Below are 55,062 nucleotides of genomic sequence, written 5' to 3'. Positions count from 1 at the left end.
TACCTATACAAAAATAGTTTCAAGTCTGATTATTGGATTTGGACTGATCATGGTGAAGACATGTCGCATGTTGATTTAAATGAGAGTAACAGTTACATGGATGCTTCTACTAGTGTTGAATATGTGGCTTTAGGTGAAAAATTTATGTTAATGCAAGACATGATGTGTGATGCTCTGAGACAACCTTAAACATTTGAGGCTCCAAACTCAAATAATATGGAAGAATCTCCAAATGAAGATACTTAAAGATTTTACAATTTATTGGTGGAGGCGAATGAACCATTGTACGAAGGGACAACAGACTCAAAATTATCAATATCCATGAGGCTTTTAGCTTGCAAGTCCAATTGGAATGTTCCTGAATAGTGCTTGGAGTTTATTTCAAAAATACTTTTGTATGCAACACCTATAAAAGATGGTTCACCAAAAAAAATTCATGATGCAAAGAGTCTAGTATCGAAGTTGGGATTGGAGCCTAAGATGATTGATTGTTGTGTGGATGACTACATGTTGTATTATGACATTGATGTAGCATTAACCGAATGAAAATTTTGTAATGAGCACAGGTATCGTGCCAAGAATATTGGAACAACCAGCAGATAATTAACCAGGTCCGGTAAAGGTGATGTTTTATTTTCCAATGATGCCAAGGTTGCAAAGACTATTTGCATCAATACAAACTACAAGCCAAATGTCATGACACTATGAGAATAGAAGATCTCCCGGCATGTTACACCATCCATCTCATGGTGAAGTGTGGAAGCACTTTGATCAAGTACATGGAGATTTTGCTATTATACTCAAGCGTGGAAGCACTTTGATCAGGTACATGTGCGACTCGATTTATGCACAGATGGATTTAACCCATATATTCAAGCATCCTCTTCACCTTATTCTTGTTGGCCAATCATTGTTACCCCATACAATCTTCCTTTAGAAATGTGTATAACTAAACCATATATGTTTTTGAGTTGTGTCATACCAAGTCCATTTAATCCAACGATTGGTATTGATGTTTATTCACAACCTTTGATTGATGATCTGAAAAAATTATGAAGTGGTGTTATGACTTACGATGTTTCAAGAAAGAAAAATTTCACGACGAGGGAGACTTTGATGTGGACTATTAATGATTTTCCTACTTATGGGATGTTGTCTGGTTGGGGGACACATGGTAGACTAGCATGTCCATATTGCATGGAGGACACAAAGGCCTTTTCAGTTGGCAAATGAGTGAAAAACTTGTTGGTTTGACTGTCATCGTAGGTTCTTACCTACTGATCATGCATTTTGGAGGAACAAAAATGCCTTTTAAAAGAGGAAAGTAGAAAGAGATGAGCCACCACATATATTGACACCTACACAAGTATGGCATAACATTAGGGATGTTTCAAGGCTAGGATGGACTTAGCTTTTTATTGTAGGCGTAAAGACTTGAAGTCGAAGTCGACGGCTAACGAGAAGTTATTAAAGCCAAAAGCAAATTACATTCTAACTGCAAACCAAACAAAGTTAGTTTGTCAATGGATAAAAGAACTACGAATGTCAAATGGTTATTCTTCTAACTTGACCAGATGTACCAATGTTGATAAGGGAACCATGCATGGGATGAAAATTCATGATTGTCATGTATTTATGGAGTGTTTTTCCTATTGCTTTTAGCTCATTTTCGCCACATGTCTTAAATCTACTTATTAATATAATTTATTTCTTTAAAGATTTTTGTTCTACAACTTTGATGAAGGATGACTTGAGTAGAATGGAACAAAAGATTCCATTAATTTTGTGCAAGTTGGAGAGAATATTTCCCCTTGGGTTTTTTGATTCAATGGAGCATCTGCCTATTCATTTGGCATATGAAACTAGACTTGGTGGACCAGTCCAATATAGATGGATGTATTCATTTGAAAGGTACTAAAATGGTAATTGTATTTTCTTTAAATGTCATTTTTAATGCTCATGAAAGGTGACTTGGTTTTCTTTAAAATTTATGAATTCATGGGTGATTCTAATTGAGCAGTGAAAAATAAGGCCCAGGTGGAAGGATCCATTTATGTGTCTTACATGTATTGTGAGACAACTTATTTTTGTTCTCATTATTACAACAACTTTATTTTGTCACCTTGTAATGTTAGGAATCATATTGCAATTGAAGCTAAAAGGCACCCATCGATGTTATCAGTGTTTGACAAGCAAGGTCATTCTTCTGGGAAAGAGTTAATTCATTGGTTAACTAACAATGAGAAAGACTCGACCCATGTTCATCTGTTGATTAATTGTGTTGAAGTTAAATCATACCTCGAGTAAGTTTCATAATGTATGCCATTTTGGATTCAATAATTATGACTGTATCTTCCCATTATCCCCCCCCCCCAATAATTGACTCATGCAACAGTATATTTGGACAGTTCATTCTTGCAATCCTAGTCAAATGTCTTTACTCATAATCTACATGCAAATTTTCCTACTTGGTTCCAGCAAAAAGTAACCATGTTATTGTATATTATATTTTGCTACTTTATGGTAAAAAAAAATATAGTTGTGCATATGCTTTATATTCGTAGGTTATAAATAAGCATACAAATGTGAGAAATCAACACTTAAAGGATTTATCATATGATCACATGAGTTACGCTAAAGAATGACATACATACTTTGTCAATGGGTACAAATTCCATACTCAAGCATGGAGTGAAGGGAAGAAAACGATAAATAGTGGGGTTCACGTAAATGGACTTACAGAAGGAGCCCTAGATGATTTTTATGGGACCATTCAACATATATGTGAGCTTAAGTATAATACTACAACCTATCCTAAGTGAGTAGTATTATTTTATTGTCACTGGTTTGATCCAACAAGTAGAAGAACAAGGGTAGTTCTTAAATATGGTACAGTGGAAATTTGAATGCATAAAAGCTATAATTTGGTTGACCTATTCATTAGTGCACATAATGTAAGACAAGCGTATTATGTGTCATACCTAGCAACAAGATGGGACAAACATGGTTGATGTGTAGCATTAAAACTGAAGCAAAGGGATTACATTGAATCCAATCATGTACAAGATGAGGAAATGTCACATGTTAATGAAGTCATTGAAGTTGAAAGTGTTTCTGAATTGCAAGATTTAAAAGGTGGTGTTGAAGAAGTAAACCTTGCTAGTATGTTGACAAATAAAAAAGAATCCACTAATTTGAATGGAGAATCAAACAATATTGAACAAGACAATGAAGAAGAATTAAAAAATGACTTTGAAGTTTACAATTCTGAAGAGGATTTGACGTTGATCTTTGTTAGTTAGTTATAATATTTGTTATTAGTGACATGTTTCTTTTCTTCTAATACTTCAAAACTTTGTTAGTCTATTTTATTTTAGTTGTCATATGAAAGTTCGCTAGTTATCTAATTTTCATCCATCATACTATTTTATTAGAATATTTATGTTATAATATTATATTTCTATATGTAGATATGTCATTAGATGATGCTGACCCTCCTTGTACGTGACGTTGTACTATTCGTGATCTAAGATCCTAATTTGGGATCTTAAGCTAATGATGCTCTTAGTAGAATTTAGATAGTATTCTATTTTGGAGCAACGCTACACAAGATGCCAGAGAAAGCAAAAAAATTCAAGCTCAAATAAGAATCCAACCTATTTCTACATGCATGCACAAGTAGATAACAACTTGCATGACAGAAGTCATTCATTCAAATAAAATTTGAGCCCCGTGAACATGCTACAAGTAAATATAACATACACGGTCTTCTCAGAAATAGAACCACTTAATAATTTGAGCCCAACAAATCTACTCGACTTGTATGTAAAACCAGAAACAAACATCATTTCTTTTAGTAGAAATTGAAATCTTCCAAAAACAAAATTCTAAAAATTAGGATAAATTGGTTTTCCCTATTCCAAAAGAAATCCAAATTTGGGTCTTGTATTCCTTATTCTCTTCACTTTATTCTTATCCAATTCAAAGAAATAAATCCAAACTTGAAAGAAAATAAACTACAATGTGCACGTGGAAACTCGCCAAAAAGAAATGAATAAATCCCAATTTCTAGATATAAATTCAAATTCAAAACAATAAACAATACATGATCTCAACAAAAAAGTATTTATTTTAAGATAACTAGATTAAATTTCAAAAGATCGAAGAATTACAGCAGACGCACACTAAGCAAGATCTCTCATAACAATATTAATTAACTAGCAAAGCGGTTAACGTAATTACCATAATAGGAGTCATGCATCTCATGCCGCAGGAAATTAATGATCCACATAGGTACATACTTAGACTGCCAAGGTTATCAACTTGTTTGATGACTTCTCTAAAAACGCAGTTGATCCACCTGCCAATTCTATTTAAGCATACTATTCATTTGATTGATCAATTGTCAAGTATTCGGGTTACACATATCTTTTTCACTTCAAAGGATTAAAATCAAGGGCATCAGAATCAAGCTCAAGTTGGACTCCCTTAGAAACCAAGATCCCAAAACAAGTGGACCTTCCCCAAGTATCCATTCTTTAGCAATCAGATTTAGAGCATTAATAGTAGCCGCCAATCTACATGTAAAACTGATCATCCACTGCCCAAAACAATCTCTGTACAAGCAACAATACAAGATTTGCAGCCACCATAAGAATCAATTGGGACCTGACATTCTTTCACCATCTTTTAACCTTGATTTTTCTTATTTTCTGAGTTTGCATTACAAAAGTATTCGCATGATAAGAACTTATTCAATAAGCGCTTAATCAAGCCTTTTTTTGAAACACACCTTAAGTCATCTATGGATTCCACTTGAGGAGAGGACGGCCTGACAACACATGCATTTTCATCACTGCTGGAAACAATTGCATTCTTATTTGATGCATGGCAATGCTCCATTATGTCATTTGTTGGCTTATATATGGATTCTACTTGAAGAGAGATGGTCCCAACAACACATTCATTTTCATCACCACTAGAATCCATTACATTCTTATTTAGTGCACGGGAATGCTCTATTTTTTCATTCATTGGTTCATATATGAGATAAATTGTTGTCTTGTAAACAGTTAATTTGCTCCAGAAGACAACAACAATTTGCACTTTGTTTCCAGGCTCTATTTTTGATAGTACCCCCTGCCACTCCTCATCTTCAAAGGAGACTAATGCATTTCTCTTATAAAGTTGAATGATGGCCTTTGTGTGATTTATCACCAACAAATTTTTCAAACCATCTGAAGTTATATTTTCCGGGGAAGAATAATGGACATGGCACATCATTTTCTTCAAGTTACGCCCTTTCACTTGAGGGATTTCAAAAGTCATGGATGAACCTTCGCTGTTGAAGGTTAACCAATATGGATAGCTATCACCGGCGAGCAAACAACCACCACCATCACTAGTAGCCATATTCTGTAAAAATGAAGATATATGCTCAAAAGTTTATCAATCAATGTATTAGTACCACCATATAATTAATTCAACAATTTAAGATATAACAAGATAATAACTCATTTTCTCATCATTTAAAATTATAATCTTGATTACGCAAAAACTACTCAGAACAATCATAAGTAGGAAAAGTAAATTGTTAAAAAAAAATTTAAAGTTATGCATAAATATATTTGCTTGGATAATTTAAACAAAATCCATTGGTCCAAGTAAGAGTTCCATACCCGTAACAAAATAAACATAAAATGAATAAAAAATAGTTCTATACCAACCGAAAAAACAATGAAAAGTGAGAGAACATTTTCAATTTAATATTGAATTTTATATCGTGACAATAATAAATTGTACCTCGCATTAAAGTGTATATATATATATATATATATATATATATATATATTTTAAAATTACCTAGCATTAAATTAAATATGCACTTTGAATATGATAGCAGTTAATGATGAAATAAAGTACATATAAAAATGATGTTACTAGTACTACACTTAACTAATGTAAAATTCAGATTTATGTTGGATTTCGTGCTCTTACCGCAATGACAGATTGACTAACACATGATTAGAAGATAGTTTTTAATTACTAAATACTCGTATCGTAACTTTCTATATATATATATATATATATAACGTATAATAGTATACACTTCCACATATAATTGATATATTAAAAATAATTCTATTGACAAAAGATAAGGAAATTAGATACATAAGAGAGAAATTAAGGGTAAAACCTGTAAAATTCTCTGTTTCAGAATATTGGTGACTTGACAACTCGTTCCCATTTGAATTAAAAGTGATCTCCTGAATTTTTTTTATCCTAAGTTGTGTACTTGATTGTTGCATTCAATTAATGTTAAAACATTCATATTATGCATTTGCGATGTGGCTGCAGTTGATTCCAGTTCTTCAAAATTTGTGGCATATAAAGCATCCAAAATATTTGCAGCATCTAGAGAAAGTTGAAGTTCTGAGCCACACTCTATACAAAGACTTTGAAGCAGTGGAAGGTCCTTAGAAATATATGATAGATGATTGGAACTACTATTTGGCACGTCTAAAGAAACGAGAGATGACACATCTAGAAATGCTTGAACGCGGGATGAGAGACTATTTGTTGGTGACATCCATGACCAAATGATTGAAGGAAACACATCACGTGAGAATCCTTCATAGCCGCACAAAGAGATATATCCAATTCTTTTTTATCTAACTATTGAAAATGGCACTCTTGTTATTGCAGTCTTATCCGCAATAAGGGTTGTCAAAGACTCCATTTGTTCCAATTCCTCTTCTAACTTGTCAATCTTTAAACATCCTGAAAGAATGAGTGCTTTAAGAGATTTCAACTTATAGATACTTCTTGGAAGCTTACCAAGGCTAATACAATCTTGAAAATTTATTAGAAGAACTTTATTGAGATGTCCAATGGTATAGGAAATCTCGGACAACCTTGGACAATCTATGAGTAATAGCTTTTCAAGATTAGGCAAATTTGAAAAGTGTGGAGTCTGTGTTAAATAATGAGAATGACTGAGATTAAGAATTTTCAGCTTCTCCATTACCTACAACAAAAAAAAAAAGCAAACAATAGATAATTAAAGTTAGAGATAAAACTCAAAACATAAATAGAATCAATTACATTGTGTTACGAGCATCTCAATAGAAAGTGAAATATTTATACCTGTGTAATGCCATTTCTTAGTGCCAATATATTTTGATAAAGGTTTACTTTTTCTTTTGAAGTCTTCCATTATATATATATATATATATATATATATATATATATATATATATATATAACTCTTTTGAGAACAACAATGCATTTTATTTTTTATGTAGTTGACATCCAATTAGAACATGACACGTGATAGTTATTATCTAATAAGAACGTGACACGTGACACTCAATATCATTTGCTAACAGTCAACGTCCAATTATGTCATGGAGGACCAACATTGCACGATTTTACAAAACAAGAAGACCAAATTCATGAATTAAAAAAATGAGGAACCAAATCTGAAATTAAAGATAAAGTGGAAGACTAATTTTGCAATTTTTCCTATAAGTTTTTATGAGCATTTTATGGCTTCTTTGATCAATTAGTAAAAATTGCAACTCCTACCTTACCTCTCCTTTGTTTTTATTATATTTAATTATTTGAAGAGGAGGTCATAATAAGCTCCGTCTCTTATGTTTTTTTTTAAAAAAAAAAAACTATAATGTAAGTTCATAATAAACTTACAAAATCTATTTTATTAGATAATAGATAATCTTAAAAAAAAAATTAGAATTACATTGACGGTAAAACTTTTAATTTAATGTATCAAGGTTTTACACTTACCTAATGAAAAATAAGACTTTATTGTTGTTATACCAAAGTTTCATACATACAATCATTATCAAGAATTTTGAGTTTTTATATGATGTGGCAATGCAACTTTTTTATATTGCTTATGCATGTTGAGGATATCACTACAAGAGAAAAATATTCGTAAACTTTAGCATTGGAATTAAAGTTCTAATGCATCATTAAATGGTGGTATCACAAGTAAAGAACAAAATAGCCATAAAATTTAACACCAACACCACAATGCCTACACTATCTATTGTAACATAGCATTGACTTAATTCAGGTCAAATAATCGCTATAGATTGCATATAAATTTATTTGTGTCAGCTATGCCAGCACAAAAATGGGGATGCTTCAAGGTTTAGATTTGTGTTTCCAAGGTCTAACCTACACTATTAGCACGAATTAAGTCAACACTAAAATTAACATAATCTAATTTGACACTAATAAATGTCGTCTAGTAAATACCACAAATACAAATAGACTCATAATAGTGTTTTCTATAAGTCAACTTAGTTGACGCTATTTAGTGTTGGCTCAAGCACAATTTTTTTTTTGCTAAATGTTCATTTAGCCTCAATTTTTGTGGTTTAGCATAATTTTTTTTTTGCTAAATGTTCATTTAGATATTTTAGGATATGAAAAAAATAAATGTTGGTATCTTGATCATTTCCAATTTTAGGCTTACCGTATAAAAGGGAGGCTAGAGCTTGTATTAGAATATGAATATATAAACGTTCATTTTAGTTATACTTAATTATCAATTTGATCTCTTTATTTATTTAGAATATTCAATTATCAATCAAATTCTTTATTTTTTAAAAATATCTCAATGTGATTCTTTTCATGGAGTTTGCAACTTAACGTCGTAAGTCTCAATTAGACAAAAAATATCACATTGAGACATTTAAAAAAAATAAAAGACTTGATTGAAACTTTCAGAAATAAAATGACCTAATTAAATATTCTAAATAAATAAAAGGAGCATATTAATAATTAAATTTTTTATTTAAACTTAAACTTTTACATAAGTACTTGCAATATAAGAGAGGCTGAGAAAAACATTGATGAAATTTGTCTAAAAGCACTATATAGTGAAATAGTATTAACATTTGAGACAATTTAAATTACACCATAAAGAAGAGAAAAAAATACTAATGAATTTCAAAAAACTAAGGGGGTGTTTGGTTTGGTTGTTTTCTGTTTTCATTTTCACTGAAAACAGAAAATGGTGATGAAAATGTGTTTGGTTTGATTTCTGAAAATATTTTCCGTGAAAATGAAAACAGGAAACAACTAGAAAATGAAAACAATAAATTTTCGTTTTCAGTATTTTCAGTTGAGAACAGAAACTTCATTTTGGTTAAAATGAAATTGCGGTGACAATGAATGTAGTTTTAAGCAAATCTAAAAATACAAAAAGACAATAAGTCAATATATCATAAATTTTCAGTATTTTTATTTCATGAAAACAGAAAACAAGAAATCAAACCAAACATGTTTTCAGAATTCAAATCTTTTGAAAATGAAAACAGTTTTCAAAAAATGAAAACAGGAAATGAAAACAGAAAATGAAAATACAAACCAAACACACCCTAAATTAATACCTGGGCTTCTTTCCACAAAAGATTAACATTGCTGTTTTCTAGCTCAATGGAAACTAGACTTCCTTGATAAAGGTTTGTTGGTATGCATGCTAAAGGAAATCCATGCCAACAAAGCCATCTAAGATCTTTGGAAAGATACTTGAAATCTCCAACCAGTTGTACACCAGCAAGTTGAAGCAACCTGAGTTTTTTTATCTCCTTAAAAGCTTTAGTGCTCAAACATTTTGTATTAGTTCTTGGTAACTTCAAAGCCAGTCCCTCAATAGCTTTTGTTCCCTATGATAGAAAAAATGAAAGGGTAAAACATGCGTAGCTAAAAAGATATATGGTAGTTAAAACTCTTGTGAGAAAACCCATCATTTGTTTTAGGAGCTAAGAAGCAAAAACCAATTCACAACCAAACCAATTTTCAAAATTCTTGTGACAATCAATCGCACAAATGAATATTAAGAACTGACTCATAAATGTGTTAGTTGTATCCATTAGCTTTGGATATTTTAAATAAAAAAAAATAATAGATGGAAGTCTTACAGTTTCTTTTGATAATACATCAAGCGCATCTTCATGAAACCATAACCTACTACGCTCCTCAAGCTCCATTGGTGTTTTTGAACGAATGATTTCTCTTCCCATGTCTCACAGCAAATCATGCATTCCAAGCTTGTTCTTATAATCTACAGTTACAAGGCTTCTTTCTACCAAGACACGTATTCCATTTTCTGCACAAAGCCCACAACCATTTAATATATGTATAGCATCATTCCGGTCCATTCCTATAAAGAAACAAGCTATATCAAGGAATATTCCTTTCTCTGTATCATCAGTTAAACCATCATAGCTTATTTTTAATTTCTCTTGTACTTCATCATTAGGAATTTTCTTGAGTTTCTCCAATACATTCTTCCACTCTGTTACCTCCATATCAAACAAATAGGACCCAAGGACTTCAAGAGCTAGTGGCAATCCCGCAGAATAAGCAACTACATTTCTAGAAAGTTCAATAAAATCTTCTCTTGGACTTGCTTGCTTAAATGCATGCCAACTAAAAAGCTCAATAGATTCGTCTTCATCCATTCCTTTCATTCTGAACACTTTGTCAACTCTTCTCCCTCTAAGTATATGCATATCTCTAGTTGTGATGATTATTCTACTCCCTGAACCAAACCATTCACGACTTCCACACAAAACATTCAATTGATGCAATTTATTTACATCATCAAGTATAAGAAGTACCCTTTTATGGCGAAGTCGTTCTTTTAACATAACTTTTCCTGATTCAACATTACGCATCTTTGTGTTTGTTTCTTTTTCGATATCAAATAGAAGTTGTTCTTGTAGATATACTTGACCAGCATCTTGCTCCCAAACTTCCCTAATATGTGCGAGGAAGCTTTTTCCCTCAAAATTGCGGCCAATCTTATTGTAAATGGCTTTTGCAATAGTCGTTTTACCAATGCCTCCCATCCCCCACATCCCGAGTAGTAGAACATCATTTGATTGTTTTTGGTCTATTAGTTCAATCATTTCCTGGACTCGTGGTTCTACGCCGACTGGATTATCAGCAACGAACAACTCTGTCTTGTCTAACAAACGCGTAACGTTTTCAACAATAGTTTTGATAGCCTCACTTTCATTCCTATAATAAAAAACATAATAAAAACAAAGAAAAGGTGTGTCCATATATGGATCAAAATTTAAGAGAAATTTGAGTAAAAAGTTATAATTGTACAAGCGTCTATTGTTCTCCATTAGGTTCATCCATTGCATGGTACTTACTAACATTTCTATAAAATATATATGACAAAATGATAAATCTATTATAGTTCTTAGAGTGTGCTTGATTCTGATTTTATTTTTTGGTTTTGAAAACTTTTTTGCCGAACATTTGTCAATACCTAATATTTAGAACGGGAAAAAATAAAGTTAATGGAAGATGAAGATGAAGCAACAAAAATAAGAAATGCTTAAATATAATTTTAGTCCACCTACAATTTTGGTTATACTATTTTAAAATAAAGGCATTTGGTCTATTATTTTTAAAAAAATCATAACTTCTGTATATCTTTGAATTTTGCCTACATTTGTTTCATTCACTTTAATTAATTAACACATTTTTATGGTACCATAAATGAAGACGTTAGGTTCACGGTTTCATTGAGAATTTCTTAAAATAAATGAATGAAATATTTTTATTTTAAAATAGATAGACCAAAATTACGGATTGAAAAAAATAGGTGGACCAAAATTGTATTTAAACCAAGAATAAGAGTAATTAACACAAGAGAAAAATCATATATTGTTCACTTTCAATTTTAAAAACTAAAACCAAGATTGTTTTTTAAAATATCCCAAATTACTTTTATCAAACATTTTGTTTTGTTATTTAAAAACAAAAAATAAATATGTACAATGAACAAACAAGCTCTTGTTTTTGTACTACTTTAAACAATGTTTGCTTGCTGATTTCCTAAAAATACAGTTAACCATCATTATTGATATCTAATTAATTATAAATATTAGTTAATTTGAAATTTATGTTTATATTGTTTTAATCTCCCTTTGAAGGCTTTGCTAGGGTTTCTCTAGTTGTGAGCAGGAAGATTTTTCTCAAATCTCAAGACAACTGTTCTTGTCTTTTCTCAGATCTGCCTACTTGAATTTCACAAAATGAAGAATATGAAAGATGTTGATTTCGAGGAGGAGGGGGAGATAGTCAAAATACCTGAAGTGGGAGAAAGGAGTAAAGATGAAGGTTTTTGGTTGGTGGGAAAGATTCATACGAAAGAATCTTCCAATGTGATGAAGGCGTTCAAAGACAAAAAGGTTTGAGTGAAAGAATCTTCCAACTACTAATAGCATAAATACACAAAATATTACCCAGCTAGGGGCGAATTTAGATGAGTGTGGGTCACAAAGGTTTGGAAATTTGTCTCAAAAAATCAAAAGGCTTTGAAATAAACTATTTAAGATTCAACACAGCCCCCAGGTCAGTTTCTTAACAAACACAAAAGTTGAGATTGAAGGTGAGTTGGAGGAGCCTTTAAGGCTTGAGGAGGTCCTTTGGAAGCAGAGGTTGAAGGTGGAGTGGTTGATGTATGTGGATAGGAACACAACTTTCTTTCATAGAAAAACATCCCACCGAAAGCAAGTCAATACCACAAAGAAGAATCAGGATGATGATGGAAATGTGTATAGGAATGCAGAGGACATTGGTGAGGTATTAACAAAGCATTTCTCTGATCTTTTTACCACATCTCCGCCTCATGGCATGACAGAAATTGCAAGCCTTGTGGAGGGGAGAAATTATGGAGAGATGTGATCCTTTCTGGATGTGGAGTTTTCAAGAGAGGAGATTTATGAAGCCTTTTAGAGTAGTGCACCCCACCAAAGCTCCCAGGAAAGATGGCAATCCAGCTTTATTCTATCAGAAGTTTTGGCATATATTATTAGAGAGGAGGTCACAAACATGGCCCTGAATATTTTGAATGGTGATCGACCAAGACCCTTCTATGATAAATGAGACTCTTATCCAAAAGGTAAAAAATCCCTCTCATGCTAGTGAGTTTAGACCTATTAGCCTTTGTAATGTTTTGTTTAAGATTATTACAAAAACTATTGCTAACAGGCTAAAGTGTATTCTTCCCCCTATTATTGATGAAACTTAGAATGATTAATTATAACGCAACATAAGCTTTTGATTTTCTGTAGAGCCATGGTGGAGGAGGCAAAAAGGCTAGTGAATATTTTGATGTCCTATGAAATAACTCTCATGTAAGCGAAATCTTCCTAGTCCCAGAATTGATGAGCTAACAAGGCTTCTTGTGTAAAGGTAGTGGAAAGTCATGACAAATACCTAGGATTGTCCACATTCATAAGTAGATCAAAATCATAGGTCTTCCAATTTGTTAAAGAGTGTGGATGAAAGTAATAGGGTGGAAAGAGAAGGCAATGGTGGGGCCTCATATGTTTTGAAAATTCATTGGTGGCCCGAGTGCTAAAGGCAAAATACTATCCACGATTTCACCCTTTAGACGCATCCAGAGGACATAGACCAAGTTATGTGTGGTCTAGTATTATTATGGCGTCAAAGGATATAATGAAGGAAGAGTGTTATGGAGGATTTACGAAGACAAATGGCTCCAAAGTGGAGATGTATCTTTATACCATGTCCCACACGAATCACAAGAAGTAAATCCTTTGCTAGTGGCTGATCTCATTAACGATGAAGCAAGACAATGGAAGGGGGAGCTTATTAAGATGCTTTTTCTGTCACATATAAGGAAGAAATTCACAGCATTCCTTTGACTGAAACGGGAAAGGAAGACAAGCTAAATGGCGACATTCTATGGATGGGAGGTACAATGTCAAATCCGGTTGCCGGTGTGAGATGAAAAAGATGCAAAATGAGGTGGGATCAACAAGTTCTATAGCTAGAAATTTAGGTCCAGAGATTTGGAAAACTGATATTGCACCAAAATGCCAAAACCTTGTGTGGAGGGCATGCCACAACATTCTCTGAGTGAGACAAAACCTGATCAAAAGGGGAATGCATATTGGTCCAATGTGCCCATGGTAAGGAGTAAACAACGATTCATGCTTTGATTGGCTGTGAGGGTGTCAAGAGAATATGGTTAGCATCAAATGTGGGGGTATATTCGAGCTCTGCCATTTCAAATTTCAATGCTTGGATGAGTGAAATTATAGCTTTAAGCAACCCAGACTTCACAGCAAGGGTCTTTGATAGGGATACCAAATTGGGACTACAGGAAGCAAGGGGTCTGCAATAAGCAAAAAAGCGTGACACTGATGGGGAAGCATATAGCAGCAGACAAAGTGCAGGAGGTGCAAGCAGAAGCAGTGACAGGGAAGCATATAGCAGCAGGAAACAAAGTGCAGGAGGTGCAAACATAAACAAACAAGAATAACCAAATTGCTGAATTCTGAACATTCTTGAAATCACAAAATGCCAAAATTAGTTACATAGAATTCAATATATTAGGACTATGTAATAACAGCATGAGGCATGAATGAAAATAGCAAAGTTTCCTCTCCTCTCTACTCTTCTTCTTCCCCCCCCCCCCCCTTTATTTTTGGAGGTGCTAGCCTCGAACCCAGCATTATCAACTTCTGTTCGTAACAATTGGTGCTCTCATTTGTCCTCATGGCCTTCCGCAACCTCGACGAGGCCCTTGCTCATCTTGACAATGTCATGCACTCTACGAACCTCAACCTGGACCAGTGTTTCTTCCGCCATGCTCCTATGCCTTCCTCCACCATGCCCAAACCCACACCGGTTTCTCACCACACCACTTTTGTTCCTGCAAAACCCTGGTTCGCCCCATCACCGTTTGAGGACCCCACTGGTGCCCTGTTCAAACTCACTCAGACGGGTTCAGTGCTCACATACCTGAAGGAGTTTGAAGACTTGGCTAATAGAATTATCGGCTTGTCGGCCCCCTTCCTATTGCCTTGCTTCATCTCGGGTTTGAGGCCGGAGATCCGCCGCGCAGTCCAGGCCCATCAGCCCATGACTGTGGACCAGGCCGCCGGCCTTGCGAAGCTCCAGGAGCAGCAAATGATGGACCTTCGTCTGCCTCCACATCCGCACCCCCACCCCCTCGTTCCACCATAATTCTGCCTCTTTTGCCATCACCACCATCTCCGCCACCCATGGTGAAACGCTTGACGCCGGAGGAACCCACTTTCTGACGAAAGCGTGGGATGTGTTTCACTTGTGACGAACGATACCCTAAAGGGCATTACGGCGTTTCTAAAGCTTCCCTTCTGGTTGCTGAAGATGAAGATTCCAATTGCCTTAATACGGACCCAGTTGACCCGACCTCAGACCCAAAACCCACACCTGACCCTAGCCCAAAACTCAAACCTGACCCGGACCCAAAACCCACACCCAACCCGCACCCGATCCATTCGGCCCAAATTAGTTTGACCTTCTTCTCGGGTGATTTAGCATCGAGAAATTTGCGCCCCGCCGACCTTCTCTCCGGTAATCGAGTGGTCCTCCTTACTGATGGGAGAAGTACCCACACCTTCTTCCAACCTCCACTATCGATCTTTCTGAGCTTACCTTGTCGGACGGCTCCAACACCATTACGCGTGATGTTCTTTCCTCACGGGCACTTTGTGGAATTGCAGGTTCGTCAAAATAAACCATGGGATCCTGGTATTATTTTTGGAGGTTGTAGTTTAAATGCCTAACACCTTGAGGACAAGGTGTTTTTGACGGGGTAGGGAGTGATAGGGAAGCATATAGCAGCAGACAAAGTGCAGGAGGTGCAAGCAGAAACAATGACAGGGAAACATATAGCAGCAAGAAACAAAGTGCAGGAGGTGCAAACAGAAACAAACAAGAATAACCAAATTGCTGAATTCTGAGCATTCTAGAAATCACAAAATGCCAAAATTAGTTACATAGAATTCAATATATATAGGACTATGTAATAACAACATGAGGCATGAATGAAAATAGCAAAGTTTCCTCTCCTCTCTGCTCTTCTTCTTCCCCCCCCCCCTTTATTTCTGGAGGAGCTGGCCTCGAACCCAGCATTATCAACTTCTGTTCGTAACAGAGACCCAAAAGGAAGGCAACACATAGAGTATGTACAACATGGTTAGCTATGACCCATGCAGCATGCATCCACATATATGAAGTCCGTAGTAGCTGGTAGTGCCTTTGTAGTGGTGAATAATTTTGTTAGGATTGCACTATCGTTTTGGTTATTATTGTTGGGAACTTGTTCCCTAGTAGCGAGTATATAAGGGTATGTATCGCCTTCTGCAGAAAGGAATGAAAAATATCAAAAAAGTTGTCTCTCTCTTTCTCAGGGACAATACTGGTAACCATTTGGCTTCAGCCTGCCTCTTTATTCCATATTGCTACGATCCTCTTATTGAAGAAGTGATAACATTCAAGTGGGATATTAAGACGCTGGGGCACATGTGTTTTTCAAACACCACATTTGAGACTAATAGTTAACTTCTGCATATGGCATGGAAGAATCATAGAAGACAAGATTTGTCTCTTACCAGGCAGAAATTCTAAAGGATTTTGAATCTCTTACGAATAGAAGGAGAAATCTGCCTTTAGTTTCACAAAGAGGGAAAGGGAATTTAGTGGCTGATAAATTAGCTATGTTAGCTTTTAATTTTCTTGAAATGTACTGGCTCGAGGACGCTCCTCCCCAGATTTTGGCTCTTTTAAAATCAGATGTTATTGCCTTTGGCAACCTTGCTTCAGTTCAAGAAAAGGAAATATTTATTTAACCTTAATTTTTTTATATTGTTTTATAAACACTAAATTGCCATAATTATTCTTACTCTGCTAATCTACCATGTATATTAACTCTATTTCCATCTTTTAAATATTTCTCTTTCTATAAAATGCTTTAAACATGACCTCTGAATAATAAAAGTAACGAGGAAAAAAATTAGAAATGATGGTTGATTAATTTGGTTAATAGCCAATTTAAAAAGTGTACAATTACGCTACTATCGTACATAAACATTTGAAGTATTAAAAAATGTTGAGTGTTAGATGAAGAAATGTGAGAAGGCAGAAGTGTTTCATTACTTGGAATTTAGGACTACAATCCCTGAGATGCTAGCAGCCTCACGAAGTGCCTGTGCCCAATGTTTCATCTCTTTAACAGCAATCTTCACTTTTTCCCTTCATACATGTTATGAATTTCATAGATGTTATTTTTAAGAGACAATTAAACGATTAAAGAATAACAAATGGATAATTCATACAAAGCCTCTTTATACAGTGGACTATCTAAATCGGCTTAGCAGGTTATAACAAACAAATAAATCCATTGAACCGGTAACCAACTAATACAAGTGTAATATTCCCCCTCATGTTGTGGGTTGGAAAATAGAAATCAATCCCAGCTTGAAAACAAATTTCTGAAAATTCTTGGGATGTAAACTTTTGGTGAAGAGGTCTTCAGTTTGGTCAGTGGTGTATTAGGGTAGCAGTGGCATGAATCCAACCATACATTTCTCGCGGAAAACATAAAAATCAATCTCGAGATGCTTGGTCCTCTCTTGAAAAATGGGTTTGGTTGCGATGTACAAAGCACTTTGATTATTGCATCAGATCATCGACTGTTTGGAAAAAGTAAAGGAGAGATCTTGAAGAAGAAAAATCAACAATTGCAGCTCACAAGTAGCTGAGCTAAGGCTCGATATTCTGCCACAGATGAGGACTTTGCCACTGCTCACTGCTTCTTGGATTTCCAACAAACCAATGACCGAGTCTCCCAAAAAGAAACAATAAGCAGACATAGAACGATTAGTATTGAGACATCCACCCTAATCTGTGTCACTAAAACCAGGGAGTTGTATTATAGATGACACAGGAAATTAAGAAAAGTCCTTTCGCCGGGATTCCCTTTCAAATACCAAGGTACGTGTTGGGCTACTTGATGATGACTCACTGTTGGGAGGGCTGAAAATTGACAAAGTTGTTGGTCAGCATGGGATATATCTGAGCTTGTGAAAGTCAGCTATAGGAGATGACATCTTGGCAAAGTCTCAAGGTAGGTTTAGAAGGGGTGGTTGCAGGTTTGGCACTGAGAACATCAGCATCACTTAAGAGATCGAGACAATATTGGCCTTGGCATAAAGAGATACCTCTTGATGAGTGAGAAACTTCAAAACCAAGAAAGAACTTAAGAATGCCCAAATCGTTGATGCCAAATTGATTATCTAAAATCTGCTTGAACGAAGTTATCATATCCATAGAATTTCCAACAATGACTACGTTAACTACATACACAAGTAGTAAGGGAATCAACTGTGTGACGAATAAAAAAGGAGTGATCAACTATAGAATGTTGAAATCCAAGTTGGAGAAGCAAGAAATTCAACTTCTCATACCATTTGCGACTAACTAGTTTAAGTCCATAGAGTTACTTAACAAGCTTGCAAACCTTATTATTTCTTGGCACTTGAGGCACTTGCACATACACACTTCCTTTAGATCCCCATGGAGAAATGCGTTATTAACATCCAATTGGTGAATGAACCAATTGTTGATAGATACCAAAGCCAAAAGGTCAAACTCGGATTATGGTTAACTTTGCCATTGGAGGGAAAGTATTAAAGTAATCACACCCTTAATATGGTTGCAATTAACCTTTGGTCACCAACCAAGCCTCGAACCAAGCTCTCAATAGATCCATCCAGTTTCCTCTTAATTTTGTACACCCATTGGCGGACAATGGGCACAACATTGGCAGAAGGACGAATCCAGGAATGCATTAAAGGGGGTGGGGGGTCAATTTTTATTTTTACATAATTATTTAACTTCTAATAAATAATTATTTGATAAATAAAAGACTTAAATATGTTTTTGGTCCCTGATCAATACCCATTTTTTACATTTGGTCCTTAATAAATTTTTCCTTTGGATCAAGTCCTTAATATTTGAAAAAATTTGTCTCAAGTCCCTACCGTTAATCCGAGATCATTATTTGCCTACGTGGCCTTTAACCAACCATGCAAGCATGCCTTGTGTGATGCCACATGTGATTTTTGTCTGAATGGGATTACACATGGAAAAAAAGTAAAAAACAACATCGTTTTGCATGTTAAAAAATTTTCTTTTTTTTCTTTCTTTTCCCAATCTACTACCCCTTTCTGTGTTGAGCCTAAACCCCAATATGCTCCTACTCATCGCCACCCTTTTGGTCCTCTTCACCTTCACAACCGCTTCTGCCATCACAATCTCCGCCAGCCACAAAAACTTTCACTATGACACAACCACCACCACAATAGTATGCAAACACCCAAAACCCCAACAACTTCCAACATCAACCAGAGCAACAATCTGCATATTCCGTTCAAAATGCTTTGCTTCTAATTTACAACTTTCATTTGCCAAAATCTCAACAATCTTTAAAATCAATAAATTGTCTCAAATGGATGTTCAATTTCAATGAACATTCACTAAATTGCAACAAGCATTGAAAAATTGTGTATATAATTTGTCAATGGGAATAAAATTCAGAAACTACCAGGAAAACCATTTTTTGGTGCCCTCCATAACTTTCTAAAACTCAACCCAATAATAACAAGGCTGAGGGTGGAGGTAGCACAACAATTCAAGATCTGGTTTATAGTGGTCGCACGCATGCCTTGAGGTTATAGGGTGGGTCACACGCGTATTCAGGTGAGGGATAGAGAAGGACAAGGGGTGTTGGGAGCAGAGGTTGTGCACGACACAGAGGTATTGGTTAGGTTGTGCAAGTCTAGATAGAGAGAACATCACACATATTTGGTCTCGGATCCCGATTCAGTTTCGGATTCTGAGGAAAAGTGTTGGGGCTGAAGGGGAGGAGGGTTTTTGGAAATTGGTGGTGGTGGGAGATCTTCCTCAGAATCGGAAGTGGAAGTGGTGGGTGGCTCGATGAGAGGAGAAGGATGCAATTCAGCCTCTCCAGCTCTGAGAACGGGATCACCTGTTACGCCGCCACCACAACAGCTATTGATGGGGGCAGAGGAAGTGGCACAACCAAGTTGGTGAGTGGGAGAGATGAAGACAAACATTTTTTAAAAAAATACTTCTAAATCTAATTTTATTTTAATTCTCATGTAGATAAAGAATCTTGAAGGAGGGGGGCAAGCAACCACCCCCTTAAATCCGTCCCTGAACACGGGGGGCAAACCACAATCTAACAGGTCTGATTTCCCTCTAAAGCTCTAAGTTCTGCCTGCGTGGCATCAACCAACATTGATCCTTGTTGGTTTGTGTGAAAGTGGTGGGTCAATTAAGGTAGAAATGAAAAGGCCATAAGCTTTGTGATTAGGGGATAATGACTGATAGGAGAGGTAAGAACTAATGGGATAAAGGCATTTTGATGGCTTAGTAGTAGTGATCAGACAAATAAAATATAGTCCTTTACATGTTTAGGTAGTTGTCTTTGTTGGTTAATGCAAATAGCAGCATTGACAACAAAGATGGTAGAGAGATGGACTGAAAGAGGCAAGGGAATATGTGTTCATAAAATTGAGCATTCCTGGATATCAAAATTTCTTTGCTATGAATGTCATATGCTAAATATCCTTTAACTCCTGCCTTGTACCCCACCCCCCCCCCCCCCCCAAAAGGCATATTTTTGGGCTCTACATTCAAATTTTCCTTTGTAGGCAGCAGCAAGTGTAGAGACATAACAGACACAGTGAGCCAAAAACCTTCTATGTTTGGATAGAAAGTTTTAAAATACCAGAGATTTTAAAATTCAATGTAATTCAAATGAAGGATATCAAATTTCATTCAATTGCAGATGTTTGGGTTATTAATTTAATTTGGATCAATTGTTTATTATCTGCTTGCCATCCTTTCAAAACTCAAAACTGATTTGTCTCCACTATATCCTTCTACCTGAGAAACTTCTCCAACAGTGACGGTCCAAGATTTTTACTACTGCAACATTCTAGTTGATGGGTCAAAGACAAAGCATTAGCCATGTTTGAAGCTTTGCAACCCTGATAGCATTGATGGTGAGGAGGAACGAAACCACCACGTTAAGGGATCCGCGTCGACGTCATTGACGGTGGTGAAGATGTTAGAATGTGTACACTGAGAAATATGCCTGTTGGTAGCAATCGATGTCATGTATGTGCCATGTCTATCAGAATCCTGCAGCAAACGATGCTTGAGTGTTGAGTTTTCAACTCGTGCCCTCATCTTGGTTGAGGAATATTGAGCTCCAATGAGTGTCCGGTTGCAGGAGGTTGTTGAAAATTGATCTCATGGAGTAATCTTCTGTTGTCAATAGGCAACAGAACCAAGAGGAAAGGGCGTGTGGTGTGTGATGGGTGGAATTTGAAATTCCACCTATTTTAGTGGAATTGTAAATTCCTCATTTTAACAAAGGACTGAAAAAATGGAGAATTTATGAAATTCTGAAAGTAGATATCCAAAAGTTGTATTTTCCTGAGTATCAATTGAAATACCCTAAAAAATTACATGACCCTCTTTAAATACTTTATTCAAACACGTGCTAAATGAGAGTCTTGTATTATTCACCATTGAGGCCTGTTACAACAGGCTGCTCCGTTGCCTTTTTAGGCTCCAATTCCTTTCACTGAAAACATTATCCAGCATTATCCAGTATTGTGAGTTCATTAACAAATTGAGTGATAGAAAGTGAATTCTGTTTGAAGGAATAGAAGCCTTCCTGAATTTTGGAAATTCTTACCAGATCTGTCTGTGAGAATCTTTTTCTCGAAAATTCCTCCTAGCATCAGAGGAAAGTTCAGAGTCAACCATGCTTTCCTAGAATCAGAATCTTTCTCGCAAGTTCCTCCTAGCATCAAAGATCATAATCCAGGAACGTACCAAACTGTTGTTGCATCTTTCCCATGTTTTGTCAATCGGATCACACCGATCAAGTTTTTCGATGCTTCCATCAACTAATTTCTACTTGTTCTTCGTAATCAACGCTTACTGCATCGCTCGAGTCCACTTGTGGTGATTCTTACCAGTCAACGGAGAAGAAAGACAGCGAGAGAGAGATAGAGACTGAGAGGGGTGGGAGACAGTGAGAACCAGGCGAGGGAGAGAGAGACAGAGGGAGAGAGAGAGTGGATCCTCATCGGAACCAGGTTTGGAACAGGAATGGACAACCACAAAGCTACTATCAAGCTAACTGGAGAGGGCAGAATGATATACAATCATTTTATTTCACCCGCTTCCCTTGAGGATGCGACAGAGAAAGCACTATGGCTCCATTTCAAATAATATGGTGACATACGGGAAGTGTTCTTGTCCAGACACAGGAACAAGATTGGTAAAAGATATGGTTTTGTAAGATTCAAAGGGAGGGAGGATGTGCACAGCTAAGAAAAGAAGCTAGACAATAGCATTTTCGGTGGACTGAAGATGTATGTTAACATCCCAAGATATGGGAGGGCTAAGGACGCACAAATACTGCCAGAAGTTAACTACATAGAACAGAAACAGTAAAAGGGAGAGTGGGAACCTTCTCGAAGAGATTCATTTCCGATAGTGCATCAAGGGTCTTACGCGGAGGTCGTGGTAGGGAACAAACGACACTCAGCCCCAAGGGGCAGCCCAGACATCCATAACACATCAAGGTCATCGGTGTATCTTGACTTCACAACAATAGGGACATAATGGCTCAACGACGCGTGGGTGGGCAGACTAAAGAATTTGACTATGTTTGATAGGCTTGAGGATGATTTCCTTTGGGATATTGGAGCTGACATATCGCTAAAATACATGGGAGATGATATGGTACTCCTGCTATGCCTCTCTGATGACAGAGCCAAACGGATTATGGAAGAAGAAACCGAAGGAGGACTCTCCCTGTTCCACTCACTAGAAAAGTGGAACCCGAAGTTATGTCCTGGATGCCAGCTGACTTGGGTGAACTGCTGGGGTATCCCATTAGTGGCCTGGAACACAGAACACATCAGGAAGATAGTGTCTGGTATTGGAGATTTAGTGGACGTTGACGACGACGTAGAGGTGCTTCAGAGGCTGGACAGGGCAAGAATCTTGATCAAAACTCCATGGAAGCTGATTATACAACACACTGTTAACGTACACATCCGAGAAGAGGTGTACGGTGTGCATATAGTGGAGGAGGGTGGGAGCTGCCCAGAGACACACCATTGCCGGTGCAGGAGAGTGTATGGGTCATCGGAAGAAATAGCTACAGATGTTAGCGATGTCGGGACGCCGCTCATGGAAGCCAGTCGAACACTGGTGGAGGATGGTGGCTTCAACGCAACCTCGATAAGGAGACATGTCTAGCCTTTCACGATTGAGATGGTGCAGATGGAGAACCAGGGAGCGCAACAAGACCTTGCTACCCCTGAAGCCATGACGGACGAGGCTACAGCTGCCATGCGTGGAGTCGCGAATGACAGCGCGATTGCTACTGAGGGAGCGCATCGGGGCGCGCAGCCTGAGCTCACTGCGCACGGCGCTGCAACGGAAGTGGACATAAATGCCATGCTTGAGGCCGCACCCAACAGCGCAACTGCGTTTGGGGGAAATGCAATGAGCGACACCGCGTTGGACAACGTGACGGACCTCGGAGGCCATGCGGAGCAATTTGCGCAATTACCCAGTGGTCAATATGTAAAGCAAGGACCACTGGGTAATACCAGTAACTTGCGGATAACTCGGACTAGCTGGAAAGGAAGCATGGCAGATCCCATTTTGGGTGAAGGTGCAGAACGGGAAGTCCACCAACCAACAAGGGCTGAAGTCAACAATGCAGAGAATGGCACCTGTGACGATGATCAATTGCAGGCTATCGGGAAGCGAAATGACAAAGTGGGAAAGGAAATTTGCTATATTAGTGAAATTGAGCCAGAAATTAAAAGAGATGTCGTGCATGAACAAATATTGAGGCAGAAACAGTCACGTGACCATCCTAGGGAGCAGGATAATTCAAAAAATATGGGCTTTTCTTTCTGCACCCCCCTCAAGGGTAATACACCCCTTGCCCTCAGCCCACAATCTGAAATTGTTGCCACAGCCCCTTCATGGCATGTGTATTCTAGAACAAGGAGGTTCAAAAAACAACCACAGATGGGCAGTGCAAATACTGAAGTCCATGGAACACAACCACAATTAAAGGAACTCACTGAACACCATCAGCCCGTAGAGGAAGCAGGGAAAGATACTAAGGGGCTGGGTTGTGCAAATATTGAAGTCCATGGAACACAACCACAACTAAATGAACTCACCGAATAGCATCAACCCGTAGAAGAAGCAGGGAAAGATACTAAGGGGCTTAATGACATTTCTGGCCAACCGGAGATATTCTCATCTCGGGATGCAGTGGAGAATGTAGACCAAGAAGGAAAATTGAAGCAAGATGCAACAGAGATGTGGAGTATAGCAAAACAATTGGGAGCAACATCAGTAGTAGACCAAGAGAGGCTAGTTCAGAAATTATGACACTAGAAGAAAGAGATAGAAAAGAGGCGGAGAGACTAGGAAACACAAGTGTTAATCTATGAACATTATTACATATAATGTCAGAGGGTTAGGGAGGGGGGTGAAATTGCCAGCCATACGGAGATTGGTTAAAAAAGAGAACGCTGATATGATCTGTATCCAGGAAACAAAGAAGGAGACAATTGACAATTCCTTGTGCCAGGCATTATGGGGAGACCCGCAGGTTTCTTGGGAAATGCAACCAGCAGTTAATACTGCAGGAAAGATCTTATGCTTGTGGAGTGATAAGACCTTCATATTAGAGAGGAAAGTTATTGGAACAGGCTTTATCCTGTTAATTGGTCAGTGGATTAAGGAGGCACAACTGGTTCATATTGTAAGTGTGTATTCGCCATGTGATATCCAGTCCAAACGACTACCTTGGGACAACATCAAACAGCTGAAATTCTTGAATCAGGGGGGATTATGGTGTATAATGGGGGACTTCAACAACATCAGAAATCCTTCAGAAAGGTTGGGAGTCTGTCAGAGAAGGATGGAGGACAGCAGTATAAACGAGTTTAATGAGTGGATTGAGCAGCTGGAAGTAGAGGACGTACCATGGGTGGGAAGAAAGTTCACGTGGTTTAGGCCCAATGGAGCTGCCAAGAGCAAACTTGATAGATTCATGGTATCTTCAGATTGGCTAGCCAAATGGCTGGGGAGTTCCCAGCACCCACTAGACAGGAACTTTTCTAATCATTGCCCAGTGTTGCTCAGATCTAAGTCAGTAGATTGGGGCCCAAAGCCATTCAGGATCCTTGATTGTTGGCTGATGGACAATTCGTTCAGGACACTTGTACATGAATGTTGGACATCTCACCAAATAAGGGGTTGGGGAGGTTACGTGCTCAAAGAAAAAATAAAGAGGTTGAAAGCAAGCCTGAAGATATGGAACAAGGACCATTTTGTGGATACTTTTAAGAAATTCAAGAAGATTGAAGAAGAGATGAACAAGTTGGAAGAGAGAACAACCGACAGACACCTTTCTCCTCAGGAAGCCATGACCATGAAACAACTCCAGGAAGAGTTGTGGGTAGCCGCTCAATCTCACGAATCATTGATGAGGTAGAAGGCGAGATCTCGATGGATTAAAGAAGGGGATTGCAACTCCCGCTATTTTCATCTGATGGTAAATGATAGTTGAAGATGCAACTCTCTCAATGGAGTGTGGATTGATTGCTCATGGACTGAAGAACCGGCAAGAGTAAAAGAAGCAGTCAGGCTTTTCTTTTTGCATCGATTCCAAGAATTTGACCATGATAGACCCCGTCTGGATGGAATCAGCTTTCAGAACATTGGCCAACAAGAAAATAGCATGCTAGTGGGGCGCTTCCACGAGGATGAGATTAAACATGCTGTTTGGGAGTGTGGTAGTGAGAAAAGCCCCGGCCCAAACGGACTCAATTTCAAATTCATTAAGAGCTTTTGGCATGTAATCAAACCTGATGTCCTTCATGTTGGACCTTGTGGCCTCAATAACTTAAGAGGGATAGGCTTAGCATGCAGAAGAAGCAACAATCAATTTGATAATGTTCTTCAAATATAAAGACAAGATTGATTGCAACAAAATAAATGAGATAAGGGAAGAGAGAATGCAAACACAGTTTTATACTGGTTCGGCCAAACCCGTGCCTACGTCCAGTACTCAAGCAACCCACTTGAGATTTCCACTATCTTTGTAAAATCCTTTACAAAGTCTGAACCACACAGGGACAACCCATCCCTTGTGTTCAGGAATCCTTACAACAAGAGACCTCGGTCCCTTAATCAATCTCATTGAATAAGAAGAATGAAGAAGAATTCTCTCTTCAAGAGAAGAATATTACAATGAAGTCCATGGATGAACTCTTAATGGATTTGCAAGTGTTTGCCCAAGAGTTTCTTGAGAGAGCATTTGGCAATGAAGTTCTCTTGGAATCTCTCTCATTTTCTTTTGAGAGGATAAGACATTTTGGACCAGCAAAACTCTCTCAAAATTCGTGCCCAAGTCACCTATTTATAGGCCTTTGATGGCCATTCACAAATCTAATGAAAAGATGTGACTGTTGGCAGATTTTCTGAAAACTCTCCACTGGTAATCGATTACAATGTTTGTGTAATCGTTACACAGTTATAATTTGAAGGGTCATGACTTTTGAATTTGAATTTCAGAAGTTTCGTTGCTGGTAATCGATTACAGACATATGGTAATCGATTACATGTTGAAAATTCAAGTTCAAAACCATTTTTAACAGTTATTTCTCAACCCTGTCTTCTGGTAATCGATTACATTGCCTGGTAATCGATTACCAGAGCCTTGAATGACTTGAAAGCACTTTGTTTTAAGGCAAGGTTTGATCTTGAGTTAATCTTTAAGCAAGGCTTTGTTTGTTGAAGCAATCTTGTATTAATCTTGAAGCCATGCTTATCCTTTGAAGCAACTTTGTTTGATTTTTCTTTCGCATCATCAAAATCATGTATACATACATTCACATTCTCCCCCTTTTTGATGATGACAAACATGTGATTTCTTCTCGACACCATCAAAGCTTGCATGATTTACTTTCTCCCCCTTTCTCAAACAAATTCTTCTTGACATCATTAAAATCTTCATGATTTACACTTCAGTTTATGGACGAATTCTATGTAACTGAATCGTTCTCGAAGGGCTGCAATGCCTCTTTCCTAGCTTTAATACCTAAGGTGGCTGATCCACAAGCTCTGGATGAATATAGACCCATATCACTCATTGGTTGTATGTACAAGATAGTGGCTAAGGTATTGGCTAACAGACTGAAGAAGGCTATGCCAATCATCATTTATGAAAGGCAATCAGCATTCATAGGGGTAGACACTTGCTACACAGCATACTGATAGCGAATGAGGTGGTTGAGGAGGCTAAAAGAAGCAAGAAGCCATGCATTGTCTTCAAAGTGGATTATGAGAAGGTGTATGATTCAGTTTGCTGGAAATTTCTTCTCTACATGCTTAGCAGGCTGGGATTCTGCTCCAAATGGATCCAGTGGATCAAGGGGTGTTTAATATTCGCATCTGTCTCAGTACTGATAAATGGCAGTCCCTTGCCTAAGTTTATCCCACAAAGAGGGCTTAGGCAAGGGGACCTACTAGCACCACTTCTTTTCAATATTGTTGTTGAGGCATTAACTGGGCTGGTAAGAGAAGGGGTGAAGAAAAACTTACTCAGGGGTTTCTCAGTGGGCTCAAATAATGTGGATATTAACATCCTTCAATATGCGGATGATACAATATTTTTTGGAGAGGCATCAATGGAGAATATCAAGACAATCAAAGCAATTCTGAGGACCTTTGAGCTTGCATCAAGCCTTAAAATTAACTTTGCTAAAAGTAGTTTTGGTGCAATTGGAATGCCGGATAGGTGGAAGCGCGAGGCAGTTGGTTGTTTGAATTGTAGTTTGTTATCCATTCCGTTTGCTTACCTTTGAATACCTATAGGGGCAAACCCTAGACGGTATCAGATGTGGGATCCTATTCTCAGAAAGTGTGAGAGAAAGCTAGCTAGGTGGAAGCAAAGAAACCTTTCCATGGGGGGAGAGTGACTCTCATACAGTCGATATTAACCTCCATTCCTATTTATTTCTTATCTTTTTTTAGGATTCCCAAGAAGGCATTGGACAAGCTAGTAAGCATTCAACGCAAATTCCTATGGGGTGGAGGATCAGAACAAAACAAGATTGCATAGATCAAATGGGAGACAGTTTGCCTTCCCAAAGATAAAGGGGGCCTAGGCATCAAGGACATAAATTTCTTCAATCTCGCTTTGCTTGACAAATGGAAGTGGGATTTATTTCAGCATGAAGGCAAGCTATGGGCTAGGGTTCTGGAATCCAAATATGGTGGGTGGAGGAGTTTGGACATACCATCTCGTGGTAATAAGGAATCCATATGGTGGAGGGACCTAAAGGTAGCGTTTCAAAATACACAACAGGGACATGACTTCAAGAATAGTCTGATGTGGAGACAAGGTCAAGTTTTGGGAAGATACATGGATAGATGGAGAAGTATCACTAGCAGCAAAGTACCCCAGACTATACTCAATTTCTTGCCAACAAAACCAGATTATTCAGCAGTTAGGAGGATATAATGGTCTAGAGTGGGAGTGGAATTTATCATGGAGGAGGTCACTATTTGATGAGATACCAATGGCTGATAGTTTTCTAAAAGATATTGATAGCAAGCCTATTCAGATGCACAAAAGTGATGACTTGGTGTGGTTGGCAGATCCTAGTGGGTTGTACTCGGCACAAAGTGCCTACATCTTGTTGAGGGGAGAAGCAACACTGGGGATTCAGGACAAGGCATTTGAGGAATTGTGGAAGCTAAAGGTTTCATCCAACATTCTAGTTTTTGCATGGAGATTGTTCAGAGATATATTGCCGACTAAAAGCAATTTGCACAAGAGACAGGTGGAGATCATCGATAGGAGCTGCCCACTATGCAATGGTGTCGAGGAGGATGTGGGACATCTATTTTTTCAGTGTAGTAAAACAATCCCGATTTGGTGGGAATCTTTGTCTTGGTTGAACATTGCAGCACCTCTGCCGCAGAATCCAAGACATTATTTCCTCCAAATTGGATCGATTTCGGTGGATGGGATGAGGGCTACTAGGTGGAAATGTTGGTGGTTGGCCATGACTTGGACTATTTGGCAACATAGGAACAAGTTAATCTTCTCCAATGACCGTTTCAACGGAAATAAATTGATGGACGATGCAACGTTCTTATTGTGGACATGGCCGAGAAACTTCGAGAAGGACTTCTCCATTCATTTTAACCATTGGTCTAGTAATATTAGAGCAAGATTTGTGTATTAGTAGTGGATACAAATGTACTTTAGAGGAGCTAATAATATTGTAACAGTGGCCTGAATTTGTTTCCTTTCTAGATTCAGTAATCTGATTCGGAACCAAATTCACCAGAAACCATCTATTTGTACTTTAGTACCTCTGGTACTCTTTTACATATATATATATATATATATATATATATATATATATATATATCTTTGCTGAGCAAAAAAAAAATGGAGAAGAAACGATTGATGCTGCAGGATTTTCATTTGGATTGACATAGAAAAGGCTCATAGGATCTTGTACTGGATTCAAAGTAGAAGAGTGATTATTTGCATTCAGATTGTTGCAAGGAGGCATTTTTTGAAGACTATGCACAACAGAGTTCCAAAAAGGAGCTCTGATAGTGATAGTGTGATACCATGAAACCATTCAAGAATAAGAAATGGCTAATTCTTTTATTGATCAACACAGCAAAGTGGATACAGAGTTGCTTTGTATAGTAGGTTTATAACAAACAAATAAACCCATGAACCAATAACAAACTAATATATGTGTAATAACGATGTTTAGTAAAAATACCAAGAAAGCTCAAAGCGTTTCAATTACCAGGAATTTAGGACTACAACCCTCGAGATGCCAGCAGCCTCACAAAGTGCTTCCTTCCAAGACATCATAAGGTCCTTATAATCTCTTATGATCACCTCTTCAAAACTTGATACATGTTATGAATTTCATAAACATGATTTCTAGAGAAAAAGTTCAATAGAAATGAAAGCAGAAAGTTTCTAAATTACCCGAAACTTAAGAGTAAATCCCATGAGATGCCACAATGCTCACAAAGTGCCTCCCTCCAATGCTTAATGAGGAGGCTTATCTCATAGGCAAGCTTCATTTCCCCTCTTCATACATGATATGAATTTCATAAATATTATTTTTAGAAACAATGTTCAGTAAAAATCTAAAGGCTTTATATATATTTTTTATCTCTAATAAATACCAAATTTTTGTCTTTCCTCCCTACTAAATTTTTACTTAACATTGAATTCCTGATAAAGCACTTTTATTTTTTGTCCTTGATATCTTGTTTTAATCCCTGATAAATTAGCGAATTCTGTTTGCTCCCTAATAAATTAGCGAATTTTATTTTAATTCACTAATAACAAATAGAAAAAATTTCTCAAGGAATACAAAATTCATTAATTTATCAGGGACTTAAAACTAAGTGCCAAGAACCAAAAATAAAATAGTTGTTTTACTATGGAATTAACACAAAACGAAAAATTTATTAGGGATCATACACGAAATTTGAATATTTATTATGAATAAAAAAAAATATTAAGCTAAATCTAAAAACAGAAATTGTCTCAATTACTTGGAATTTAGGTGTGCACCCCCCAAGATGCTAACAGCCTCGCAAAGTGCCTTACTCCAATTCACCACAAGCAGTTCTATTTTATCAACCATCACAGTTTCTCTACTTGATACATGTTTTGAATTTCATGAAAGTTAGTATTTTCGGAGACCATTCAGTAAAAATCTTAAAGCAGGAGGTGTCTCAACTACCTGTAGTATAAGTCTGCACCATCGAAACCAACAGCCTCACAAAGAGCCTCACACAGTGTTTCCCTCCAATGCTTCACAAGGAGATCTGTTAACTTTTCAGTAATCAAGCTTCCTCTCCTTCATACATGTTATAAATTTCATAAATGTTATTTTTAGGTATGATTTAATTTCTTATTTTGTCCTTATAGATGCAAAAACTGTACATTTTAGTCTCTACTTGAAATCATCCCATTTTAGTCCTTACACATGTAATTTTTAATCCTTTGGCATTGACTAAAATGGATTAAAAATGGTATGTACAACGACTAGAATGTGATGTTTTTAAGTATAAAAGCTAAAAGGTAATGTTTTTATAACTATACTCACCAAATGAGGAATTAAATCTTGAGACAATGTTCAGTAAAAAATATTTGAGTCTAAATACCACGAGATGCGAATGGCAACAAAAAGTCCTTCCCTCCAACGCTCCACAAAGTAGTCTATTTTATTAGCAATGTCCATTTTTCTTCGTCATACATGTCATGAATTTCATAAATGTTATTTTCAGAGACAATGTTCAATAAAAATCTGAAAGCATAAAGTGTCTCAATTACCCGAATTCTGAGACTGAACCGGGGGAGATGCCAGCAGCCTCACGAAGTGCCTCCCTCCAATGCTGCGCGAGGAGATCTATCTTATCCAAAATCTCACTTCGACCACTTCATACATGTACATGTTATGAATTTCATAAACTAAAATTCCAGAGACAATGTTCAGTAAAAATACGAGAAAGCTGGAAGTGTTTTTATTACTTGCAATTTCGGACTACAGAAAGCCCTGAGATGCCAGCGGCCTCAGCAAGCGTCTTCCACCATCGTTGTAGCTTTTCCTCTTCCTCTTCCTCTTCCACTTTTAAAAGTCTGTTCTCAAGGTTTCGAAATGCTTTTCCAAAGTGGCCTGTTTGATGACGTACTTCAGAGGGATCTACATCATAGAACACTGGCACTACCACTTGCCCTGTTGTTCTGTGACACTCCATTATGTTCTCCAACTCTTTCAAACACCACCGCGACTCTGCATAATTTCTAGAGAAAACAACAACAGAAACTCGAGACTCTTCGATTGCTAACTGCAGCGAGGGTGAAATTTTATTTCCCCTTGGAAGTGTCTCATCATCCTTGAAAACAAAGATTCCCGCGTTGCGAAGAGCGGTATAGAGATGTGAAGTGAAAGAAGCACGCGTGTCTTCCCCTCTGAAACTCAAAAACACGTCATAGTTTCTGTTGTCCTCCTGATACCGTTCATGCAGAAAGTCCATCTCCATCTCAATCTGATCATCATGGATATCGTAGTCGTCGTAACCGTAGGCAGAAGACATGGAAGAGATGAAAGGATATTATTGTATAAGAAGAATGGAGCTTCAGACAAATGTTATGGGGCATAAATAGCCATTCTAACTGGGGATGTCAACCGGACCGCACCCAACTAACCCCCTGTCGGTGGGAGATTTTTTTACCATATTCCCATCCTCCGTGGGTTAAAAAAAATATTAATTTTAAATTCTAATTTAAATAAATTTAAAAAATCTCACCAACAATTTAAAACATTAATTTTATATTTTAATGCAAATAAAGTATAAAAATATTTTAATATTTAGAATATTAAATAACAATTATTGTAAAAATAATTATGTAATTTTCTCATCACATAATCCTCCTACTCGATGGAATGTAATTGTCGTTCCCATTCCCATTATGTTCACCGGAAATCATTTATTTCCGTCCTCGTGAAAAAAAAAAAAAAAAAAAAAGCTCCCTCGGTGGAACTCCATACTATACAATTCCCGCAATGATCCGGGTTGTGGTTTCAAATTGATATCCCTAATTTTAACCATACATTTAAAGTCCCCACCACTGCTGAATATGGAAAAAGACATTGCCCAAGACCTTTGAGTCAACTTATGAGTTCTAACCATGAGATAGGCGGTTCACCCGTAGACTTATAATTTTAGAAAAGGAAATGTTAATTTTACCCTCATTGATAGTCATTGGGTATACAAATAAATAATCGGATGGTCGAGATTTGAGAGGAGCAACTAAGATATTAATTTGGATAAATAGTCATTTTTGTCCATCAACATGTGATTCGTTACAAATGCATCCCTGAAAAATGAAAATACAAAATTTAGTCTCAGAAAATGTAAAAAGTGCGATAAATATGTCATGCCGTTAACTTTTGTCAGTCATCATTAATAAAATAGTCTACGTAACAGGAGGGACAAATTTGTCACTAAAATGATTGCTAGCGTAGATTGTCAACATAGGGCATATTTGTCATAATATTTTTTTTACTTTTCATCTTCTCACTCTGTCAACAAATATATCCCTGAAAGATAAAAATACAAAAATTAGTCCCCAAAAGTATAAGAAGTGTGAAAAATATATCTGAACGTTAATAATGAATTGTATAGGAGAGAAGCTATGGAAAAAGGATTAAAAGACAGTAAAATATAGCTTAAGATTTGAATTTTTATACTTTGATTATCTATCTATTTATCCATCTATCAAATTGTTAATTAGTTTTTTAATTAATCAATATAACTACTTATTTTCCAAAATAAAATAAAATTCTTTAGTTTTATGATATAAAAAATTGAGTTACCATTTAAAAAAATGAAAGTCTTTTATTTCTTGGATTTTTTTTTCAATTAATTATTAATCTTTATTACTGCGAAAGTATGTCCAATGGAATACAAGATTGTTGCAGCCCCTAAATCAACAAGAGATACAACTCTACGTCCCAAAGGTAAAGAATAAACATTTGTATTAGTTTTTTTTTGTTTTTCTGTAAAGTTAACTGCTATATTAGTTTGAGCGTTTTATTTAAATTTATTTGGGTTCTTTATTTGTTAGTAACTATTTTCATTTTATTTATATTATGTATAATAAGTATTGTCTCAAATGGAAGTATATAAAGTTTATCCAAGAAATTCTTTCATATTTGAGGTGGGTGTATATATATATATATATATATATATATATATATATATATATATATATATATATATATATATATATATATATATATATATATATATATATATATATATATATATATATATATATATATATATATATATATATATATATATTATTGATTAAGAAAAAAGACTTATAATTTCACTTTAATTTTATCTAGTTTAAATTTTGTGGGATTTTAGTTGATTAAATTCTTTTTTAAAATAAATTTGGTCTCATGGTCGGTTGTGTTTTTTCTACTCAAATTACATTTTCATCTTTCAGGGACGCATTTGTCAGTGCATTGAGAAGACGAAAAGTCAAAAAAATATTATGACAAATATGTTTTTACGCTAAGAATCATTTCAGTGATAAATTTGTTCATCCGCGGAGTGACAGGTGAAAGTTAATGGTAGGACATATCTGTCGCACTTTTTACACTTTCACGGACTAATTTTGTATTTTTATCTTTCAATGATGCATTTGTTAGTGAATTACATATTGAAAGATAAAAATAACTATTTATCCTATTAATTTTATACATAAAAAATGGTTATAAAATATTGTGAATATACCATATTAACCCTTTGGGTGTCGAATGCCCACTCCCAAATTCAACAGTAAACTTAGATTCATAGGCGTGTAAAAAATGAACGCATTTCATCCCACCCCACCATCCAGGGATTCAACCGAAACTGGGAAGTGCTCAAAGAAAAAATAAAATCTGCTCATACAAAAATTCCACATTAACCAAACTTCAATTCCTCAACTGAACAAAAATTCCACATTAACCAAACTTCAATTCCTCAACTGAACAAAAATTCCACCGCAACCGCGTCGAGACTCTGGATTTGCAGATCTGTCGTTTTATTTGAGTGACAAAAATTCCACATTGTAGTCAATGTTTTAATACTATTAACTATTTATTACAGACTTTTATATTTTTCTAAAGAAATCCGTGTACCTAATAGCATTTAAATTTATGCAAGAAAAAAAAAGGACTACTTTCTAATGACAAATACTTTTTTGCGAATGACATAAATTAAATGTGGTTGTTCCTCACACCCCGTTTTCCATTTAGACTTTGCATTTTTAACTTTTTTTAGCTTTTGTCCTTAATTAATTTGGCTATCACGGTTACTTTCTAAGCGTTATTTTTTCCTTTTTTGGAATTATCATTGTTATAATATTGGTTAAGAATCATGTATTAGATGGAATTGGTTTTAAGTATCCACTAGTTAGTAAAGCATAACTGTGCACAGTTATAAATATATACGAAGATTGGTACTCTTTGCACTTTTAACAGAGACTATAAACGTAGCTCAGGAAATTGTGCGTACTCTTATATTTTTCCATGAAAGCATTTTAGAAGTTGTTCAACCCTACAAAATTACGTTCTACCCAAGAGCATTCCACACGTCCAAAACTAGTCAATTAATTATTTCAATTGAGCAGTTGCCGTGAATTGTCAGGTTTAGAGACTTGTAACTTCTAAAGGTCTTGCCCCATCGAATGGGATAGAAAAGAACTCTCAGGAGTTGATTAATAAGTCTCATTTTCTTTTGACTAACAATTAATGAATACCGGAAACCTAGCAGATTTCAAGACTTTTGAATGATTTGCCCTTCTTACAAATTAAAAAAAAAAAAACTAAAAAGTTGAAAATTTGAAAGAAATGTCTTTTGAACAGTTACGTGATTTTTGCAATGTATGGAAAACCGGAAGCATGGAATTACTAGTTTTGCATAGAATAATGACTGTGGTAACAATATAGGTCTGACCCAAAATGCTCATAAATCATAAAGATTTTTGTTTTTGGTAGTGTGAAAGCAGCAAAATAGAAACTTGAAGAATTCGATGCTCCCGGTTTTTCTTGAACAAAATTAAGGACGTAAACATGTTGATTTTATATTTTTCAATTTTTTTAATGAAATCTCATTATAAGTCAATTATTGAAAATGACTTATATATAGAAAACACTACAAAATCTACTTAAACAATATCTTACAAATCATTATGACACAATCAAAATTACTATCACCATATCCATTAAGTATTAGACAATTCTCTAATAAGATGAAAACTATAAAATTGTTTGTTTAATTAATTAAAAAGAACTCACAATAAAAAAATGGATTATATATCTTATTTTTAAATATTTATTTGTTAATTGAATCATTTAGTAAAAATTAATCTTTTATAATAATAAATTATCTTCAAAGAATAAGTACAATTTTCACAATTAATATAAGAAAAAATAAAATTTGAATAAAAATAAAATATAGTGAAATAGTTGCTGTAAATTAGATTTTCTAGAAGCCTGGAAACGTTGTATTGGTGTTTTTGGTTATGGATGATTGATCAATGATAGTTTCAGAAAGTGAATTAAAGGTTTTATTGAAATATTTGAATTATGTTGAACCAATGTAAATATAGAGGGTGAATATAAAGGAATTCTAATTTATTACTACTATTACTATCAACTAAAAATTCTTTTGGAAATTATAAACATGATTTTTTTTGCTGATTTTTTTTCCAATTTTTTTTTATTTCATGGGTTTTTTCATGGGTCAGCTCAATAGTTTATTTGAATTAAAAACTTAACTGCTTCATTGATTTTATAGTTTAACAAGACAGTTTGGTCTGATTTTCGTAACAGTGATAGGAAGCTTCAAAATTTGTGCAGTCAATTTCAATGTTTTCATATGTTGTATGAAAACAATTGGGTTTTTTTTTCATCAAGGTGGATAAGTTAACTAATATGAAAGAAGGAAGTGATTAACTTTTAACTTCACAAGACAGAAAAATAAAATCAGAAATATTTAATGATAAAATTCTTGAACAAGAGAGACAAGAAATAAAAAGCTTTCAATAGGATGGAAGGTAATTATGCATATATAACAGGACTTTAGGTATTGGGCTGGCCACCAGCCCACTATCATTATACGACTACATCATAGATGTTGATGGGCCTTAAGACAATTGATCAAAGTCAATTTCTTGGCTTTTGCTTCCTATACCTCCCAGTTTGTTTCTTGCACCTCCCAATTTTTCAAAATGGGCATAGTAACCTTGTCTTTCTCACTTGTCCATAGCTTGATTTCCTCGTTTCTCCATGCCTGAAACATTGTCTTCTTCACTTGTTCATTCCGAGTAAGCATTTTTGTTGCTCAAGTTCACTTGCACAGGTGAGTTGTTAATTGTCTTGTTTATACTTTTTGTGTTAGTTTATTATAATCAGAATAACTTATCCGGAAATGTTTTTTGGAAAATGAAGTTTTAGGATAGGTTTGGATCAACAAATATGGAATTAAAACCGTAAAAATAACATAAAACTATAAAATGAGGTTATACAAATCTGGATCAATGAATCCATAATGGAGTAATAATAGACCGGATCAAATAATCCAAAAATATAAAATATTTTCAGATTTGATAATCCAAATTTGTTCTTATGCGTATGAATTTATTGCTCCAGAAATTATTTTTATTTTTTAATTAATTTAGATCAATCAATCCAGAATTGTGCAACAACAATTCCAAATTGTTTGATCTTAATTGAGTTTTTGTCTTTCCCGGATCAACTAATCTGAAACTTCAAAACAACAATTATGGATTGCCTGATCCAAAAATTATATTATATTCTAGATTAGGGAATTTGAAATTGTTGTTTTTAAGTTCCAAATTAGCCAATCCGATGTATTTTTTTTTCATTTGTTGATTGTCTTATTTGGAAGGTTGGTTTCAGGTAATTATATGAATTTTAGTTATTAATTATAAATTGTTTCAAATATGTTGGATAATTTTTGTTAATTAACTTACTTTTGTTGCTTTTGAAAGGTTTATATGGAAGACGATTATGTGAGGAAGATGTCAAATGAAGTGGATATGGAAGTTGACATGTATGTTGACATTAGAATAGACGAAGCTATTCATAAACATTATGGACAAGAGACTGGAAAAATTGTTGATTGTAGCAAAGCATTCATAACTACAAAGGTAATTATTTTGTGTTTTTTTTTTGTTTGTAATACCTTGAAAATATTGTACATTAACATATTGATGTTGTATGTTTTGTATATAGTTTTTTGCTACTCAAGATGAATTATTGAAATGGGTTCGGGATGTTGCATTTGAAATAGGTTTTGTTGTTGTCATTTTGAGGTCATATACATAAAAAAGGCAACATGGACAGAAGACATTTGTTGTGTTAGGCGATGAAAGGGGTGAAAAGTATAGGCAATAAACAAAAAACTTACAAATCACAATAAGTGAAACTAGAAAGTGTGAGTGTTCTTTTAGGCTGAGAGGTAGACCACTGATGGATTACGAAGGATGGATGTTGAAATTAATTTGCGAGATGCATAATCATGATTTATTTGAGTCATTGGTTAGTCATCTATATGTTGACTAACTAAATAATGAAGATAAGACGATGTTTACTAATATCACAAAGAGTATGGTAAAGCCCAAAAATATCTTGTTGACATTCAAAGAGCACAATGAAAGAAATGTGACTACAATAAAACAAGTATATAATGCAAGGATTGTGTATCGTTCGTCTAAAAGAGGCTTTAGAACGGAAATGTAGCATTTGATGAACTTACTTGAACGAGATATGTATATTCATTGACATATAATGAATGATACATCAAAAGTTGTGTGAGATATTTTTTGGACACATCTTGATGCTATGAAAATGATTAATCCATTTAACATAGTGTTCTTGATGGACAATACCAAGAAAACTAATAGATATATACTATCATTACTTGAGGTTGTTGGTGTGACTCATATTGAAATGAAATTTTCTACAACTTTTGTATATATGGAGGTTGAACGAAAGGATAACTTTGTTTGGGCACTTTAGAAGCTCAAAGGGCTTTTTTTTAGAGTTGATCAATGCAGTAGAAAATTTAGCCGTGATGAATGCAGTGAAATATGTATTTCCTGAAACTTGTAGTTTGTTGTGCCAATTTCACATTGACAAAAATGTGAAAGTCAAATGCAAGACTTATGTTGCTTTACTCAATCTGAGTATGAGGGGCATGCCAAGATGTTTGACATTGTATGTTCACCATAGGAGTACTTTGTCGAGTATGTGAAGAATACATGGTTGATCCCTCACAAGGAATGTTTTGTAAAAGCATGGACAAGTAAAGTTATGCACTTAGGAAACATAACAAGCAACAAGTATTTTATGTAATTAACTTATTTTGACAAAGTGTAATATATTGAAACTAATATCAAGTTTGTTGATTAACAGGATTGATTGTGTGCATTGGAGCTTAAAGAGGTTAATTTAGAATAGCATGAGGGACTTGTGTAAATGTTGGGATTCCAAGAACAACTTGATTACATTGCAGCATACAAAAATTAAAGCCTCATTTGAGAAGAGTATTCAATTTATGGGTCATAATCATAATGTAACATTGTATAAGAAATTGCATGGATTTGTTCAAGGTATGATCTTAATCATATTAAAGAGGAATTGGATCGAGAAAAGTTTGTTTGTGTTAACAACATTCATTGTAGATGCATCACAAAATATACACAAGGTCTCTCTTGTGCATGTGAACTAGTTAGGTATAGCATGGGTAGCATACCACTTGATGCAATTAATGTTTTTTGGAGTAGATTAAGCTTTGCATATATAGGTTCAAACGAGCCATATGCAGATATGTCTGTGCAACAAGAGTTTGATGTTATATTAAAACACTTTGTAGAGGTGGACATAGCTAGGAAAGTTATTATAACAAGAAAACTTAATGAAATAGCATACCTTAACATGACTTCCATGTGACCACTATTTTATAAGGTAAAAACTAAGGGATCACAAAAAGAGTATGCAAGTAAATTGGAAAGGTCAACTAAAGGTGATCCTTCAGTATGTGAATGACAACTCATCGAGTTGAAAGTCATCCAAGACATTGGGTCAAAAAGTGAAGTTGGCAAAGATTAACAAAATATTTGTGGATATTGTGCAGTTGCTTCCTTTACCCATATATTTTGGACATTGTTGATGTAAAGGATGATGACCATTGTGGATATCGTGCAATTGATGCCTTACTAGATATTGGTGAAGACACTTGGCTAGTAACACCATGAAATATCGCTAATTATAAATCGATGTGTAATTGTAATTATCATCTTATTTGATTATATGATTGACTTGAATGAGTTGAGGTATTGTGTGAATTACTCATGTGTGATTTGCTTAATGTGGATGTTGAGTTATGTTGAATTTTATTGACCTAAGTTAAAGTTATGAGATTTCAAATTTCACTTAGACATATCCTGTTAAAACCACGATCCTAGATTTGTTAACCGTTGGATCATCTTCAAATTTTGACTATAGGTTCCCAACATATGCCCTACAATCTAACCATTAGGATTTTCCAAATAACAAGTTTTGACCTCTCGCATAGTGCAAGAAGCGCTCTAAGCACAATTCCAACCCAAGAAGGAGTTAGGCTTAGCGCAAGAGGAATTGTGCTCAACGCAAATTCTCGCGCTCAATGCAAATCCCAATCCGAGAGGAATTGCGCTAAGTGCAACAAGTCGCACTTAGCGCCAAAAGTGGACTCCTCGTCTCGCTAAGCGAGATCTGCAAATTATAAATACGTTCTTTAGCGTGAAAAACACAATTTTTCACTATCCTCCTCTCCAAACATCCACCCAAACCCTAAAACCTTCTTCTCCACCCCCCTACGACCATCCGCCGTTGCTTGCCGTCAAACCACCACACCAAAAGGAACATTTTAATAGGAGTGAAATCCTCATAATCCACCTACAATGATTCGGTGGAAAACAATCCCTCAAATCCTTTCTTTCATAGCTTGCCTGAGGTAATCTTGACTTCTAAGCCTTTCTCCTAGTTAGTTTGAGCTTCTCTTAGTATCTTTTGTGTTTTGGATACTATAATAGGGTGTTTTTACAGTTCCTTTGAAAAACCCTTGAAAATGAGACTTTGTAAAAGTTATCTTTATATAAAATTGAGGTTATTTTTGTGATCTGCATTGAACCCTGGTCACATTGGCGTGATCAGAATTTCAAAATAATGTCTCCTTTTAATAGAATCTGAAACATCTCTTAGCTCTTTATGTTTTAACAAGGGTAATTAACCCCAAATGTTGTTATTAACCTTGTTTTTGAAATATATACTAAATTTTCTTCAATTTTCTATATAGAACCTTGCATTTGGACTGGCGAATGTGAACGAGAGAGGTCTTTGAGTGACGTAAAGAGGAACTGAAGTAGAGCTCTCGATAGGTGAAGGGAGTTTATTATAATTTATGGCTTTTAATACCAAAGTTGGTGTCAGGGAACCTAACTGTGGGGATGTATGCTTGTCCCTGTTGCATGCTGATTTTCAAGTAAAATGATATTTTTGACTAATGGGATGCGATACGTCTGTAATTGATAAATGAAATTATTATTTTTATTAGACTTGTGTTGTCTGAAGACCTGGGGAGTGTGAATCTCAAGCATGAACTATATATATGTGTACATGTAGAATGTGATTTACTGATGATATTAATTGATATGAGGTGACGTTGATGTTTATGATAATGTTGATAGAGAATGATGTTATTATTGAAGATGAAATTGATAATAATTGATACGAGATGATGTTGGTGCTTATGATAATGTTGATATGAGATGGTGTTGTTATTGATGATTATGTTGATATGAGAAAATGTTATTGTTGTTGATAATGTCATTGAGATGAGATGATGTTGATGAGAATGACATTAAGATGAGATGATATTGATGTTAAGAATGTCATTAAGATGAGATGATGTTCATAATGACATTAGGATGAGATGTTGTTGATGTTGAAAATGACATTGTGATGATGTGTGATGTGTATGTACATGGGGGGTGCTATGACCATGTTGGATATTCCTAGTGGGAGAAATAGAGTGGTTAAAGAGTTTTGAGCATCTCTGGAGGGGGATGACTTAGAATCCTTAATTATCCACGGTCATATATTGGATGGAAATAGTATAAAATTTGTCAATAAGTACTTGTAGTTTCTCATGGGGGGGATACTTGTACTTGGGGGCATGTATCTTGGTTTGGAACTCCCTTGAGACTCAGACTGATCACCATGGGAGAGGAGTCGCATGTGCACGACAAGGTGACCTCGATACTTACTGCCTAATTTTCCTAAGTGAGAGTGTTCTGTGGACACACTTAGGCTATTTCCTTGATGAATGGTACCACATTGCATTTGAGAGTTGAGGTTTGGTGGATGCATCATACTGAGCATGATTGATTGGAATTATGGATGGATGATGACTACTTGTTGAGTATATGTTGGATTAATGGATGTTTGTGTATGCTTATGGTATTTATTAATGTTTTCTTACTAATTATGGTTATTTGATTTTTGTGTTATTTTATAATAAACTCACCCTTGCAATTTTTGTACCGTGTGGTTGGTACCTGTGATGATCACGAACCTTTGTTCATAGAAAGCAGAAGGACAACAGTAGAGTACGTGAAGTAAGATTCTTTTATGGAGCCGTCAAGTCGACGTGATGATGTTGAGATTATTTTGGGAGAGAGTTATGTTTTGTTAATCAACTCTTCCATAGTTGGTTCTATAATTCTTTTTTTTAATTAAGGATGTAAATCACAAATTTAATTATATGCATGAACTAATTTACTTTCCATTATGTGAATGATGTGTACTAAGTCACTATATATATATATATATATTCATTTAACTAATTGTGCGTTGTTTGGTGAATGTATATCGTGAAAAAATTACTTTCATTTTTCATAAGCAATTAACTGAGTTTTCATTTAAAAATTGAAATTTTCGTGATTTTGAGTGGTGATATCGTAGCGATGAGACGAGTCGTTACATGGCCTATAGTGCGTAACAATTTAATTAAAGAACTTGGTCAATGACAGGATGAGTATGCCATTATATTTGGTAGTTATGAGCCTTACGATGTCATAAAGAGATCTTTACTAGTTGACAGTATTTTGTGGTAAAGTCTATAATTTCAAGTTGTTATTTGTATGCATTAAATTTTATGTAAATATGTTTACTAACAACATTCTTTATTAGGCATCTATGGATAAATGGATGACAATACCAAACATGGGATATGTTATTAGGTCTACGTATAATATAATATTTGTATGTTTTTCCGTAAAACAATGTGTGAATCATGTCAATGACAACCATTTTGTTTAGGTATATCACATTCTTCCCGATCACAATTATATTTTTTTTATTATAATCTTTATTTGACTATTAAAATTTTATGCAAGTGGTCTTGAAGGATCATTGTCTAATACCAAATCTGAATGTGACATGGTCTACACATTGTCATCTTGTAGCAAAACCGTGAATGACTCCCCACATTGTCAAAATGCAACAATTTTCACAATTAATTGGTATTACACGCAGTTTTGTCAACCTTGCAAAAGATTGATTAGACTAATTGTGATATTTTTGTGTTTTTAACATATACTTTTATAATTGTGCTTGTGAGACCCTAAGTGTGAGATTTCTTATTTTAATATTGTTACAAATTTCAAAAAAGATTATGGTATAACCTTCCCTAAAATATGATTAGTCCACATTAAAATATGAACTTCTATTACCAAACATAAATCATGTCTCAAACGCAAAATAAAGATCAACACAGTATCAAACATGGCATAAAAATCAATAAGTTCCTACATAAACCAAATATCATGTCATTAAGTTTTTACAAAGGTAATATCTAAGGTTGTCCATGGTCTCCCCAACTACACTAAACTCTCCTGCCACCTCATCCTCCACTAATATTTTCTACCATGAGTACCTTCAAACAACAACAAAAGTGCCGCTTGAACCTTATCATATGTCGTGGTGCCCTCAGTAGTCACCATCCTTAAGTAAATCATCTCCTGCAAGGGTTCAACGACCTTACGACAGATGTTCTATTAATAAAAAAAAAAAACAATTAATATATCAATATAACAATTCCATCAAAATGTTGAATACACATTTTTAACATAGTCACTTACATAACATGATTCAATTTATGTAAGTCACTATGTTATAAATGTGGGACAATAGGAATATCATCTTTATTAACTAAGAATACAAACAGATGCAAGATCCTAAAATACCATTCAATGTAACCTGTAGCCCAACCTGAGGGCCCACTAATTGTCTCATCTGGCTTGACCAAGTGGTATGCAAAATTCAACCACCTCTCTTGACATCCTAAGTGGATATTTGTATTGATGTAAACGCAGATGGGTGTCGAGGAGTAGTTTGAGTATAACCAAATTACCCCCAAGACTTTTTCAAGAAAATGTAGATGCATGTCTGACCCCATGAAAACATCTCAAAGGAACGAACATTGCGGATGTGAGATATCACATTCAATCAATAAAAGTAACCCTGAATCTTGCATCACTCTCATGATCTCCTTATGAGGGGGCCCAAATCCCTCAACTTCCTTCCATGAGCTACTAGCTTGAACTCTTCATGGTCCTACAAAAATTTATATTTCAGTATGCCATTATGAAATATGAATCAATTAACCAAAAAAAAATTAGATTGTTGTTATTGGTATACCAAGTCATCCCACAATTTACAAGCCACGTGATCAGCATATTCAATAAGGACTAATTTGTCCTCAAGCACACCACCAAACACAACATCTTGAGGTGCAACATCATCAGTTGCAACATGTTCGGGAGCTTCGTAAATCTCTTGCTCCTCATCTACAACTACACATCTTTCATGCCTACATACAGATGTAGTAGGTTTGGTGCGGTCACCACCTCTTGTATGTGTTATATCTGTATAAAAGATAACATGAACGTACAATAATTAGAATTAGAGTCAACATATTTTAAAGATAGTCTAAATATTATGAACATAGTTCGATACATTCTAACATTTATAATCAAATTCAAAGTCAACATAATTAACCTATCCTAACAATTACAATATCCTACATATCAATGAACCTATGATAACAAATATAATTTTCTAAATATCAATTAAAATTACAAATTTACATTTAAATTTTAAAATAACAATTGCTATATTGGTGGAGTGAAATTATATATAAATCCAATTTTCCTACCCAACAAGGTTTTTCAACAAGAATTCAAAGTTTCAAAATCATTTTTTATGAGTTAGAACTAATGGGCAAAAATCATGGGACTAAAATTGTAGAGAAAATGCTACAACAAGAAGAGGAATCAGGAGAGAGAATTTTCAGTACATGAATTGTCTAAATTATGTAACTAACCATAATCAATCAACAAATTGCTCTAAACTCTACTACAAAAGCACTTATTTACGATGTGCATTCTAAGATTATTCTTTAGAACCATTTTAGAATAAGAAGTGGTGGAAGTTTTGTAATTTGAGGAATAAAAAATGTTTTTTACGTCGCACATTCTAAGACGGTTACAAAGAACCATCTCAAAATGTAACTTGGTGGCAATCTTGTAATGAGAATGAATTAAGACAATGACGGTTTTAATGTAAGACCGTCTTCGTAGACCCGTTTCATTAATTGTGTCCCCCCTACGATGAACTACTTTCGAACGACCATATTCAAAAACTCTAGCTCCTCCGTCTTTGCCCTAGCTTATGAAGTTAGCCCTCAACTATTGTCTCCCTCAAAGTGAGCTCGAGTCGTGAACCACTCTATCCCTGAAACACCTTTTCCCATCAAAAGTGAACCACGTACTCTCTCCCTGAATCCCTTTTTCCCATCGAAAGTGAACCACTCTCTCCCTGAAACCCTTTTCCCATCAAGTGTTAGGTCATCGTACAGGTAAGTCATCAAACGCTTTCTTCCTCAAACGTTGAATGAATGTTTAGATATGAAATTATGATGGATTTGATTATGTTCTTCTTCGCGATTTGTATATAAATGTGTTATTGTGTTAGTCGGTGGGTGGGTGTCTTTGTATTTTGTCTCCGTGGCTTTGTTTTTGTGTGTGGGCAATGAGAAGGACTACTAAAGAATGAAGATTCTTAGTGAAATTTTTAGGGTTAGTTTTTTTTGTTTCTTTTTAATTTTTTCTAGTTTTTTGAGTGGAGAAGTCCATGAATTAAAGAATTCAATTAGAATATTAGGGTTTTTCTAGTTTGGAAAACTGATTAGGTTACTTGTTAGGAGAGATAATGAATTTGTTTAGAACATTGCTGAAGGAGAGAGTTTGATGGTGAGATGAATAACTAGGGATTAAGGCCCGAAAATGGGTTTCAAGACCTCGATAGATCGGTATGCAGATGCAAATGTAATGACATAAAAAATTAAGGTTAAATTACTTATTTGGTCTCTATAGTTTCACGATTCTTACCTTTTTGGTCCACATAGTTTGAAAGTGATTTTTTTAGTCCTTATAGTTTACATTTTAATCCTCTTTTAATCCCTATAGTTTTGAAAGTGATTTTTTTAGTCCTTATAATTTGTATTTTAATTCTCTTTTAGTTCCTATAGTTTAAAACTAGTCTTTTTAGTTCCTATATTTTATATTTTAATTCTCTTTTAGTCCTTACCATCAAAATATAAATAATATTATCAATTACAATTAACTACAAAAATATTAGTAAGTAATTCATAACTAATTTATTGTAAGATAATTTGTAGTTAAAAATAATTGATAATTTATAACTAATTTGTGGCTAATGATTTTTATATATTTTTTTGTATTAAGGACTAAAAGGTAATTAAAATACAAATTATAGGGACTAAAAATATCACTTTTAAACTATAGGAACTAAAAGAGAATTAAAATACAAAGTATAATGACTAAAAAGAACACTTTTAAACTATAAGGACTAAAAGAGAATTAAAATATAAACTATAAGGACTAAAAACACAACTTTCAAACCATAGGGACAAAAAAGGTAAGAATCATGAAACTATAGGTACTAAATGAGTAATTTAACCAAAAATTAATTTAATGATGTTATTGTGGAAAATGTCTCACACAAAGTGCTTACTTGCTCCAAGGTGAGTATAAATAAGAGTTTATTGGTCACTACTAGAAAATAAGTTTTTTACATCGGTTATTTAGGACTTTCAACATCGGTTATTAACCAATGTTGAAAGTACCGACATTGAAAGTATTATAGTTAACATCAATTTTTGAAAATCGATATTAACATAAAATGACAACATCAGTTTTTAAATAACCGATGTTATATAATAAGAATTACACAAAAAAGGTATATATGTTCATACCAACGTTGGCAGTTAACATCGATTTTTAACAAAAACTAATGTTAACGTTGGAAGTTAACATCAATTTTTGTATAAAATCGATGTTAACTGACAATGTTAACATCGATTTGCTAAATAACCGATGTTGTTATCATATGTTAACATTGGTTTTCTAAAAAACCAATGTTAATGTTGGCAGTTAACATCGGTTTTTGAAAAAACCGATGTTTTTTGTGTAGGTTAACATTAGTTTTTTTTTAAAAATCAATGTTGTTATTAGGAATTTTTTTTAGTATACTATCTGTTTTTTTATAAACCTAAAAATTCACCTGCAAATTTGAAATCAGATCACACATCATAGCATATATCATTTGCATTCTGTTTTGAAATAGTTTTTAGCAGAAAAATTCCATGACAAATTTATTAATAACTATGAATAAAAAATATTCAATGTTAAAAGGAAACATCAATTGTAAAAAAATGTAAACCAAGCTAGTAAACTAAGTATGTAAACTAAAATTACAAATTTGCCTAACATCCTAAGTTTCATTTCTAACTTTGAGATAATACTTTGTCCACTGGATGCAAAGCGCCTTCAATCTCTCTGATTTCAATGGTCTAACATCATTAAAATACTACATGATAAAATAAAACATAAGTTAATAATATAATATCAATCATAAAAAAATCAAATTTGTTTGAAATAAACAATCACATTACTCCATCTGTCACTTGATTTAAGTGTTAATTTAGCATATCTTCAAGGATCAAAATGATAGCAATTGGTTAAATTGAGACTTATATGAAACATTTAGCAGTTTTTCAGGGCTTTATTTGGATTTTCTCTAGCTTCAAGTATCCATGTCATCACATTTAACACTTTCAGGACAAAAAAAAGTAACTTACCCAAAAAAAAAATTATAACTCAAAGGACATACCAGGTTTTGTTCTAGATATCCTCATAAATTGGGATATTTAAACTTGCAGAGGATACAAAAACACTAACAGGAAATCTTAAAAATCTAACTTAATTTTGCCTATAATTCAATATGATTTGAATTTTTAGTATTGATTATTTATTAAAGTACCCTAGTTAAATGAAAGACAAAACTCTACAAAAGTTATCATGTTCTCATTATGTCTTTACTATCAAGTTCTCAACTCAAACTATGATATCTAGATAGCAATAATTCATATGTGGATTTTTTTTGTAGTTTTTCAAGGCTTTATTTGGATTTTCTCTAGCTTCAGGGACCCATAATTTTTATTACACCAAAAGTCATTTTCTTGCTAATCACACCAAATATATCTGAAGGGAATGCAAGTTCAACAATTGTCTCACGAGTCATGAGCCCAAAGTTTAGAAGGTTTACACTAGAAGGGACAGAGGGAGACTAGAGAGGAATGATGACCTGGCAGTGAGAGAGAAAGGGAAGGAAGGAGCTAATTATTGAATAGTGGAATGTGTAGTTATGATATAGGAGAGAAGGGGAGTGAAGAGGGTATCCTAACATATCATTTTGTTAGTTATGGATAGAGAGTAGTATCTCTCAATAATAGCTTAGCGGTATTTCTCTATAATAGCAGAGCAGCTCAAGGTAGTATAGACCTCATTCTGCTGAATTTTCCTCGGTCTTAATAATACATATTACATACATCATCTTTCTTCTTCATTCCTGCTATATTTCTTTCATCTTTGTTACTGTTGGATTCAGTTTTGTATCAAACTGGTCATACCTGCCAGATTCTAAGGAATCCAGTGAACTAAGGAGAGTTTCGAGTTGGGTTCTGCTACTTGAAATGGGCCATTTTAACTCAGGTGGCCCACACATTTTAAAAGTATTTAAATGTTATTACAGAATGGGACCATAACTTCTCTATTGTTTGCAATATGTGAAGCCACTAATATATGCTTATAGAATGGGACTAGAACACAAAACTGAGAGATAAACAAAATAGATGCTTTCAAAGAATTTTTGTGACTAGAATCATCTAGAATCAACTGCTAACTTTCTTCTAGGAAGACCAATTTGGTTTCCAGAATTAGACAGTTAAATATGTGTTACAGGAACAAACCTACAAAGACACATACAGAAAAAGAAGAAAGTTCATACAAGTTAACTATTTTTCCATAAAATGTAGTTTGTAACAACAACTATCATATGTTCTAGCCATGCTTCAATGAACCAAAACTAGAAACACTCCCTCCATATTCCATAATATTTAAAGAGAGAGAGAACAAACAGAGACAAGGTCAACAAAACTGTGCATTTCATTGCAAAATGTGAGCAACAAAAACTTCCCAGAATCAAATGTAGCAACCAAAAGATCTTTACCCCATAGCTACAAGAAAAAAAGATCCACTCTCAACAACAAATTTCATTCAAATCAAAACAACAGAATTAGGATAAAAAGCATTTAGAATTAGGATAGGACTTACTCTCTAGTGAGGCATCATGAACAACAACAGAATCAGGATATGACTTACTCTTTAGTGAGACACCATGGACAAAAACAGAATCAGAATAGGACTTACTCTTTAGTGAGACACCATGAACAACAACAAAATAAGGATAAAAACCATTTAGAATTGGAATTTGGAAGAAATGATGTAGTTATCAATTATGATTCGGAGCCTGAACAACACAATTCCCTTTTGGAGCATCACAGTGATCCTTCCTTTGATGAGCATGCTAGTGGTCATCATCACAGTGACATTGCTTATTCTAAAAGGACAAAGTTGCTTGAAAGGCTAAAGAGATGGGTTGATGGTAGTGAAAAATCTAGAGTTAGGCATTCTATTTCCAAAGGGGCAGAGGAACATCGCACCTGAATGGCTAAGGAATGCACCAATTAATATCTGCCAAAGTTGACAAATACATGGCACGAGTGTCTAACAACTTTGTTCCCTTCCTAGTATTGCCTCTTTCAATGGATACATGACATCAGTGCATAGAAGGGAAAAACATAAAAAAAACATGACCAGAATTGTTCAATCCAAATGAACAACACTACACTACACTACCTCAAACAAAATGAAGAACACTACACTACACTACAGTACACTTCACTATGCTACCCTAGTTTTACAACAGACATTAAGCATTCAAAGAACTGCAAAGTAAGCACGACTTACCTCAATCAAAATGAGACCCTATGAGCACTAGTGACCACGACACGAAACGTACCTCAGGTCACCACGAGTTTCCCAATCCTTGCAACAGAAACAAACAAAGGTCCTTGGGTTAACCACGAGTTCCCCAAATAGACCTAGGTATTCAATAGAACAACAGAGCTTAGAAGAAATGTACCTAGGTAAGGTGGCGATGGAGAAGAAAAAGAGACTTGTCACGATCTTCAACGCAATGGAGAAAAAGAAGCTTAGACGCAGAACAAGAGAGGTTAGACGGAGAAGAAGAGAGCGCGAGCAAAATAGGTCGCGTCTGATATAAATTAAAATGTAAGTCCAACATCGGTTTTCTTCAAGAAATCGATGTTAACTTATCATACGTTAACATCGATTTTCTGAAAATCTGATGTTAACAAGTTTATGTTATCATCGATTTTCTGAAAACCCGATGTTAACGAACTTATGTTAATATCGGTTCTTCCATAACCGATGTTAACTAATTAATGTTAACATCGGTTTTTCAAGAACCGATGTTAACAAAATAACCAATGTTAACAGATACATATTATTTACAGTTATGCCACCGCATTTATCTTAACATCAGTTTTGTCAAAAATCGATGTTAATCTGTCGATGTTAAATCTGTTTTTTGTAGTAGTGGGTGCATGACCTAATTAGTATAAATAAGAGTTTTAGATTTGGGTGCTATAACCTATTACAGATATTCATCATATATTTGTGTTTATTATTGTTATCCACCTTTTTCTCTTCTTATTCACTAACCCTCTACCCAAAATTCTTTATACCAAGCATATGTGAATTTTTTATTTATCCAATCCCTTCTGTTTGAGTAAAAAAAATCAATTCAAAACACTATTATTTGGAATCATAGTGAGTATTTGTACACAATTTTTATGTTATGAAGGCTACATGCAAATAATTATGTGCTTCTTATGTAGCAATCTGTTGGCAACATTTTTGTATATGGGATGATCTTTTGTCTCATTTTTACTTCTTCCTCATCATCTAACATCAGTTAGGTTATATTTCATGCAATTTGGTTTGGCTTTGCTGATAGCATCTCGTTTAAAATTATTATGTTTGGATATATCATCTCTAAGTCCAATCCTAAAATGTAGGCTGTCTGTATTCTAAATTTAATTTTAGTTTACTTTGTCTATATTTTTGGATAATGGACAATTATGCTGCCAATGCAAGAAAACAATAGGAATGAACTTGAAAGGCTTGATAAAGAGAGGCAGGCTGACTTCTTAAACATGCTGAAAGGATTTGTAGTTAATCAGGTATATGATATAATTATATATATCTTTTCTTTTTAAATTCCTCCTTAAGTTGAAACTGTATTTTCTTTTAATGGTTTCCACTCTATACCTACATATAAACACTTTCTATTTTGTTGAGTGTTTTTGCCGAGATAAATTGGTGTTACAGTTTTTTTTGTTGAATGTGTCTCTTGTAATGTCACTGGAGTAACTACTAGATAATTGATAGATCATGCAAGTGTCTGTCTCTCAAAACAAGTTCATTTAGATGTGAACATGACTGTTTGCTAAAGAGAAGTAATGTGTTAGTTTTAGACGATGCTATGCTTGCAATGAGAGGGAAGCATGATGAAAGAGAAAGATTAGAAAGTAAGAGCAAATAGATTAGCTTATTATGACTAGAAGTTTCAATGAGATGAAGAAAAATTAATGAGATGATTCCCTTGGGATCAAGAAAATCTGTTGTAGTATTTACCAAAAAAGAAAAAAGAAAACTAGTTAGAAATAGTTATATGACAGGGATTTAATAAGCAAAGTGATAAACTCGATAAATTTTTTAGGAGAGAAAGTTGAAATTCGGTTGGAGAAAACGCGTGTTCTTCTTTGATTAGCTTTTTTGTTTTTCCCAGTGTTTGTTCAGACAATAAAGTTGTGACCTTGTCCACACGAAAACTTGTCATGGAGAAGACCTATAGAAGCCCATATTAAGAGAGTAGATTAGATGGAGAGTAGCCCAGTAGCTAGGGGTAGAGGAAGACCGAGAAAAAGGTACATGAGAATCGATTAAGAAGGATCTAAAGGTCCATAGTTTGTCTATTGAGATGTTTCACAGCAGAACTTCATGGTGTCATTTGATCTCACCAAGTGGAAAAAGTCTTGGTTATTGTTGTTGAAGTAGTATTGTCCACTTGAGATATGAACACATTAGCCTTCTTGTACACATCAGTCAACACCTACAACCCTTTATAATTTGATGAAGTCCATCTTTTTAAGATGTACAACATCAATGTCATATATAAATTTTGGTGCAGTTTCCCCCCTAAGAAACATGGACCTACAGTGTATGCAACTGAGACATGGCATCAGCATACAGAATATCAAACATATAAATTGTTTAATATGTAAATATAAAGTATCCCAACTCTAATAAATGTCTAATGCTCAAAACCAAATGCACGAAACACAAAATCAAACACATCAAGCCTAAATATAAGGTTATGTAATTAAAATATTGAATTACCAAGTGACTTGTATCTATTAGTCCTACTTATTCCACCTTGTGTGTGGTGTTGGAAGTGCATGTTACGTTCACGTTGCACGTTATTTCTACATTTTATTATTTTGGAAAATTTAGTTATTTCTGAATCTGGTCCATTTTCCATCCACATTCAACCCATATCTTTGCAAATATATTTGCAACCACCTTCAGTACCAAATCACGTACCTATCATTTATCTCACGTACTGATAACTTCTTATCTCACGTACTGATAACTTCCTATCTCACGTTCTGATAACAAGTTGAGAGCTCTGTGATGGACAGACTCTATAAATAGGATGGGGTGCTCTCAGTTTTGTATCACCAAACCCACTTCTCTATTCAGAAAAAATACATCATCTATTCAGAGTGAGTAAGGGTCTGGAAGAACAAAACTATCTTTCAGGTTCGTGTGTGCGCTGCTTCCCGTTCAATTTGCAATGGCTGGAGGTACGCAAGTAATATTTTTAATTTCCGATGTTTGATCTAAATATGTCATTTTAATTTATTTGCATGTTTAGATCAATATATATATATTTTTACATTTGGTATCATAGCCTATATGTACCTCTGTCTTGCTTATTGGGTCGTTCCTATATTATGCGGAGTTTATTTTCTGAGTACATGGGTGTTATGTTTTAAGCCTCATTAATTCAAAATAACATCAAAATTAGGAATGATATGAGTTTTCTAATTTTTCTATGATTTAAAGCGTATTTTTGGGTGTCTAAAATGCATATAATGATGTGGGTTTTTTTTGAAATTGAGGTAATAATTTTTTTTTTTACCCACTATGGAGGTTGAAGACGAAGTTTTGCGGGTTTTGTTTACTGTCTTGTAATTGTTAATGTACATTTTAAATTAACAATATTAAACAAAACATGACTTGGTCCAGTGGTAGATGTAATATATATTATCTCTTTGTTCTAGGTTCGATTCTTAGTGGAAGCATTTTCTTCCTTGTTTTCGTTTTTTAATTAATTAAAAGGAACGCGAAAACGTTTTGGGCTGATTTTGAACCCTCACCCTGCAAGCATGAAAGGACTCCCTTTGCCGCTAAGCTACTGCAATTTAATTGTTTATTATGTGAAGTTCACGTATATTTATAACTTCTGAAGGATAAATCATTTATGCATAAACTGTTTAAAATTGTGTGTCTCTTAAGTTATGCTGAACATGCAATATTATGTTAAATAATGGTATGCATTGGATTTAATCCTTTAAAGTTTATTACATGTTGAATGAATATACGTGCAATGCTATTTTGAATTGGTATACATGTAATTTTTATGATTCAATATTGAGCACATTTGCATTATTAAGTATGTTTATGCAAGGATTATTTTTGAATGTTAAGTGATTAATATAATTTTATTAAATTAGAGAATAGCCACAACATCTTTAATTGAGTAAAATTATATTCTAAATTTATAATCACATTAGAAATATTAATTGTGATTAATCATATGTAATGTGATGAAATCTACCTACAGGAATTTTGTTATATTTGTATGATTAATTAGGATAAAATATTAAATTATATTTCTTAATTTACCCACAGAAATTAAGGAAAAGAACATGATTTAATAGTTTTATCATAAAGTTGCATGATGAATCTAATTGAGTAGGACTTTAGCCCACAGGCAAGTTTTGTGTCACTAGATTCATATATATTGAGACATGATTTGCATTGGCAAAACATGGCATTTGTTTAGTCTCAAATTTTCTTAATGAGCATGTGTGTTTGTTTGCAGTTTCACAATCTATGAATATTTCTCGTGACCTTCCCACTTTGAAAGGTGATAATTATAAGGTTTGGAAGGAAAGAGTTCTCCTTCATTTGGGCTGGATGGATATTGACTATGCTATAAGGAAGGATGAGCCACCGGCTATTATTGAAACTAGCGAACCTGATGCTGTTGATCTTTATGAAAAGTGGGAGAGATCTAATCGTCTCTCCGTTATGTTCATAAAAACCAACATATCCGCTAGTATCCAGGGTTCAGTTGACCAGCATGATAAGGTCAGAGATCTGTTGAAAGCCATTAATGAACAGTTTACGACCTCTGAGAAGTCGCTTGCTAGCACACTCATTATGCAATTCTCTTCCATTAAGCTTACTAGAACGAGAGGTGTGCGTGAACATATCATGCGCTTAAGGGACATAGTGGCTCAGTTTAAAACCCTAGAAGTTACCATGTCTGAGTCCTTCCTGGTACATTTCATTTTGTGCACCCTACCTCAACAATATACACCCTTCAAAATCTCCTACAACACACATAAGGATAGATGGTCTATTAATGAATTGATGACCATGTGTGTTCAAGAAGAGGAGCGATTGATAATGGAAGAAGGTGAGAAGGTAAATTTGACTACTTCTACTTC

General features: G+C 34.9%; 1 pseudogene; it reads right to left on the bottom strand.

Moving 5' to 3' along the window:
• Positions 1-4,122: 4,122 nt before the first annotated feature.
• Positions 4,123-32,195, bottom strand: LOC100802386 (disease resistance protein RUN1-like; annotated as a pseudogene).
• Positions 32,196-55,062: the final 22,867 nt, after the last annotated feature.

Source organism: Glycine max, chromosome 3, assembly GCF_000004515.6.
Source record: "Glycine max cultivar Williams 82 chromosome 3, Glycine_max_v4.0, whole genome shotgun sequence".
Classification (NCBI taxonomy): Eukaryota; Viridiplantae; Streptophyta; class Magnoliopsida; order Fabales; family Fabaceae; genus Glycine; species Glycine max.
This window is presented reverse-complemented; position numbering and strand designations above follow the sequence as displayed.